At 44.0% G+C, this 72,089-nt stretch overlaps 2 protein-coding genes across 2 annotated transcripts; both read right to left on the bottom strand.

Moving 5' to 3' along the window:
• Positions 1-1,564: 1,564 nt before the first annotated feature.
• PLPP6 (phospholipid phosphatase 6) lies at positions 1,565-10,126 on the bottom strand. Its single transcript, XM_066597078.1, has 3 exons — positions 10,045-10,126; positions 4,250-4,713; positions 1,565-2,984 (listed from the first exon to the last, which is right to left on the bottom strand). Exons 2-3 carry the CDS (start codon positions 4,686-4,688, stop codon positions 2,623-2,625), a joined length of 801 nt encoding a protein of 266 aa, XP_066453175.1. The 5' UTR covers positions 4,689-4,713; positions 10,045-10,126; the 3' UTR covers positions 1,565-2,622.
• A 15,686-nt stretch (positions 10,127-25,812) lies between these two features.
• Positions 25,813-56,592, bottom strand: PAOX (polyamine oxidase). Its single transcript, XM_066597077.1, has 7 exons — positions 56,260-56,592; positions 40,504-40,987; positions 40,158-40,351; positions 34,947-35,202; positions 34,062-34,174; positions 31,732-31,889; positions 25,813-26,136 (listed from the first exon to the last, which is right to left on the bottom strand). The coding sequence occupies exons 1-7, from the start codon at positions 56,498-56,500 to the stop codon at positions 25,987-25,989; spliced, it is 1,596 nt and encodes a 531-aa protein (XP_066453174.1). The 5' UTR covers positions 56,501-56,592; the 3' UTR covers positions 25,813-25,986.
• Positions 56,593-72,089: the final 15,497 nt, after the last annotated feature.

Genomic DNA, 72,089 nt, shown 5'->3' with positions numbered 1-72,089 from the left:
GACAGGGTGCATATGAGCTGCTGTGGGCAGTGGTGGGATGGAGGGCAGTACTCACATACAGGTAAAATCTGGAGTAGCCAAAGAATGCTATACTCTCCAGTTCCTCACTCCTGTTAGACCTCGTCTCAAAATATAGGCATCAGAGCAATATAAAACCCTCTACATCCGGCATACATAAAAAACTATGGTTGTCATCTAACTTGTCCTACTGTACCGTGCCATTACTTTTAGCAAATATGCAATCAAACTATTATGTATGACAGTTCTAATTGTACAAGCATCCATCCTATGGTCATAAATATTTCAGAAGTTGGCTAGTGTTAATAGCAGTGCAAGATAATTGCAATTTGTAAATGTACCTTTACACTACAACGGAAGCGTGATATTGACTCAAAGTCCTTCTATACAGATATTGTTTGGAGTTCCGACAGACCACAATATGACAATGAACACCGGAAGCACAAAGCTTGTACCATGTGTAATTAGAGAAGACAAAAACACCATATGAGAGCTAACTTTTTGTTTCATATTACAGTCTTCATAGCACAAAAGTTAAATAAAAAGTACCCACACTTTTAAGTGACTTTTTAGAATAAGCAGCAGTGTATGTACATACGGAATAACACTATTTCTGGCCCTAATATGGCTTGTTTATAACCTTTTTCCCCAGTTTTCCCCTTAGCATCTCTCTCCAGTCCTCAAATTTCCCTATGCTGGTGGGTGGAGATTGCTGCTATCAGGTCTCCAATAGGCCACACACAAAGAGAAGAAGATATCCTGCCCTTCTATCTCTCTGTAGCACCCTCTCATAAGCAACAGCAGCATGGAGGTTATTATAATGCAGTACTGAGCAGTGCAAATGTGATTTCAGTAGCTGTGAGGCAATAAACACTTTTAGCTGCAGCAATACATGTGGAAGTCTCTCAGCCTCCCTCCTCCACAAATTTCTACAGGTAGCAGCAAGCAAAGACACCTCCCCCACGCATCTCCCTTAATCCGTCTCGGTGCCTGTTACTAGAGACAGATTTCACATTGATAACAGGCAGTGAACAGCAAATTAGAAGAAAGCAAGTCCCTAGTGGCCAGCACTTTCGGTTCATAACATGTCATTTGATAACTAAACAACGTGGTGCGCCATATTATCCCTTCCAGCACAGGACAAGAGAATGACTCCATCCAAGGGTTCCAAGTGAATCCTTATGTAAGGGATTCAGCCGTAACCACTTGATGTATATCTGGACATAAACCATAAAAGTAATTTGAATCCCACCTTAAAAAAATTATACTTTCGCATGGAGTTTCACTTTGTAGCCGTTTCCTTTAGAGATGGAAATTAGTTTTAAAAAAGTTTGAAAAAATATACAAGCTTTTAGTTGGCGTTTATCAATAATGGGCTAAGAATTTCTCAATTGGAACAAAATACAGTTGTACTGAAATTGTACCAATCATTCCCAATGTAGCAATAATCATCTATGCACATACGTTCCAATTCTAAAAGGGCTTTAACTTCTTATGAGCTGCACCCTCGTCAGTGCAACGGGAAAAGGACAGCACACAGTTCATATGATGCGAATTGGGACAGAATTTATTAGCGCTCCAACGTGACCGATTCAATTAGCAGCAATGTTTCGAACAGTGTTGTCCTTTATCAAGCTGGTATGGGTGTGGGGTGTACAAAATTAAAAGGTTCAAGATAATCGGTATGCTTGTCCAGCCTGGAATACAACTTTTCTTTGTGGCCACTTTGCTGTCACTAAATCCAAACCTTTAAGTCAGATCTAGTGAAAGTTAAAGTACATATTAGAAACCAGCCCAAAATAGTAATTATACATCAATCATCTACAAGAATAGCATATCACATACATGGGTATTAAGGCCAACTGGCTGATTGACAAATGCATGGCAAGGTTCAAGTTATGCTGGTGTGAAGGAAGCAGTGTCATATTAAAATGGCCCCATTGGTTTTCAACTAAACAACAAAATTGTCTCTTGGAAACTGCAGTGCATAACAGAAAATAATGCCCCCCAAAAAAACAACAAAAAAAATATATTTTTTTTTTGTAACAGCAGCAACCTTTTTTTTAATTCGCCCAAGTCTGCGAGTAAGGGAACTAAGTGAACAAACGAAACAGTGCACTTTATACGAAAAAAACCCTCAAATTCTACTAAAGAACAGAGCAATGTGCTTCTAGTATTAATATTCAGAGTGAAAATGTATGTATGTAGAAAAAAACCAAAAACATTTCCAAACATAGTGCTTATTACAGAATATAAAATGTTCCCAGACATAACATCTGACGTAAAGGTAGATCGGAGCCCCACGATTTCCCCTTTTCCAACACTTTTCCAATAAATTGTGTGATGTTCAAAGTTGTAGGCCCAACACTGCCGAAGAGGGAATGTTGGATCTGAAGTGCAATGATTTTAACAGCCAGTGCTGTCTACGGATCTGTTCTTATATCAGCTAGTGTCATTCTTTGCATGTAGCTGACCCCTCGAAGATATAGTTGGAGGTCCATGTATAAAAAGCTTCGAGATGTGGTGGGCAATCTAATCATATCCATTTTAAATGATAACAAGGCTAAGATGAGATCTCCAAAATGACACATTTCTGTCAAGACTTCATATTTTGAACAGGGCAGGTAAAGTATTTGGTGACAGCCAAAGGTATTCAACCAAACTATACTGCATGTGCCCCATGAAAAAGCCAAACAGCACATCGGTCACATTGTGTCTACCCAACATGACTCTGGACAAACTAACCACAATGGCCCAAAGCATAACAAGGATCCTGACTGGCACAGCTAGTACCAGGTGATTAAGCATAAAACGAGAAACCATTGCAGCTCGTGTGGCATGACCGGATGGAAAGGAATACTTGTCCACAGAGAATGTAGCAAACATGTCCATGCGGTTATGGATAGGTCTACGACGCTTCACGATTCCTTTCACGACTGCCACAAGAAGGATGTCCAACAGTAGTGCTGCGGAGAAAGAGAATTAGCTCGTTAATAAAAGTTGTAGACTTTAAAGAATTATAAATTACAAATAAAATTATCGTTTCAAGTAATTACAAGACATTAACCGCTTCACAACCAACGATGGTAAATTTATGTTGCTGCTTGCCAAAATCTGTTCAGCAGCAACGTAAATTTGTGTTCAGCATTCTGCCAGCGTCTTCCTGAGCATCTGATACACCCGACCCAAGATGTAACTAACAGCCTGTGGTTCGAGTGCCATCATTGGGACCCGACTGATTTTTGTACCAATGACACAATCCGACCAACAGCCGCTCAGAGCGCCTGCAGGGAAGGTTTGTTGTAGCAACAGTGTTTCTTGGCATTTGAGCGCTGTAAAAGCCTCTCTCTCCCCCTGCTCTCCTGTTAGAGATCGGAGGAGAGAAAAGCTGAAAGTACTGTAAAACACCAACATGAACCCCAAATTACTATTTCGCTAGTATAGTTGATTCTTTAGTGTAGGGTTCATTTCTAATACTTTATCCAGAAAAATGTAATTCATAAGGGTACATTGATACGTAATAGATTTTAGTGCGGATCCACACCCAAACCCGCAGTTCTGCAAATTTTGTTGAGGGTCCGCACCAAACTTCATGTCAAAATCCACACCTTTTGGTGCAGATTTTGATGTGGGTCCGCAGTCAATTTCACACATTCAACCAAAGGGGTAAAGTCTTCTGCAAATCTGCACCAATGCTGTAATGCGGAATTTGACGTCGATTTTGGTGCCGTTTTCCTGCAGCAGAAAATCTGCACTAATTCTGCTACGTGTGAACGAATGCGAACATTGATTACAGCAATAAGTTATTACATTAATTTAATTTAACCATCTATACCATTTATATAAATTAGAAGTGGAGTTTAGTCTACATTTACCAACTAAACAAAGTATGATATGTAGAAAAAAAAAGTATCAGGATTTCTTGAATGCGTAAAACCTTAAGATTTATTCTCTGTAAGTAGCGCATACCACACGTTGGACCACCAGAGGTAAGACATGGATGGACGATGTGGGCAGCAGTAGTAATGCAAGGGGCCACTATCATATAAAGCAATGGTAATTATGTTTTGCAAGGGGGCAGACACTTTAATTGGTCTAATTAATTGTATTGCATTCTATAAATGCTACAGTCCTACAATCACTTCATGCTTTTATTCCTTTCTATCCAGGATCATCTTTGCTATTCTGCATTTCATAAGTAAACTGAATCAAAGTGTTAAACGTCATTTACCAAAGAGCAGATTAAGAATGACCTCCCGGCCAGCTGAGCTGTCACTTTTGTACAGGCAATACATTGTACCAGCAATCCAAGGAATACCATGGCCAGAAATCTCCACCAACTTCATCATAGGTCGAGCGCTGCCCCAGGAAGATCCCTCTCTTGCACAAACTCCCATCGTTTTGGACAACCATAAATCTACAGCCAATAACGACCTTAGTGCAATTCCAAGAAAAGATGGGTTTAGTTTCATACAGTCTTCTTCTGGAAGCTGCTGCTGAGATGAAGAAGAGTCCTTGCGGTGAACCGGACTGTCTGATGTTCGAAGCCTTGCTGGCGCTTGCTCTGAAAGACTGGTTTTGTTAGTCAATAGGGACATAAACTCAAACCTTCCATTGGCATTATTAGGATTTCCAGACGTAGCTGCTCTGCTGATTCGGGGGCTTGGCATCTTGGCAGGTTGTGCTGCTGTTGACCTGCATACAGAACAAACACCACCTTAGATGTAGAGGCACTACAACAACTTTACCATTTCAAGACCACAGATTTTACAGTTTATTTTTTGCCTTTTTATACCCACTTTTCAAAAGCAATCATTTACTTTTTCATCAACATAGCTGTATATTGTTTGTTGTGGGCCGAGTTGTGTTTTTAAATGTACTGTATAATGCATTGAAAAACTTTTTGAAATTTCTAAGTGGGGGTGTGGGGGATTTTAATATTTTCTTTAGATACTTAAACTAATTTTCTTTTGTCCCACTAGGAGACTTGAACTTGCAATTGTTTGATCGATTGTACAATATCCTGAAATACTTTGTATTGCAGTATACTATACTTTTAAATAGCCTTTATGGCCCTGCCGCAGACAAGACTTAAAGGGGTTATCCAGGAAGCACCCGCTGGTATATAACAGGGTCAGAGCGGAAAAACTGCTCCGACCCCTGTAGTGGCCGGCGCTCATAATTGCAAGCGCAGCTCTCAATTAAATCAATGGTACTCCAGTCTGCAATTACAAGAGCAGCTCCCATTGATTTCAATTAGAGGTGAGTTTGCAATTATGAGCGCTGGCCACTACACACGGGTCGAAGCAGCTCTTCTGCTCGGACCCCAATGTATCCCAGCGAGTGCTGCCTGGATAACTCCTTTAAATAGTATGTTAGTTCCTACCGTATGAGTCTGTATGGGACTCATACAAGCTGCGGCGCTAAATCCAGGGCTTTGACTCTTATACTTATTCCCCAGGGCATTACCCTGCTGTCCTCTCATAGCTTTAAACTTATGAACGTTGGTGTCAAGGTCTGCATGTTACATTTGGATTTTGATGCCCATTTGTCACAAACTTCATTCCCTTTTTTTTTTTTAAAGGCAAAAGTGGCAGTATAAAATGACATGCTATGGATTTAGTATTTCACTAGAGACGACCCCTTTCAATACGTAGTCCAATTCCAACACTGAAGACAAACACAGGATTTTGCAAGGGTGAAATGCTGCCAGCCAGAGATTTATATGCACACTCCTTGTAAAACAAAAACCCCAAACTAAGCCCCTAGAAGTTGTAACTTTGATATACTGTATATACTCGAATATAAGCCTAGTTTTTCAGGACATTTTCTTGTGCTGAAAAAGCCCCCCTCGGCTTATATTCGAGTCAGGGAAGGCTTAAAAAAAAAAAAAACCTTTCATACTCACCTCCCAGCTGGCGTCTGTGTCTCCGGCAGCGGTGCGGCAGGTTGCTTGAATTCTCTCTGCTGTCATCCCCCGCCGTCCTCCTTGCTCGGCTCCGTCATCCCCCGCCGTCAGCGCTGTGTAAGTAAGAGCTGTGATTGGATTGAGCGCCAGCCAATCACAGCCGGCACTCGATCATTCACAGCCAATCAAGCTGCTTTAGAATTCTCCCCACTGTCATCTCCCTGCTCAGCTTTCAAATCCCCTGCCGTCAGTGCTGTGTAAGTAAGCGCTGTGATTGGATGGAGCATCAGCTGTGATTGGCTAGCGCTCAATCCAATCACAGCGCTAACTTACACAGCACTGACAGAGCCAAGCAGAGAGGACGGCGGAGGATGACAGCGGGGAGAATTCAAGCAGCTTGTCGCGTAGACACAGACGCCGGCTGGGAGGTGAGTATGGAGGGTTTTTTTTACCTAGTATATACTGAAGTATAGCTCGGCTTATACTCGAGTCAATAAGTTTTCCCAGTTTTTTGTGGTGAAACTTATTGTCTCGGCTTATACTCGGGTCGGCTAATACTCGAGTATATACGGTAAGTGATTACAATATCAGAGAAAAAGGATAATTTATTACAGAAAACTAAACACTTGAAGCGAGGCTCTAATACCCAGTTGTACCGCCTCTATCTTGGATGCAAGATGTGATACGGGGGGGCATTGAGGCTCTAATACCCTGTTGTACCACCTCTAGCTTGGATACAAGATGTGATGCGGGCGGGCATGGAGGCTCTAGTACCCTGTTGTACCGCCTCTAGCTTGGATACAAGATGTGATATGGGGACACATGGAGGCATACAGGTTCCATATAGTGTCTTGTGGCATATCAGTCCACATAACAGCTTCTAGATCGTGCAAGCATCATAGTTGGCGTAACAGATGGTTCCATACATGTTCTATTGGTGATAAATCTGGTGACCTGGCAGCCCACAGAAATGTTGTGGAGGTACACCTGTGACACTCGTGTGTGCGGCCGAGCATTATCCTGCTGGAAAATGCCTCTTGAAGCCCTGCCATGAGAGGAAAACACGTGGCTGCAAGATGTCCTGAATATGTCACTGAACCGTCATTATCCCTCGTACAACTAGTAGGGGTGACTGACTATCATATGTGATGATCCCCCCCAGACTATCACACCAGCAAGGGGAGGGCAGTGTGTTGCTCCACAGCAAAGTCAGGATTGGGCGCTCATCCCTAGCTCTCCAGACACAAACACAGCAGTCATCAGTGCACAAAATAAACCCGAATTCGTCCCTGAAGACAACCCAGTTCCTCTCCATAGCAGTCCAGTCTCTTTGTTCATGACATCACAGTAAATGGAGGCAATGGTGGGCGAGTGTCAAAGTCAATACACATAATGAGCGCTACGAGTCAACATGTCTTTCAGTCACACGCCTGGATCAGTGTGGTTCCGACAGCAAAACAAGGAGGTCCACTACACACGAGGAGCCTCCGAGAGCTTTCTTTATTGGCCAAGAGTGGAACCACTTTTAGGCCACCTGCAGACGGCCGGGTCGGATCCTGCTACGAGAATTCTCGCAGCAGGACCCGACCAGAGCTCTTGCAGGGAGCAGCGCGGCACTCACCTGCTCCCGCAGCTCCGGCTCTGTGATGTGCCGGCTGCCGCACAGCCGGCGATGCGCAGAGCGGAGCCAGTGGCCGGGGAGTGACATTTCTGTTCGGGGCTCACAGAAATAGAGCATGCCGTGATTTGTTTTCCGCGCGGACAAATCGTGGCCGTCAGCATAGGATTGTGTTTTCTAACGCAATCCTATGGCAGCTTCAACGGGCGGAAATTCTGTGGGAAATCCCGCCGCGGAATTTCTGCCTGTGTGCAGGGGGCCTTAGACCCTCAGGTGGCAAGACCGTTCATCTAATCACCCCCAACTCTAATTATTTGTATATCTGCCCACGATGTAAATGCATGCCGAGTTTTGCAGCAAAACGACAACTCCTTCTAGGTTCTTGATTTTTTTTTGCATTGAGTGTACTATTACACGGCGGCCATGTAGACGAATGTTCATGGCCGCCAGGATGGAAGGCGCTCATACACAGTGGTTCTCAGACGGGACATTTTGCACAGGACCTCCCCAGTGTATTTATACAGACTATTTTCCTGGACGGGCGATTAGACGCTGAAATTAGACGGCTCCATGGCGACGGGGACGCTAGCAACGGAACAGGTAAGTGAATAACTTCTGTATGGCTCATAATTAATGCACGATGTACATTACAAAGTGCATTAATATGGCCATACAGAAGTGCTGAACCCCACTTGCTTTCGCGGGACAACCCCTTTAATTCACAAGTGATTTTTCACTTGGACCAATAGTCTAAGTTTGGTGAAACGCGGCATGACCTATTGTTGGGCAATTCTTGTTCAACAATTACCCTTTTTTTTCTATGGGAGCGTGAAAGAAATGCATTGCACTCGCAGGCACGGGAACAGAACTCAGAATGGATTTATTCACACCAGCGACTTTTCTTTGGACCGATTGTCAATGTTAAAAAAAAAAAAAAAAATTGCTGCAGGTCCTAGTTTTAGGCGATTCTTGTGAAAAAAAAAAAAAACACAACTGCCCATTATTCTCAATGGGAGAGTGACGCAAACACATAACATGCATGTGCAATGTGTTTTTCAAGCACATCACTACAAAAACCACAAGTGATTTTTTTTTTAGCATGCGTGAAAAACTGATGTAAATCGTGGATATTTTTTTTTTTAGAAGAACGCATCGCACACGCAGACAAACAAAAGTGACATAGCATGTAAAACAATCACTGCCCTTCATAGCACTCGCCTGTGTGAATCCAGTGTTACAATGTGGCGTTATGCCTGCTGTGTGAGCCAGCGTAACGCTGATTATGGTAGCACTTTTTCACTGCGCCTGATAGTGTATCTCACGCACTTTGTAATGCGTCGTCTAACTTGTTTTTTGTTTTTTTTTAAATCTCCCGCTCCGTTGCATAGCAACACGGTGTGTAAACACAACACATAATATAATTGCATATATACAGTATTTATTACGCGCCCATAGAAACCAATAGGGCTCTATCGCGTGTAATACATGGTAAAATAGAACATGCTGCATTCTTTTTTATGCAAGTATTATATAGAATGTATGAATACATCAATGTACTTTCACTGACCGTGTATTATGCATGCGTAATAAATTAGTAAATTCCACTATGTGAGCCCAGCCTTAGGGCTCCTTCACACTGGCAAGCGCAATATCGCCTCAAGAAAATTGCGGCAAAATTGCATATTTGCTCCTGTGATGTTTGAGCGTCAGCGATGCGTCGTCCTGAGAAATAATCTCACAGCGCTACCGCCTGCACGAGGAAAGAATAAGGGCTCGTTCACATCAGCCGCGGACATTCCGTTCAGAACCTCCATTGCCGATTCCTGCTAGAATAATCCTGGCTAAAAATTGAACGGACCCCATTATAGTAATTGTAGGGGTCTGTTCTGGATCGTTCAACCAGGCAGTGCTCTCCGAACAGAGTATGAAAACGGACCCCCCGAGCGCTGATGTGAACGAGCCCTTAAAGGAGACCTGTCCCATCCCACAACACCGTGAACTAAGTTATGGCGCTGTTTGGGGAGATGATGGGGCCGGGTGATGGATCTTTTTTATCCTACCCCGATCCAGCGCTCTCCCCCTAAAGTCAGCGACACGACTCTGACTCCTGTAGAAGTCTATGGGAGTGCGTGGGACTTCAGATTTCGGCACCATTGCCGGATAGGGGTTGGGTGGGGGAATAAAAAAATACCCCCGCCACCTCCCTAACGACGCCATGACTTAGTCTGGTCGTCAACAGGTTCCCTTCATGCGCAGCAGCTCAGACCTTATACAGATATTCAGGTACATGACAGGGAAGAATGGAGGGAGATGATGAAAGGGACCGGTAAATGGGTGGGAGGTGAGATACCCCCGGGGAGGAGGGGACAACAATGTAGGTGAAGAACAACTATGGAGCACCTATAGATACAGGTGGGCAATTATAGCACGGCTGCATATACAAGGGTCTGCCAGCAGGGGGCCTAAATACAACGGCCCTCCACCCCCAGACGCCACTGACCTCGCTGTAAGCGCCAGCACCGGTACCGCAATCCGGACACTACTTCCGGCAACCAACTCATCTGCATTCACGTCCGATAAACACGTCGTCTGACGTCACCGCGTCCCCAGCACGCGCCGTCATTTCCTGACCGTCACGTGAAAAGGGTCACGTGCACACATTCCACGAATCTAGTGCGTGGGCGGGAAAGCCGTCAGTGAGACGGGCAGCCGACACCATAAGCGCGCGTTGCAGTTGCATCACCCGTTGCTATCGCAGCTGAGCGGAGGCGGAGTGTACAAGGCTACGGCCGAGCACTGAGGGGATGTGCTGAGACAAGACACATTGTTCCCGGAGCAGTGAAGTGTTACCGGCGGCTGCAGTGCAGCGCCCCAACTGCGGAGGAGCGAAAATAGGGAGCGCTGCGCCCCGACTGTGGAAGAGTGAAAATAGGGAGCGCTGCGCCCCGACTGTGGAAGAGTGAAAATAGGGAGCGCCGTGCCCCGACTGTGGAGGAGCGAAAATAGGGTTCGCTGCGCCCCGACTGTGGAGAAGTGAAGATAGGGAGCGCTGCACCCCGACTGTGGAAGAGTGAAAATAGGGAGCGCCGTGCCCCGATTGTGGAGGAGCGAAAATAGGGTGCGCTGTGCCCCGACTGTGGAGAAGTGAAAATAGGGAGCGCCCCGATTGTCGAGGAGCGAAAATAGGGAGCGCTGCGCCCCGACTGTGGAGAAGCGAAAATAGGGAGCGCCACGCCCCGACTGTGGAGGAGTGAAAATAGGGAGCGCTGCGCCCCGACTGGAGAAGAGTGAAAATAGGGAGCGCCGTGCCCCGATTGTGGAGAAGTGAAAATAGGGAGCGCTGCGCCCCGACTGTGGAGAAGTGAAAATAGGGAGCGCTGCGCCCCGACTGTGGAGAAGTGAAAATAGGGAGCGCTGCGCCCCGACTGTGGAGAAGTGAAAATAGGGAGCGCTGCGCCCTGACTGTGGAGGAGTGAAAATAGGGAGCGCCGCGCCCCGACTGTGGAGGAGTGAAAATAGGGAGCGCCGCGCCCCGACTGGAGAAGAGTGAAAATAGGGAGCGCCGTGCCCTGATTGTGGAGGAGCGAAAATAGGGTGCGCTGCGCCCCGACTGTGGAGAAGTGAAAATAGGGAGCGCTGCGCCCCGACTGTGGAGAAGTGAAAATACGGAGCGCCGCGCCCCAACTGGAGAAGTGAAAATAGGGAGCGCCGCGCCCCGACTGTGGAAGAGTGAAAATAGGGTGCGCTGCGCCCCGACTGTGGAAGAGTGAAAATAGGGAGCGCCGTGCTCCGACTGTGGAGGAGTGAAAATAGGGAGCGCCGTGCCCCGACTGTGGAGGAGTGAAAATAGGGAGCGCCGTGCCCCGACTGTGGAGGAGTGAAAATAGGGAGCGCCCCGACTATGGAAGAGTGAAAATGGGGAGCGCTGTGCCCCGATTGTGGAGGAGCGAAAAAAAGGGAGCGCTGTGCCCCGACTGTGCAGGAGTGAAAATAGGGAGCACCGTGCCCCGACTGTGGAGGAGTGAAAATAGGGAGCACCCTGACTGTGGAGGAGTGAAAATAGGGAGCGCTCCGACTGTGGAGGAGTGAAAATAGGGAGCGCTCCGACTGTGGAGGAGTGAAAATAGGGAGTGCCCCGACTGTGGAGGAGTGAAAATAGGGAGTGCCCCGACTGTGGAGGAGTGAAAATACTGAGCGCCCCGACTGTGGAGGAGTGAAAATACTGAGCGCCCCGACTGTGGAGGAGTGAAAATACTGAGCGCCCCGACTGTGGAGGAGTGAAAATAGGGAGCGCCGCTCCCCGACTGTGGAAGAGTGAAAATAGGGAGCGCCGCGTCCCGACTGTGGAGGAGTGAACATAGGGAGCGCTGCTCCCCGACTGTGGAGGAGTGAACATAGGGAGCGCTGCTCCCCGACTGTGGAGGAGTGAACATAGGGAGCGCTGCTCCCCGACTGTGGAGGAGTGAACATAGGGAGCGCTGCTCCCCGACTGTGGAGGAGTGAAAATAGGGAGCGCCCCGACTGTGGAGGAGTGAAAATAGGGAGCGCTGCGCCCCGACTGTGGAGGAGTGAAAATAGGGAGCGCTGCGCCCCGACTGTGGAGGAGTGAAAATAGGGAGCGCCGCGCCCCGACTGTGGAGGAGTGAAAATAGGGAGCGCCGCGCCCCGACTGTGGAGGAGTGAAAATAGGGAGCGCCGCGCCCCGACTGTGGAGGAGTGAAAATAGGGAGCGCCGCGCCCCGACTGTGGAGGAGTGAAAATAGGGAGCGCCGCGCCCCGACTGTGGAGGAGTGAAAATAGGGAGCGCCGCGCCCCGACTGTGGAGGAGTGAAAATAGGGAGCGCCGCGCCCCGACTGTGGAGGAGTGAAAATAGGGAGCGCCGCGCCCCGACTGTGGAGGAGTGAAAATAGGGAGCGCCGCGCCCCGACTGTGGAGGAGTGAAAATAGGGAGCGCCGCGCCCCGACTGGAGGAGTGAAAATAGGGAGCGCCGCGCCCCGACTGTGGAGGAGTGAAAATAGGGAGCGCCGCGCCCCGACTGTGGAGGAGTGAAAATAGGGAGCGCCGCGCCCCGACTGTGGAGGAGTGAAAATAGGGAGCGCCGCGCCCCGACTGTGGAGGAGTGAAAATAGGGAGCGCCGCGCCCCGACTGTGGAGGAGTGAAAATAGGGAGCGCCGCGCCCCGACTGTGGAGGAGTGAAAATAGGGAGCGCCGCGCCCCGACTGTGGAGGAGTGAAAATAGGGAGCGCCGCGCCCCGACTGTGGAGGAGTGAAAATAGGGAGCGCCGCGCCCCGACTGTGGAGGAGTGAAAATAGGGAGCGCCGCGCCCCGACTGTGGAGGAGTGAAAATAGGGAGCGCCGCGCCCCGACTGTGGAGGAGTGAAAATAGGGAGCGCCGCGCCCCGACTGTGGAGGAGTGAAAATAGGGAGCGCCGCGCCCCGACTGTGGAGGAGTGAAAATAGGGAGCGCCGCGCCCCGACTGGAGGAGTGAAAATAGGGAGCGCCGCGCCCCGACTGTGGAGGAGTGAAAATAGGGAGCGCCGCGCCCCGACTGTGGAGGAGTGAAAATAGGGAGCGCTGCGCCCTGACTGTGGAGGAGTGAAAATAGGGAGCGCCGCGCTCCGACTGTGGAGGAGTGAAAATAGGGAGCACCCCGACTGTGGAGGAGTGAAAATAGGGAGCACCCCGACTGTGGAGGAGCGAAAATAGGGAGCGCCCCGACTGTGGAGGAGTGAAAATAGGGAGCGCTGCGCCCTGACTGTGGAGGAGTGAAAACAGGGGCCATTTTTGATTTTATAAGGCTGCGCCCCTTTAGTGATGCCGATTATTTGGCCATAAAGATGCGGCCATAGATCTTTTATTTATTTTTTTGCCCCCGTGACCGTGTGAGGGCTTGTTTTTTGCGTAGTGAGCTGTAGTTTTTATTGGTACCATTTTGGGTACACATTATGTATTGTAGCACTTTTTTTGCAGAGCAGGGAGAGAAAACATAAATTCTGCCCTTTGTTACAGTTAATCATGCAGCCCAATGTCCACGGGCAGATCGGACTCCGCAATCTGAAGACACTGCTCACCCATCCAGGTCTTTTGCATGCCTGTCTGGCTCTTCTATTTTCTTCACTGTTGATGTGTGTGGAATGGCCACAGCGGTTTTTTTAAAAAACTCCTTTTCCATTGAATCCGCGGCCCTTCTGCAATTCATTTGCGGACGGACCACGGATCGGATGGCTTCCATTGACTTCAATGGAAGCCGTCTGTGTGGGAACCGCACTGAAATGCAGCGTGCTGCGATTTGTTTTCCAGTCCGCAAAACAAATCCGCATGCTTTAATTCATGTGGGCGGCTTAATTTGCGGATCTTCCGCGAGGGTGAGCCTCACAGATTCCGCAAATCAGATCCGCCCGTGGGCTTTGAATCGAAATGACATAATTTCTGTGGACTTGTACGATTACGATGCCAAATTGTAATATTTTCTTAGGGTTTTGCACGATAACTATTTTTTGGAATTTTTTTTTTTTTTTTAACTACATTGCATTCAAAGTCCCATAAACTTTGTATTTTTCCTTGGTCAGAGGTCTGTGAGGGCTTTTTTATTGGTACCATTTTTGGGATACATATCTCTTGGATCACTTTTAGGGCTTATTCAGACGACCGTATATCGGCTGGGTATTCACGCCGGCCAATATACGGCATCTCTCTCTGCAGGGGGAGGAGGCTGGAAGAGCCGGGAGCAGTGCTCTGAGCTCCTGCCCCCCTCTTTGCCTCTTTTCCACCCCCTCTCCGCCCCTCTGCACTATTTGCGATGGGAGGAGGTGGGATGGGGGTGGGGCTAAGTCTCAGGTATTAGCTCCGCCCCATCCCGCCTCCCCTCATTGCAAATAGTGCAGAGGGGGTGGGAGCTCAGAGCTCTGCTCCTGGCTCTTCCAGACTCCTCCCCCTGCAGAGAGGGACGCCGTATATCAGCCGGCGTGAATACGTGGCCGATATACGGTCGTCTAAATAAGCCCTGAGGCTGGCTTCACATGGGTGTATATCAGCCGGGTGCTTTTACACCACCGCCGGCTGCATAGACTCCTATGGGAACCTATCACAGCTGCCGGAGGTGAAAGGGAGTTTAGCAGCGTGACTGCTAAACTCGAACCCACTTCCTTGCCCTTCTCTAGCTGTTTGCAATGGGAGGGGATGGAGCTAAGCTCCCAACACATCCTGCCTCCTTCCCTAGCAGAGAGCCAGCAAGGGGGAGAACAGTTTAGGAGAGCGCACTCAAAAGTTTCTTTTTATTTTTTTTTTCTATCAAACTGCATACAAAAAATACTGATACAATCCGGGTTGAGTGTGTCACTGCACATTAGTCGGCATTGAACAATTTGCTCCTCCATATCATAGTCTAACTGACTGCATTCTACTAGGGTTTACAGCGATTGTGCCTGCCCTATGGCGAGCGTGATTGTGGCGATTGTGCCGGCTTTGCAGCATATCAGATATTGCATTTTTTGGCTTTTTTAGTAAATGTTTTTGGGTTTTTTTCTCTCACCTCTGTGATTTTAATGCAGTGAGTTAGCGTAGTTACTGATGGACGCATGGTGGCCTTGCCGTTGGCCCGTCAGCTTATGTCAAACTGCAGAACTAACACCCACATTTATTAGCATGTATCAGTATTTTTTGTATGCAGTTTGCTGGAGATTTTGGGGGACTCCAAGATGTCAGCCAGTGTGGCCGACTTTGTAGATACAGGGCAACCCACTGCTTGTCAGTGAGAGTTGCTATCCTGTATAGTGGGGCACACCCATCTTTGGTTGGCTTCTTTGTTATCGTTCGCATTGCAGGCTGTTTGTTTGCAGTCGCTCCTCCCCAATCTAGGCCGGGTTGAGTGGGTCACTGCACATTAGTCGGCATTGAACAATTTGCTCCTCCATATCATAGTCTAGCTGTTCTACTAGGGTTTACCGTGATTGCACCTGCCCTATGGCGAGTGTGCCTTTGGCGACTGCCTACTTCAAGGTGATCGTGCCAGAGCTGCAGCATATCAGGTATTGCATTTTTTAGCTTTTTCAAGATTAGGGGAGGGGTGACTACAGAAAACATAATCTGCACATGAACTGATACCAAGGATGCTAGCCATAGATAATGTCACACACCATACAGGAAAACAACCCTACTGGCAAAGCATATTTGGCTTCTTTTTCTGTGAGTTATGTCTTTGTACATTTTTTTCTCTCACCTCTGTGATTTTATCCACATGATCTCTATTTACACCCTGGTGCGTTAAGTAGCCTGCAGCCATGACGTTGATTTACTTCATACAGTGTTAAATGATTAAAGATGCGATCTTTTTTATTTTTCATTTCTTTCCTCACTTTCAAAAAATCATAACTTTTATTTACCCATCATCATCTACACATATAAAATGAAATGTCCTGAATGGGTGACTGATTCATCAACGCAGAGCTACAACTACTGAAGTTAGAAACATGAAACTTGCACAGTAGCTTCTTTGTATAACGTAGAGATCTACTAGGAAAGATTTTTTTTAATTCAACCCCTAAGTGGGTGAAATGGAGGTCAAAAAGTCTGTATGGGAAAAAAAAATTCTAATGCACCTATGGACTTCAAACTTGGCAAAAATCTATTGAACAAAAAATTAAACACAAATGTTCTCAATTGTCAAAAACACTGACCTAAATACTTGACCGTCTGCTACTAAGTGCTCATTGACACAGGTGTATGAGTACAACTCTGCGAGACTCGCAATGTTGTACTCATCGCATCCCCTGTGCTCTACCAATAGAGATCACATACGGGCTGCGATAGGCACTGCACATGCCCATAGTATGTTAGGCTGAAAGAAGACTATGTCCATCCAGTTCAGCCTGTTTCCACCCCCTTTGTTGATCCAGAAGAAGGCAAAAACCCCAATGAGGCAGAAGCCAATTTAGCCTATTTGGGGGGAAAATTCCTTCTTGACTACATAATGGCAGTCAGAATAATCCCTGGATCAACGTTTGAAAGTTTCTACCTAACTCCAAGACCCGGATCAGCAACCCCACTGGTTATTTAATGTCTATATCCTGTAATATCATAGCGCTCTCTAAGGCCTTAGTCAGACGGGCGTTTTTTTGCGCGATTTGCGCATGCGCATGCGTCCGGTGATTTTTTAAAACCATTGCCTTGCAATGGTATCGGACACATGAGCGCTTTTTATGCGCTCGTCCGATAAATTATAGAACAGAAATCGCAGATCGCACCTGTCTGCGATCTGCGATTCCTGTTCTCTTCTCTATATGCGCTCAATAGGGCCGGCGGCAGCAGCGCCGACCCCATTGAGAACATATAGAAGACAAATCATTCTTCTCTGCCACAGCTGTAACAGCTGTGGCAGAGAAGAACGATGTTTGCCCATTGAATTCAATGGAGTCGGCAATACAGCCGACTCCATTGAAAGCAATGGGCTGCCGGCGTGCGCGGGATGAATTGTCGGGAAGGGCTTAAACAATATAAGCCCTTCCCTGCAATTCATCCAGAAAAGTGTTAAAATAAAAAATATATATATATATACTCACCTGCTCGGGAGTATATATATATATTTTATTATATATATTTTTTATTTTAACACTTTTCTGGACGAATTGCAGGGAAGGGCTTATATATTTAAGCCCTTCCCGACAATTCATCCCACACTCGCCCGCAGCGCATTGCTTTCAATGGAGTCGGCTGTATTGCCGGCTCCATTGAATGCAATGCGCTGGACAGCTCCAGCCCGTTTCTAATGAAACGCGGCTAGGAGCAGATTTTCGGGCACCGGTCACGCGATTTGCAGATGCGCATCCGTCATGCGATCCGCAAATCGCGCGAAAAAACGCCCGTCTGACTAAGGCCTAAAAAAGATGCCTCTATCAATTTTGCCATCACCACGTCCTCAGGCAGAGAATTCCACAGTCTCACTGCTCTTACAGTAAAGAACCCCCTTCTGTGTTGGTGATGAAACCTTCTTTTTCTCTAGACATAGAGAATGCCGTCTTGTTATCGCACAGATCGTGGGAGAGATCCTTGTATTGTCCCCTAATTTATTCATACATAGTTATTTGAACGCCCCTTAACCCCTTAGTGACGGAGCTTTTTTGCTTTTTTCCATTTTTGTTTTTTCCTACTCCCTTTTAAAAAATCGTAGCTCCTTTATTTATCCATCGACGTCGCTGTATGAGGGCTTGTTTTTTGCGGGACAAGTTGTATTTTTCAATGGCACTATTTATTGTACCATATAATTTACTGAAAAACTTTTAAAAAATTCTTAGCGGAGAGGAATGGGAAAAAAACGACATTCCACCATCTTTCGGTGCGTCCTGTTTCTACGGCGCACAAACTACAACAAAAACGACCTAATATTTTTATTCTATGGGTCAATATGATTACTACGATACCAAACTTATATAGTTTTTTTTTTTTGCTGTAGTACTTGTATTTTTTTTTTAAGATATTTAATTTTTTTCAATTATTTTCTGCAGTCATTTTGTCCGCGCAATAACTTTTTTATTTTTCTGTCGACGTAGTTGTGCAAGGGCTCAATTTTTGCGGGATGTCCTGTAGTTTCCGATAGTATTAATTTGGAATACATACAACTTTTTGATCGCTTTTTATTGCATTTTTTCTGGAAGACAGGGTAACTAAAAAAGTGTATTTCTGGCATTCTTTATTTTTTTTTTTCGGACGACGTTCACCGTGCAGGAAAAATAATGCACTACTTTGATAGATCGGACTTTTACGGACGCGGCGATACCAAATACATATTTTTATTTTATGATTTAGATTTTTTAATAATTGATATGACAAAAGGGGGTGATTTAAACTTTTATAACTTTTTTTTTTTGCAATTTAAAAAACTTTATTAATCTTTTTTCTTACTTTACTTTGAAGTCCCCCTGGGGGACTTTAACATGCGATGCTTTGATCGCTCCTGCAGTATGACATAATGCTATAGCATTACGTCATACTGGTTTTTGACAAGCAGTCTATCAAGCCACCCTGTGTGGATGGCTTGATAGGCAGTCTGCTAAGGCAGCCCTGGGGCCATTCATTAGGCCCCCGGCTGCCATGACACCTGCACGGCTCCCCCGATCTCACCGCAGGGGGGCCGTGCGGGACCCCCAAACAGCGTTCGGGGGATTTAAATGCCGCTGTCAGCATTGACAGCGGCATTTAAAGGGTCAATAGCCGCGATCGGCCGAACGGCCAAGCGCGGCTATTGCCCGCGGGTGTCAGCTGTAATAAACAGCTGACGCCCGCGCTGTATGGAGGGAGATAGCGGCGCTACCTCCCTCCATATACGTCCTGCAACAGCAGGACGTAGTTTTACGATAGCGCCGTCACTAAGGGGTTAACCATCTTTTTTTCTAGAGTATATAACCCCAATTTTGATAGCCTCTCTGGGTATTCCAGTCCTCTCATTCCGTTTATTAATTTAGTCGCCTTTCTTTGAACCCCCTCAAGCACTGCGATGTCTTTCCTGAGCACCGGTGTCCAGAACTGTATGTAGTATTCCATGTGAGGCCTGACAAGAGCCTTATATAGTGGGAGAAAATCCTCCTTCACCCCTATAGTATTTAATGCACCCCAAGACTTTATTTGCTTTTGCAGCAGATGACTGGCATTGATTGCTCCAGTTAAGTCTACAGTCCACTAGTACCCCAGGTCTTTTTCCATATCACGTTTCCCTAGCAGTACCCCATTTAGTGTATATTGGTGAAATCCATTTCTCCTGCCCGGATTTATCAATATTGAACTTCATTTGCCATTTTTCTACCCAAGCTCCCAGCTTATCGAGGTTACTTGCGGAAGTAACAAAAATCAACTAAATCAGTCTTCTCATGTGCATCTGCCCATTCCTGACCACTCACATGCCTCCACCCTTCGCACTTTAATTTATTTTTAAATAGCTCACACGCTCACCACCTGCTCACTCTCACCCACACTGATTTGTCTCGCACCCCTCACTTACACTTTTACACCCCCTCATTTACACACATTCTATCACACCCATTTGCACACACAGAATATACTTATCAGCCCCTGTCAGCAGCAGTCTTCTTCACAGCTCCTCTTCAGCAGTGTGACTTTTTTATTTTTCGAGTCCCCTACCCGTTCTGTGCAGAGCGGGACTGCGTATTAAGCGCTGTCCATTCGCAGGCATTATAAAGGGGCAGCGTTTCAATACACAGCCCTTTAGAGGCTCCATATGAACTGCGTAGAAATACAGCATGCTGCTATTTATATGCAGTGTCCCCTCGCAGTTCCAACGCAGCTGTGAATGGAAGAATGAAAGTCTATAGACTTTCATTGCCTTTATTCACTGCATGTTATGCATGGGAAATGCGTGTGTGTAATATGCAGTGACAATACGCCCGTGTGAATGAGCCCTAATTCGCACAAACCACCATAAGCTCCAATATCTACTCCTGTTACATATTATTTATTGCTCCCTGTTATCAGCCATTTCAGAATGAGAAGTTGATTGTAGTAAGGGTAACAAACAAAATTATATTTCCATACATATGTGTGACTGATAATACAGTGTGGGCCGACACCACGCTCTTATGAAAGCTGTCTAAAAAAAAACAAACATTTTATCTCATGATAGTAATGAGAATGATTAGAACAGTTCTGATGACTATTTTGCTGATGTGTCACAACCTCACACTTATGGTGGTTTGTATGAATTAGTAGCAGCTGGGCAAATATTAACATCAGTGCTTGAAGTCTATCAGAATGGAGAGTTGTATGGCAAGTTCAGCGTTGAAGGGAATCCCATAAATAGACTGTGTTTAACTTCTTCGCAAGATCTTTCTAATGGACATTTTCATGCTTACCTGCCTTATGAAGCTGTGTCGAACACACTCCTCATTCCTCAGCTTACCTGCCTTATGAAGCTGTGTCGAACACACTCCTCATTCCTCAGCTTGAAAGTGCTTCCAATTCTGGGAAAACTGCTAAAAAATGCTGAGCTAGATTTACTGATGTAATCAGAAGAAGACAGCTCAACGAAGCCCCACAAAAAGAAACAGAGAAGTTCATGGTGCTGCAGTGACAGCTTACCAACAAACAAATCCACAGGTTTTTAGAGCTACAGCAGCTAAATATCAAGAAAATAAATCTGAGATTCATAGAGCTCCTGCAGCTAATTATCAAAAGAATAACCTAAAGGTTCATAAAGCTGGAGCTGCTAAATACCAAGAAAATAAACCCAAGGTTCATAGAGCTGCTGCAGCTAACTATCTACAGATTGACCCGGAGGGTCATAGAACTACAGCAGCTAAATACCAAGAAAATAAACTTAAGGTTCATAGAACATTATCAGCTGAATAACCTTGAAATTCTCAGAGCAGCTGTTAATAGATATGACAAAAATAATCCAAGAGGACAATCAGAAAGTCGATCACTTCCATAGAAGGTTAAAGCTTTATCCAGAATATTGTACGATTCTGATGTGGATTGTGAATCTGATAAAACTGTTGCTCTGGGAACTACGACTCATAAATGTATATATTGTAACGCCCTGAAGTGGAAATAGGGGAAGGGAACCCGAAAACAAACTTGCTCCTTAAAAAAAACATTTGCGTTAAATTTTTATTCCTACCGCATCATGACTAGAGAAACTGATACCATTTGCTGTACTATCAATCTCTCAGTCAATATTTAGTTGATATGTATGCAAAAATAGAGACCGAGCGATTAAGTTGTATTAAAAAACAACTAAGCACAACTCAGAGCAGACGGCTACAGTATATAGATCCTAAAGATGCTATAAGGAGGCAGGACACCTATGCCTCTCAGCTTGGGCAAATGGTGGTGTTCTCATTCACTGGTTCTCCAAGATATATACATGAAAAAACTCAAGACGCCATGACGTATGTCCGTTATTATCGTTGTTCTGACTTTTTCATCACATTTACATGGAGTCCTCGATGGAAGGAAATTGTGGCGTTATTTCTGCCTGGTCAAAAGTCCCACAATCGTCAAGACACCATAGCTAGAGTATTTCACTTAAAAGTTAAAGCATTATTAACAAAGGGGTATTTATTTGGAAAAGTGTGTTTTATGTATTCTGATTAATGGCAAAAGAGAGGTCTTTCTAATGTCGACATTTTGTTGTGGATAGAGCAACGCATTTCTGCAAACAAAATAGATGATATTATCTGTGTGGAGATATCAAAACCTGAAAAAGATGCTCTCCTTCATGAAATTAGCAAGGCTAATATGATCCATGGGCCTTGTGGTAATTTAAAGACCAATGCACCCTTTATCAAAGAAGGTCACTGCAGCAAAAAGTATCCTCAACCCTTCCTGAAAGAAACTCAAACAGGAGATGACGCATACCTCCAGTACCTGCGAAGAGCTCCAAAGGAGGATGGTTTTACTATTAAAATCAATGCTGTAACCCTGAATAACGGCCGAGTAGTGCCGTACAATCCTGTTCTTTCACGGACATTTATTGCCCATATTAACATAGTATTACGCTTCTGTAAAATGTATTAAATACGTATGTAAATATGCTAAAAAAGGCAGTGACCAGGCTTTATTCGATCTTGAAAATGATTGTGATGAGGTCAAATTATATGAAAGTGGTCGATTTATTAGCAATTCTGATGCCGTCTGGAGAATTCTGGCGTTTACTATACACGAAAGGTTTCCAACAGTCGTTTATCTCGCTGTGCATTTAAAAAATGGCCAGGGTATCTATTCTAATCCAAATGAGAACAATAATTTGCTACAGAAGGTTAACAGCCCCCAGAAAAGTAACAATTTTTTAGCAGTTTTTGACCTATGCAAAACAGATTATTTAGCAAATACAACTCTTCTTTATGTGGAAGTTCCTTTCTACTATGTCTGGAAAAGATTTCAGAGGAGAAAACATAGAAATGACATAGATGGCTGGCCAGAAGAAAAAAGGGATCAAGCTTTGGGTATGCTGAGTGCTATTATCTTCATCTTCTACTTCCATGAAATTAGAGGTTCAACGTCCTTTTTGGATTTGAAGTCTATTAATGGTATTGTTCACCCGACTCCTCAATCCGTCTGTAAGGCTCTAGGCTTGCTAGAGAATGACAAGCACTGGAATGCTACAATGGAAGAAGCTTCTCTTTGTGATTCTCCATTGAGACTATAGGAACTTTTCTCAGTATGGTTGATATTTTGTTAACTATCAGACGCTTTATGTCTTTGGGAAAAATACAAGGGTAGTATGTCAGAGGACATAAAGCGTCACATTGTGTCAGAAATGCAAGAAAATGTTCACATTATGGATGGAATTTATAATAAATGCCTGATTTCTATTGAAGATGCAGTGTTGTCTTTGGGAGGACAATGTTTAGAACACTGTGGCTGACCTCAACCTACAAGATGAGATATGGTTTTACAAAATAGAGATTAGATTAGAGAGATCAGTTACGACATTGACATTGCCCATCTCCATCCAGCACTAGCTCTGTATTTCATTACTCAGGATGGGACTACCAGACAGTGCAGCTCTTTGCAAAGTAGAACTTGATTCCTCCCTCTTTCTATTTCTTCTGGTAAAATGATGCAAACCTTAGTTACCATATTCTAGCCAATGCAGTCCTTTCTGGCCGTTGGTGTCTGTAATGGGGTAAATCCGGCACTGACAATTTTTCGTTTATCTGTTGCTATCATGGAATAGGAACATGGAAATATGAATGGTTAAGATTTGAGACTTTACAGGTATATTAGGTTATGGTTTCAAGAGCAGTCAAGTGTGTGGAACTATCTTCATGTAGCAAGATCGTTCCATAACCATTAGCTCAAAACAATATTCAACTTCTTAGTACTCCAAAATTGTTTTACAGTTGCAAAAAAAGTAAGTGAACCCTGTGGAATTACCTGGATTTCTGCATTGATTGCTAATAAAATGTGGTCTGATTTGTTATCTAAGTCACAATTAAAAACAATCTAGCAAAACTAATGACACAAACAGTTGTTCTGTTTATGGGCGCCTGCAGACGGCCGGGTCGGATCTGGCTGCAAGAATTCTTGCAGCCGGACCCGACCTGAGCGCCTGTAGAGAGCAGCGCGGAACTTACCTTCATGTGCCGGCTGCCGCGTAGCTGGCGGCTGATGAGTGACGTTTCTGTGCGGGGCTCGAAAAATTAGAGTATGCCGCGGTTTGTTTTCTGCATGGGATTTCGCGCAGACAAACCGCGGCCGTCTGCATAGGATTGCGTATAGTAATGCAATCCTATGCAGGCGTGTACGGGTGGAAATTCTGCGGGGAATCCCGCCGCGGAATTTCCGCCCGTCTGCAGGCGGCCTTTGTCTTCTATTGGGCACATTGAGTAAACATCAACAGTGCAGGGTGAAAAAGTAAGTGATTGTTTGTGTTAGGCCTATTTCTTTTAGACAAAATAAAAAATGTAAAGGTATATTGGTGAAGAGTAATGTAGGGATTAAAAGAGAGAATTGGTTACAAATTTTGCCCCTGTGGGAAACTACAAGTTCTCTTATTGTAAATGTAATCCACAGTTAAAAATTCTCCATTTGGGTGGAGTTGTGCGGTCTGTTTTTACAGCATATAACATGAGTAACACTGTGCTGTATGCAATTTTTTCACTTTTTTTGTATATAGGTAAGACCTTTTGTTCCTTTTTTTAAAAGGTTTTGTGAGCATCTGAATTCTATTACAATAGTTGATCGACTTTGGTCTGTTGCTCTGACAGAAGTCAGAGTGGAAGCAGCAGAAGTCGGAGCGAAAGTCTCTGCACCAATCTCTGTGTAGTGGCTGACGCTTATGACTGCAGCCATGGCTCGTGTTGATTTCAATGAGACCCCAACCTGCCGTTACAAGCACCGACTACTACTTAGAGGTCGGCGCAGAGACTTCCACTGCTTCTACTTCAACCTCTGTGTATTTGCGGCGCTGACAGCTTGCACCCACTCAGCTGATCGGTCGGGTTACTGAGAGACGCCCCTAGCCGATCAACTATTTATGACCGATCCTGAGGATAGGTAACCAGTAGTATTCTCCCTGGAAAACCCCTTTAAGTGTGTTGAGCTTTGCTGGACTTGAAAGAATTAATGGTTTTGAAGTGTTGGAAAGAGAAATTAAGTGGATACTAAGGACTAATGCTTTAGGAGCCCTAGGGCTCAACGATAGAAATGATTTAAATGTGTTTTTGTATTAGCACTAAGTGAGTGTTCGACAGCGATGCGGTCGTGGTCTCTATATTATTAATAGCATGACACTGTGCTGTGTGCATAGTCTGAAGCTTCTGTCCACACCTCTAAATATATGGAATAAAGAAACTGCAAGCATTTTAATTATTGCTGACTGCCAAATCTTATATTTCTTATTGGACAGGTACACTGCCACTCCATTCACTTTCAAAGGGACTACCGGAAATAACCGAGTGGCAAACACTCAGGTATTTCTGTCAGTCCCATTGAAATAAATGGAGCAGCGGCTGTGAATGCTTGGCCAGCGCTCCATTCACTCTGAAATCAGTCTAATAATATATCTAACCCAATCACAGAAATAGACAACCCTAAAATGTAATTTTTATTCAAAACCTTTAAAAATTGAGGGCTATAAAACAGACAAACATAAGATAGGAATCCAAAAGGAGCCCAAGATACTTTTAACTGTTCACACTACTCCATACCACAGGCATACCAATATAAGGACAAACGCACAAACATTCATTAAACCAGAAAATCAATCCATTTATAGAACAGAAACTGCAAGAAATTATAACTTTCAGTGTGAATTAAGACTCAGAGGTCAATCTCAAGATATTTAGAGAGTAACTCCAAAATCAATAAAAAAAAAGAGTTTCTATTACTAATAAGGTTCTATTCTTGGTTCTGGTTCGGCGTGTTTCAATGAATAACCCCAATTCATCAGAACTAAATATTTGGATAGTATCCAGAACAGATTACACACTTGAAAACCCAATAAAAAAAACCCCAAGTGATGCTATAGTCAAAAATGTGACCTAGTTTATCTAGTTCCAGTACAGAGGTACCATTAGTAAATAATCCCCACAGACTTGAAGATAATGTCCATGAAAGAAATGGCTTGCATTAAATGACTTGGGTATTAACATAAGTCCAGAAGTAATGATACAAAGCATACAGAGAGCAATCCCCCAACCCTATTGTGAACAAATCAAAAGATAGCAGACCCGTCAGCCCTGATGGTGGACTGACGGTTCGACTTGGGTTTTCAAGTATTTACTATAAAGGACAACTATAACACAAAGATATCACTGTTTATAACAATATACTTTTTTTTATTTGTCAAGATTTTATTACATTTATAACCTCCAGATAGAGCACATAGAATACAGTAATGTATCATAGAGTACACAACTTTTTTTCTCTAGAATATTTTTTAGTAAAATATAAAAATATTAGTGCAGTTTTAGGAATGCAATTCTTTAGAGCTTAGCCTTGCTAGCAGTGACTCCAAGCTGTGGATATCTGTCAATCAAACGCTGTGCTTCCCTCCGACCAGATATGAGAGCTCCATGAGTTGTCGAATAAAAATTTCTTTCTGTAGCTTCTCCACCAAAAAGAACCTGCAACGGCTAAAGAGTACATGAGGTTCAGATTAAGCATGTTAGAAACTATTCTTCTGCTTACATACAAAAATACACACGGAAAATACACTTGCTTTCAACACATTAGGGTACCCGTATCATCATGATTGAGTAAGACTCAGTTCACATAAGTTTATTACCTTCCTACTTCATTTTAAGAACAGAAAAATAGAAACGCAGATCCAACGTATGACAGATCAAAATGGTGCAGGATGGACAAAATAGTGCTATTTTATCTGGGATTCTCAGCCTGATCTGCACTAGAGGCTCCACAGATGTGAACATAGTCTAAGGGTGCATTCATTTGAGCGTATGCCATACATTAGTGCGCACAAAACCGCGCACCCACGTACATGCACAAACACGCGTGAATGCAGGTCTGTGCCCATTGCCTTCAATGAGGCCGCGGCTGCTGCCGGCGGCCCCATTGAAAGCAATGGGCTGCTTGCAACACCTGCAGTGATTTACGGGGAAGGTCTTTAAATATAAAATCATCCCTAGAATGTGTTAAAAATAAAAAAAATGATACTCGCCTCTTCTCAGCTGAATTCAATGAATGGTCAAGCACTGCCTGTGATTGGCTGAGTGCTGTGACCAATCACAGGCAGCACTCAGCTGTCATTCAATGAATGGCTGAGAGCTGCCTGTGATTGGCTGAGTGCTCAGCCAATTAGATACAGCCCTTACAGCAAGCGGGGATTTCAAATCCCTGCCTGCTGAGAGAACTTCAGAGCAGTGCAGGGAGAGGACAGGCTAGACGCGCCTGAGCCCCGGCAACTGAGGAGAGGTGAGTATGATTTTTCTTTATTTTTAACACATTCTAGGGATGATTTTTCAGGGATGGGCTTATATTTAAAGCTCTTCCCTGAAAATCCCTGCAGGGCTTGCCAGCAGCCCATTGCTTTCAATAGGACAGCAGAAGTGCTGGTCCAATTGAAAGCAATGGGAGAACATCGTGTCATGTCACAGTGTTCAGTGAGAAGAGGTCCCCCCGCCAGGGAATATTGACGCTCACCATGGACCTATGGTGCACGCATGTCCATATGTTTTGCAGGTACGTGCGTTTGCATGACTGTAAAACAAGGACATGTGAACACACTACAGGAAACCAATGGTTCTAATAGACGCATGGTTTTGTGTGCACAACTGTACGCACATAAACACGCTCATGTGAATCCACCCTAAGAGAGTTACAGGACTTTCTCAGGGATGTTTTGTGTAGGAAGATAGTATCAGGTGTAGGGATGCTGAGTTTGCATTCTGCAAGGATGACAAATGTTGGCAAACCAAACCAAAAAAAACCCAAAACATCTTAGACTAGAATTACACATACAGTATTATGAGCCAAAGTCCCAATGAAACTGGAGTATTATAGGAGAGACTATTTCTCCTCTCTTTTGCATCTATTCCTGGCTTGGCTCTATAAACTGCATTAGTTCAGCAATATCTGCAGCACATTGCTTAATTTGTGCCTTGTAAGGGTGCTATATTGACTTTAAGCACATGAACACGTCATATCTGCATTGACAAGTCCAGGTCCTGGCCACAATCGCTGGAGCTCTGCCTGCACCTTGTAGCAGAACAACATCCTTCTATTATCAGAAAAAAGTGGAAGTTTTCTGCACCAAAATCTGCACATGATATAGTTGCAGACTTTAGTGTGGATTTTGACATGGTTTTCACTTATGACATAGCAATAAATGAAATCACAGGTGAAAATCTACCTCTTTTCCACATCAGAGCATGCTGCGGATTTGAAGATCTGCAACATGACTATTTTCCGCTGCAGATTTCTTCCGCTTTGAGTGAATGGGGATTGTCACTTACCTTGTACTGCACTTTTTAGCAGAGTTTCAGCACGCACTCCACAGCCCAAATTTTGCCACTATTCCACTATGTGTCAACTCACTATCACTGTAAGGGCTCATGTCCACGGGCGGGTCAGATTCCGCATGCGTGAGCCCGCAGCGGAATTCGACCTTGCCTGCAGCCGAGGACCCTGCTTACCCGTTCGGGTCTTCTTTTTTCTCGGCTGTGGATCTGTGCGTAAGCACTGGCCAGTGCGCCCGCCGCACATGCGCAGTGGAGCTTTTTTTTTTTTTTTTTAACTTCTACCTTCCCACGGAATCCGTGGCCTGTCCACAATTGAATTGCACACGGGCCGCGGATCAGATAGCTTCCATTGACTTCAATGGAAGCCATCCGTGCAGGATCCGCACTGAAATGGAGCACGCTGTGATTTTTTTTTTGGACCGAAAGGTCCGCAAATCAAATCCGCATGCTTTATTTAATTTGTCTCCCTATGGGCGGCTTGATTTGTGGATCTTCCGTTGTCCTTCGCAGATTCCGCAAATCAGATCCGCCTGTGGAGATTGAGCCTAAGAATGATAGGAAGTAGAAGGTCAACAAACACACTATATCACTGCTAAAAGCCCACTTTCATAAAAAAAAACTATAATTTGATATATTAAAAAATAGCTGGACAAACCTAATACACGCGGTTATAGCATTAAGGTTCTATGTTTGTGCTATAGGGCAGGTATCAGTACAGTACACAATGCATAGATACAATACAATAGACTTTCCATATGACACCCGTTTCTTATGGCTCTTTTACACATGCCAACAATCGGGTAAACAACCACATGAGTGCTGATGTCACCGCTAAGGTCATCAGCACTTGGGCAGAGCGTTTACACTGAAAGACTTCACTGCACGATTATCGCTCAAATTGGTTCCTTTGAACGAATTTTGAGCAATAATCATCCCCTGTAAATGGCCCATTACTCTCCATTAGGTAACATACTCCAGGTGTACAAATTCACAACAATAGGATCAATAGCTCACTGATGTCTCCATTAATGGCAGCAGACTCTTTACAAATGCAGTCACTGTGCCATAATAGATACCCATACACTGGTTCCTAGACTGCCATGCCCCACTGTGGGGCAATCGCCCTGAAAACAGCACTCCTATGCAACTGTGGCTGACCCTAGTTGCCAATCTACAAAGTCGTATATACATACCATACTTATAAAGACATCATACTTCTCAACACGTCTTCCAGGTGAATGGATCCTGGAGTCATCAGGGGAATATAATAAAGGGGAACCGAGAGACACTGGATGACCCTCTCCCTTATAGTATGGACATCCAGATAATCAATGCACCCATAGAGCTTTGTAGATGCATGCATCTTGATGTGATACAATGAGTCCTCAGAAACCATCACTATTTATGATGATTATTGAAATCCTGCTCCCTGTCTAGGAAGCCCTTTATACATAAACATTGATCTAAGTAAAAGTGGGCTACAGAAAAAAAAAAACACATGGAGGTTCATAGTCTACCAAGTAGTATAGCCATTAGGGTGGAGAATAGTGCACATAGGGGTGTAATCACCCGGAGAGGTTGTGCTGACCCCAGGCATAACACTATACAGGGTTTTAAACATTGAGGATCCACAGCAGCAACTGGTGAAGCCTGGGTCCACACAACGTAGGAGAAAAACCAAAGGGGGCTGGTGGACGGATGCTGACACATCTCAAGACTGGGTGCAAGGCCTCCAGACCTACAAGGTTGAAATGCAGAGAAATACAGCACTGTGCAAATGTTTTAGGCAGGTGTGGATAAGTGCTGCAACGTAAGAAGGTTTAAAAATTGGAAATGTTATTATTTATTTTGTCAATTAAAAAAAGCAAAGTGAATGAACAAAACAGAAATCTAAATCAAATCAATATATTTGGGGTGACCACTCTTAGCCTTCAAAACATCAACAGGTACACTTACACTAAGTCAGGAATGTTTTGGGATTATAGTCATGTGTATGATTAAGCAACTACCGGGTTTCCCCAAAAGTAAGCCCCACTCCAAAATTAAGCCCTACCCTATTTTTTTGGGGGGGGGGGGGGGGCTTGAAATATAAGCTCTCCCCTAAAAATAAGCTTTGCTGGAGGCAGGATATTCAAAGCCCCATCACGAGAAAGAAGAGGGTATCTGAGAGCGGAGGACACTGCAGACTGCCGCATCACCCACGGAGACCAGCAGCTCAAGGCACCAGGACGCCACAGGCCAGGTGAGTATAACCCCCCCCCCCCCCCCCCCAAATACACTGTGTCTCTTTTGGGGCAAAAATTAATGTAAGACAGTCTCTTATTTTCGAGGAAATACGGTATAACAAGCAGGAGACAATCATCATTTTCATATGCAGGTTGTACTGGTCAGAGACTGAAACAGAAACAGCTGTGTAGGAGGCTTATAACTGGGTGAGGAACAGCTACAGTTTCATGTCACAAGACAGCACAACAACAAGACACATTGTAGTTATATAGCATTAGCAAGGTCTCTCCCTGGCAAAGACTTCATAGCAGACTGGGTTTCAAGATATGCTGTTCGAGCTCTGTTGAAGAAACACAAAGAAACAAACAACCCTGAGGACCAAAGATGCAGTGGTCAGACAAGGAAACTTAGCGCAGCAGATGAAAGACACACCATGCTCACTTCCCTTCGAAATTGGAAGATGCCCAGCAGTGCGATCCGCTCAGAACTGGCAGAAACCAGTGAGACCTAAGTGCAACCATTTACTGTTCTGAGAAGTCTGGCTAGAAGTGGTCTTCATGGAAGAATTACAGCCAAATAGCCATACCTTCAATTAAGAAGCAAGGCCAAGTGACTCAACTATGTACGAAAGCATAGGAACTGGGGTGCAGAAAAATGGCAGCAGGTGCTATGGACTGAGGAGTCAAAATGTGAAAAATGTGGCTGCAACAGAAGGCAGTTTGTTTGCTGAAGGGCTGGAGAGCAGTACAGTAATGAGTGTCTGCAGGTAGCAGTGAAGCATGGTGGAGGCTCCTTGCAAATCTGGGGCTGCATTTCAGCAAATGGAGTTTCGGATTTGGTCGGGATTAATGGTGTCCTCAATGCTGATAGATACAGGTAGATACTTATCCATCATACAATCCCATCAGGGGGAGTCCGATTGTCTTCAAATTTATTCTGCAGCCGGACAACAACCCCAAACATACAACCAATGTCATAAAGGACTTTCTTCAGGGTAAAGAAGAACAAGAAGTCCTGGAAGTGATGATCTGGCCCCACAGAGCCCTGATCTTAACATCATCTAGTCTGTCTGGGATTGCATGAAGAGATAGAAGGGTTTGAGCAACACAACATCCACAGAAGATCTGTGGTTAGTTCTCCAATATGTTAGGAACATTCTAAGTTCCTTAGAAAGTGTGTACAAGTGTACCTAGAAGATTTAATGCTGTTTTAAAGGCATTTCCCATGTGCTGCATTTCATACATCCCGTTACATATTGCGCGTGCATTTGCACGCCCTCCACAGACTTCCAACAGAGCATGTTCTATTTTTTTGTACATGCGCAAAATACCAAACATGAGAAGCAACCCATTGATATCAATGGCTTCTATTCCCTGCGCACTGCACATGCAATTATTGCACGCAAATACGTCTGTGCGAAGGAGTTCTTTTTAATCGCGTGAGTGGAATAAATTGCTTGGTACGTAAAAACACAGAATATTGCAGATACTATAAAAATCAGTAGTGTCAAAACATATACTTCACCTTGAGAGCTTCTTTGTCGGTGGGTAGTGGCTCCGCTAGATTGTCCAGGTCATCACCAGAGCTGCCAACTGCAACATAGCTGTAGGAACCACCAGTATATGGCTGACTGTACCACTGGGAACGCAGAATGCTGACTGGTGGAGGCAGTTCAGGATTCCCTATATTAAGTGAGAAAATAACATCAGCTTTTAATTTTGTGGTTTTGATACAGTACTTTAAATTATTTAAATTAACCCCTTAACAGCCATAGTGGTTTTAGAACAGCTGTTCAGGCCCCTTCTGACTTCCTTTTTACAGTGGCGCTTCAGATGAAGATTGAAACTGTCATTTAACAGCTTAGATGCTACAGTCAGTCGTGACTGTGGCTTTTAAATGTTTGAAAAAGGGTGGAGAGCTTTCTCTTTCATCTTTCCGATAGGCCATGCCTTGCAAAACTGCTTTGAAATATGGCATATGGCATTTTTTTACCAGTTTTTCTTGATCTACCATGTTTTCCCGAAAACAAAACCTACTCCAAAAAGAAGCCCTAGCTACACTACATTAAAAAAAACAATATATTACCTAGCAGGCATCATCCATGTCCCTTCCCCTGGTCTCTGCAGTTCCAGCAGGCTTCCTTGCAGTTCTCAGCACCGACCGAAGATTGCTTGCTGGTAACGAGGTTTGCAAACCCCGCCTCCAGCAAGCGAATGCTTTGATTAGTTCTTAAGTGCCGCGGCTCAGCCAATCACTGCAGCATTTAATGTACCAATCACAGCCATCGCATTGAATATGTGAAATAAAATACTTAGGCCTCAAATCCACAACCGTGTTTTCCCAGCATATTACACGTGCGTTGCACAACTGTGTGATATGCGGTGAATGGAGTCCATGAAAGTCAATGGACTTTCATTGATCCATCCACACGTGTGTGTACACACTGCATATCAGTAGGCATGAGAAGTAGATCGCAGCATGCTCTATTTCTCTGCGTACTACGCAGTTTGAGTCCTGTACATTTGTATAGGCTGCATATGAACTGCCTGTCCATACGCAATACATTGCATATGAGCGTCATTTTCATACACATCCCTGCTTTGAAACAGAGCAGGGAATTAAAATAAATAAATAATAGCACCTTACTGATCCAGCTCTTACTAACACACAGTGGTGCCCCCACTGCTACCTGGAGAACTTCTCTCTGCCAGCTTTCAAAATATCACACTTTAGCAACCGTACTCACAAATCACTTTAGTGGCTCACACAGACCCTCTTTCTGTGTTCCTCAGTTAGAGCCACTACTGGTCTGCTAGCTATGTCATAAATATCCACCCACTGGCTTAGCTAATTAATCAGCTAGCAGCTGGACTCAGTGTTAAGGCCGATTTACACACAAAGATGATCACTCAAAAGCTGGCTTTTGAGCAATCATTTTGCATAAATTACTAATTAGTACTAATGCCAATTAGTAGCTTATTAATGCGTGTGAGCCCCCAGGAGCTGTATTCACAGTGGGTGGTCTGTTCTCGGAATACATTCCCTTTGTTTTGCCGATTGGCTGACAGCTGATACAATATTATCAGCGCTCCCCGCGGAAAACACAGCATGAAGTCCCTGCTATCAGCTCTTCTGCCAAACGATGGATTTTAGTTTCAAAATACTTTATTCAAAAGTCATTCATTTCAGGTACAGCTTTTTTGAGTGGTCAAGAATGAATTTCCCCTCGCAGGGGGTGCAACATATCAAACAACCTTAATCCTGATCTTAAATTGGGTGTACTCTGCTCTTGTCCGTTTCAATTCTAACTATATTACTCCTTAAACTCTCTATCTCCGGTTTTCACTGGCAATACTGTTTCGAAAAATATTTGTAAATCCTAAGTATAATGATTCAAACATTAAACTTTTAACAAAGATCATCTGTGGTCGTCTCTCGTTCCCTGACTGGATATTTTCATGTTTCTTTTGGCTGTTTATCTTAGGGGTCTCATTCTCATGTCGACTGGAGGATGTGTCTTATTCCTGGTATATCTACCATGTTTATCCAGGGGTCCCATATTTCACCGAATTTTTCTAGCGCATCCGTTCCTACTGCGTGTAGCCTCTCGTAAAGTGCGATGCGCGAGACTCTATCCCAAACGATGGATTTTATGCCAAACATAAAATCATCGTTCGGCATAAAAATTAAAGATGGGCAAATTTGGGACAAGTTTGATCCATGGAGATCCCACTTCACAACTTAAAGTATTTGCTGCTAAAATCTTGGTGTCACATACCACAACACCTTTCGAGGTCCTATGGAGTCCATGCCTTGATGGGTCAGAGCTGATAAGTGTATACATCATCATTTACCTGTGATTCTTCTGAAAAGATCAGTCATTGAAGAGAGTATTTCTTCATATGTTAATGTTTCCATAAATTCAGCTTCCTTTCCAGCAATGAAACCACAGAGTACATGTCCCAGTCTGGCAAAACAAAACATGTCAGACTGTTTTAGAGTCTGCCAATCAATTCCAGAAAAATAGAGTTGCTTAAAGGGAACCTGTCTTAACCTATGAGCGCTATAAAGTAAGTTATGGTGCTCATAGGGCAGGTTCCAAGTAGTCTGAAAAAGTGCTTTGCATACTTACCTGGTTCCCTGTTCCCCTGTAGTCACCTATGGAAGTTGGCGCTTATTTCTCTGAGTGCGAGTTCTTTCTTCAAAGTCAGTGCGCATGTACACACACAGAGACACCGACACACACTGTTCTCTATGGACAGCATGCATACTGACTGAAGAGAAGAGTAATGCTAGCAGACAAAGCGCCAATGCCAACAGGCTGCTGGGTAAAGCACATGCAAAGCACATCGTCTGACTCTTCAGGACCTGTCCTATGAGCACCGTAACTTAGTTTATGGTGCTCATAGGTGATAATGGATTCCATTTAATCCTGCACCATGATAAAGCCTAATTCAATTCCTCATCAGCTGTTCCAAAAGTATCCTTCTGCAGCTATACATAAAATATTTACTGGATAGAACATTTCCTATTATAGTATGTAGTATAACACTGTATATAGTATGTGCTTTTTCCACAATTCAGAATCTTTGAGTGCCAAAAGGAGTTTAATTGTTCTACGGAGCCCTTTTGTTCCAGGCGTCAATGGTGGTCTAAAATAGCAAGCATTCCTAATGGGGTCTTTTCAGGTGTCTAAAAACATGGACTTCTTAATGTCTGAAAATAGCGTTCTCACTTACTGTGCTGGCGGTTCCAGGACCACAAATATAGACAGTTTTCTGATCCAATTCTGCTTCAGGTCTTCCTTTGGTTCAATAAGAGGAGAATCCCCTTCCCACAGTACCTGGATTAGAGTAGTGTTTGGGTCCCAAAAGGGTTTTTCAAATTCCACCAAAATTTTATTATTGGTTCCAAATCCCAAATTCTTAATAGCCTGCATTTTGCTTGTAGGAAGTTCAGGGCTGAAGAAATCCGCTGATTGCTTCTTTAGAAATCCTGAAATCAAATGAAACCCTCCAAAAATCATGTGCAGAATGAATTAATAACAAGCACTCTATGAACCTAATCAGGTCTTGCAAGAAGATAAATACTCTGGGTTTAGGCTTTTAAAAACCGTAGCAAAGATGTATTACATGTCAGTCATTAACCCCTTCACACCCCAGGATGTGCATTTATGTACCTGGCACACAGAGTTAAAGGGGTTTTCTTGGGAGAATACTATGGATGAGCTATCCTCAAGATAGGTTATCAATAGCTGATTGGCTACTGATACACAGAGTACTGAGTTGAAACAGCAGAAGTCTCCGCGAAGACCTGTATAAAGGCTGGCGGTTGAAACTGCAGGCACAGCTCCAATTGATTCCAATGGGAGCCGTGCCTGTAGTTACAAGTGCCGGCTACTACATGAAGGTCAGCCTGGAGGCTTCTGCTCTGACCTCTGTGTATTTGCAGCGCTGACAGCATGCGCCCACTCAGCTGATTGGTCAGGGTCCCAAGTGATGGATCCTGCAGATAGGTCATCAATGGCATTCTCCCTGGAAAACCCCTTTAATAGGACACAAGCTCAGAAGCTAAGCCCACTCTATACACGTCTGGTGTCAGCTGTCTTTGACAGCCAACACCGGCCCACAACAGCCACAGAACGGAGTTCATGCTGATTGTGGCCGTTTACATTTTACATGTTTCTGTCAATTCTGACAGCGGCATTTAAATGGCCTGATTAGTAGTTCCAAATGACCCCCCATGTGATGCGACTGTGGGGTGCCATCTGGGTGTCATAGTAGCTAGGGGGTTTCTGAATGTGTATAGTAGAGTCTATTGGTTTTTAGCATTCAGTTAGCTAAGGGTTAATTGGTTTGCTGCATTCACTTGGCTAAAGGGTTAATTGGTTTCCCTTAGTTGACCATTGCTTACATTCCTTGAGAATAAGCTATGACCTGTGCAGTGCCTCCATAATAGAAAAGATGTTTCATCTAACAAGTAATGAGAGAATGGCTGTATAATACCTCATTAGATGATTTAGTAGAAATATTATGTAGCACCATCCATGGTATATAAGTTCGCTTCAGACAAAGCATGGGTGGAGTCCACCATGCTAGTTGGTGAATTCTACTCTTGACCTCTGGGGTTGATAAAAATCAAAGGGACTCCCCCAAGACTGATTAGGATGCTAAGCAAAATATGGTTTTACTTTTCTGTATCTTGCTGATATACTATTTGTGTATCCTGTCTTGATTATATCTTTCCTGATATCTTGGATATGTTTCTCATCTGTATTCCTTCTCATATCTTCTATATAGATTTACTTTTTATCACTTTAAGTAAACATTATTATTAGAGATGAGCGAGCATACTCGCTAAGGACAATTACTCGATCGAGCATTGCCCTTAGCGAGTACCTGCCCGCTCGGAAGAAAAGATTTGGCTGCCGGCAGGGAGCGGCGGGGGGAGAGCGGGGAGGAACGGAGGGGAGATCTCTCTCTCCCTCTCTCCCCCCTGCTCATTGCCGCAACTCACCTGTCACCCGCGCCGGCAGCTGAACCTTTTCTTCCGAGCGGGCAGGTACTCGCTAAGGGCAATGCTCGATCGAGTAATTGTCCTTAGCGAGTATGCTCGCTCATCTCTAATTATTATCCCTTTCCAATCCAATTTTGGATTCAGGGTTTCCTAAAAGGCTTTCTCTTTTTGCTGTTATACAACAATGCCATCTGCTGGCTAAAGCCCGTGTGTGTGTGCGACAGTGGAGTGGCTGGCAATAGACGGTAAGAATACCCTGTTGGGAATCTTCTGACATTGGAGCTGTACAAACTTCAATCAGAATGTAGGAAGACGTCAGACAGTGGATTGGAAAGGGTTAATATAAGACAAAAGGCCCCCCAGAGCTGCCATGTATTTCTGCAATTAATACAATGACTTCAGAAATACCATAAACTGCAATGCTGAGGTAATGAAATGCTGAAGCAATGAAACAGTCGCAAGTTCAAGAAAAAAAGTTAAAAAGTGAAAACGTTTTATTACTGTAAAAAAACAAGGCTGGGGTCCCGCAGAAATCTCGCGGTATGACTGCATGGAAATATTGTGAGATTTGCGCGGGAGAAATGCAGCTTCAAAACCCGCGGCCTTTCACCGCGGATTTTGAAGTGACTTCGCCGCCTGCATTCCACTGTGGCCATCTCTCACCATAGAGAGGAGAGCGGCCGCTGCGGAAACGGGGAAAGAATGACATGCCGCGCCTTTAATTTCCGCGCGGCATGTCAATTTCAGCACGGCTTGGCCGTAACGAATCAACCGCAGCATGTAGACGGGATTTTTGCAAATCTCATCTACTTTGCTACTTTATCCCAGGATAAAAAGCCATGGACGGAATTTCCATGCAAAAAGTCTGCACGGAAATTCCGCAGCAATTACGCCCAGTGGGAACCCAGCCTAAAAGAGAAGTTCAAAATCTTTTTAATGTTTTTATAATTTAAAAAAAATTCTAACAAAAAAATACAAAGCATATTTGGTACAGCTGAATGCATAAAATTCGGATCTATCAATTTGATGCATTATTTATCTCCAAAGCTGAACGCTGTCAGAAAAAAACGACATATCGCCAGAATTGTGGGTTGTTGGTCACCTTGTCTCAAAGAAAAAAAATGTAATAAAAAGAAATCAAAGAGTCATATGTATTACAGAATGATACCAATAGAAACCACTGCTGATCCTGCAACAAAAAAAGCTATATCAGCAGAGAGATATAGAAGTTATCATGGTCAGAAGAAGGCGACAGAATAAAAAAAATATAACCTTTTAATGATGTGGCCCTATTTTTTAAATTCATTTTTGGTTTTTCCTCCCTTTTGTCTTTCCATTAGCGTAGCTGTCTGCGGACTTGTTTTGTGCGGGACGAGTTGTATTTTTCAATGCTACTATTTAATATACTATGTAATCTACTGAAAAGTGTGGAATGAAAGAAAAACTAAATTCCGGCATCTTGAGGGGGTGGGGTCTTGTTTTTACGGCATACAACTTGCAATCAAAAACGACATGCTAACTTTATCCTACGGGTCAGTGCGGTTTCGACAATACCAAATTTATATAGTTTTTTTTTTGTACTATTTTTAAAAAGTTAAATGTCTTGAAAAAACAAAATGATTTTCTGTTTCCGCCTTATGACATTCATAACTTTTTAAAATTTTCAGTCTATATAATTGTGTGCGTGTTTTTTGCGGGACATCCTATAGTTTCTTTTGGTATCATTTGGAGCTTATATGACTTTTTGATTGCTTTTTATTACTAGTGAAGCGCAATTCTGGCATTGTATATTTTTTTTCCTGATGTTCACTGTGCAAGATAAATAATGCAGCAATACCAAATATGTTTTTTTCTTGATTTTTTTAAATTATACGTATGAAAAAGATTTTTTTTTTAAACTCGTATTACATTTTATTTTTTCTAACAATTACAGCTTTTTACATTTATTTTTTGTTTCCACAGAGGACTTAAACTTGCAATTACTTGATTATTCATGCAGTTTAATGCAATACCAGTACTGCATTATACTGTATGATCAATCAAATGAGCGCAATACCACAGGCAGTCTATCAAGACATGCCACAGGGATGTCTCGAAAGACAACATAGTCATGGCAGCCCTGGGGACCTTCAGAAGGCCCCAGGCTACGATGGCAATTACTTGATTATTCATTCAGTTTAATGCAATACCAGTACTGCATTATACTGTATGATCAATCAAAGGAGCGCAATACCACAGGCAGTCTATCAAGACATGCCACAGGGATGTCTCGAAAGGCAACCAGTCATGGCAGCCCTGGGGACCTTTAGAAGGCCCAAGGCTACCATGGCAATCTAATGGCATCCTGTGATCTCATTGTAGGGATGTGGGTTGTCTGGGGCCCCCAAACAATGACCTGGGCATTTAAATACCACTGTCAGAAATTACAGCAGCATTTAAAGGGTTAACAGCCGTGATCAGCATGCACACTGAACGCTGCTGTTGCAGGAGCGTCTCATTTGTGAAACACAACCATCACTCGCCGTGTATGGAGCAGGATTGGCTTCCAATCTTGCTCCATATGAACAAACAGGACGTAACTGTACACCCTGGGGAATGAAGGGGTTAAAGGTAGTACAGGCAAAAAGAATTGATATCGTTCTCTAACTGCTCCAGAATGTTTTTCAGTACATTAAATAGTACCACTGAAAAATCTAACTCGACCCACATCGGACAGCTACATAGACAGAAATACAATTATTATTTTTTGAAAGGTGGAAGGAAAAAACAAAAATGATTAAAAAAAGAAATGAAAGGTTCAAAGTATACTGGAGCATATTTACTTAGATTGGCATTTCACATACTGCTTTAGGTAAACTATGTGCCAGCATAAGGGTGCCAACTGCATTAGGGCGTAAACATTTGCCGAATCTGGCAGTAACTCTATCCACCACATTGTAACTAGAGATGAGTGAGCGCACTCGGACAAGGCAGTTACTCGAGCAAGCATCGCTCTTATCGAGTAACTGCATTCTCGTCCGAGCATGCTCGGGGGGGGGGGGGGGTGAGCGTGGGGGAGAAAGAGAGAGATCCCTCTCACTCCCCCCCCCCGCTCCCTCGAGCCTGCTCAGACGAGAATGCAGTTACTCGAGAAGCGCGATGCTTGCTTGAGTAACTGCCTTATCCGAGCATGCTCGCTCATCTCTAATTGTAACCTAAGCCAGCTATAAGCTGGCATATGCTTTGGCTATAGTTTATGCCAGTTTCTGGTGTAAATTAGAGTAGATGTGATGATTCACTGCCCACCACCTCCCCAAATGCCAGGCTTGCCCAATACATTTTTTAAGGGGGGAGCCTGGCATAAAACTGCAAATAGTTACAATTTTTGTCAGAAACAAAGTAGCAGCCTGGCATACAAAAGATGAATACATATACCCCATTGTGTATGTATTTACCTAGTGGAACAGTGACGATGACATGATCCGCCACAAAACTGTCCCCATCTTCACACTGCACCTCTACAGGATATACATGAGAGTCGTTGCCTTGAAAGGATCCATTCCAGTCAATGCGCTTTACTGCTTTGTTTAGTACCACCATGCCACTTGGAAGAGGTGCCTTAATGCGGTTTACTAGGCTTTCAAAACCTCTAAAAAAAACAAAAAAACAGGACTATAAATCCTGTCTGCGATGGGAAAGTATTGAGACTATTTTAATAAAAACACTCAAGCAACAAATTCAGGATTTTGTCATTAATTATACGTAGTCTGATATGGCATTTCTTCCTATGACCATACTTACGTAGGAAAGGTGCAGTCAATGCCTGCAAGCATTGTATATTCCCCAAAAGGACAGAGTGCCACGTAGTCCATAGAATGGGTCCCAGATACACAGCATTCCATATTAAGCAACCCTCTTAAGAGAGCCATATTCGTGTCGACCAGCTCCTTGTCCCACTCCTGGGAGCTGTTGACAATCTGTTGTAGGATAAAACTCCCCACACTGTCTTCAGGACCGCATCTGCTATTGGTGAAGTTGCGGGCTTGCTCCAGCCAGGTTATAAACAGCCCCATAATGTCAGCCAGCGCTGCTGCACTGATATTTCCTCCAGAACTAGTGTAGACCACTGGCATGTCGGAGGGATGGTTATTACCGTACGCTTTTTGGTTTTCCTCTAGCAAGGCATCCGGGCTTAAAAGACCAAACTGAGATGCAAGTTGGAAGATTGGGTTGTCTGGAGATGGTCCATGAATCCATTGTGCACCTATCTCAACCAGGCCTTTTGCTTTAAAAAAACAAAACAAAACACTAATTATTTTACAGATACATTTTCACAGTTGTTTCCCAAAATTTTTTTAAAGTGTACCTGCCCTTTAAAGATACTTCATAGGCGTCAAGAGTGATATTTCAGAAGCTGTAATCGGTGGGGAGCCAGGTGCAAAGACTCCCACTGCCACCGCTTGTTGGACAAAGAGGCAGGAGTGCTCAGCTGAGTTCTCTGCCGCGTATGCTGTACTTTTTTTCAAATCACTTGAGAGAGTCAAGATTATCAGAGTACTAGCCATAGACTTTCTACAAGCCTGCACACTGCTCTGAATTCCAAGTGAGCCGGAAATAGGCAATCAGAGAAGAAAGAAAGGGCAAAGTGCTCGACTAAGTGCTCCAGCCTCTTCATTTTAGTGTCGGTGGGATCTCAACATTCGGAGATGCATCCTTTAGGACAGACAAACACGTGATGGTAGAGTGATGCATGGCAAAAGTTATTTGCTTGCTTTGCACATAACTGCTACATATATGGGCAATCTTAGTAGTAGGAGCATTGTGTAAAAACTGTAGGGCCACTATAAAAACCAAGCCTAGTTCATCCCTGCGCTTTATGACATGCATGTACATTATAGAGGCTTCTCCAGGACTAAACTACTGATGACCTATCCTCAGGATAGGCCATTAATAACTGCTTGGGGTCTGCTGCTTGAGATCCCCATCCATTAGCTGATTGCAGTGGAGCTCATGTTAACGCCACTTCAGTCCATACCAAGGAAAGCACCTTAAATAGTAAACTGGTGAAGGGAGAGGAACGCAATGTTATAACAATGCTTTCAATGGGGCTGGCGCTACTGTCACATACAGGGGTTTGACCTTGTTGTCAACGGGGCCGGTGGCAGCAGTGTCGGCCCCATTGAAAGCATAGGGAGTACATCGCGCTCCCCTGACACAGCTGTGACAGTTATGGCAGGGGATTCCTTCATTACCACGGGGACCGAAGTCCACAGAAGTCTGCGACGCTATCCCATTGAAAGCAATGAGATAAAGTCAACCCCTGCAGTGATGATTTTTTCTTTGGGGGCTGGTGGGGGCGGAAGGATTGAAATATAAGCCCTACCCTAAAAATCAATCCTAGCTGAAGAAAAAAAAATTAAATCGCCTAGAAGAGCTATCCGACTCCTCTCCCCATACCTGTCAGTCTTCATCTGTATTCTGGTGGCTGGGGATTTAAAATCCCCGCCTCCAGAAATCACTGATTGGCTGAGCGCTGTGACCAATCAGAGGCAACACTCAGCTGTCATTCAATTATTTATGAAATATAGTCTTATATTTCAAGCCCCCCACCCTACCCAAAAATTATCGCGGTAGGGGTTGACTCCACCCCATTGCTCTCAATGGGGTGGCAGCAGCGCTGGCTCTATGGAAAGCAATAGGATAGCATCGCAGAATTCTGCCACAGCTGTCCCCACGGGGATGAAGGAATCCCCTACCATAGGTGTGTCAGGGGAGCGCGATGTACTTCCTATATGTTCAATGGGGCTGGTGCTGCTGCCGCCGGCTCCACTGAAGTCAAGGTGAAGCCCCTGGATGTGACAGCATCCAGGGGTTTCACATCCAAGGAATCCTCTGCTACAGCTGTCACAGCCGCAGCAGGGGATAGCGATGGCACCGCACTTTTATGTGCAAACTTTCTCATCATGTGACCGCACAAAAGTGCGAATAAAAAACGCGTCTGACACTTCAGTCATGCGTTTTTTATACACGAGTTCTGCATGTCTTTTTTTCGCATCCATAGATGCGGGGGGGGGGAAAACGCTCGTCTGACTGAGCCCTAATGGGAATAAGCTACTCTCAGACCATGTGACTGATAAACATGACGTTGCATGCCTCAGAAAAGACAAAAGGTGATCACTTGATGTCGTAGCCTCTTCAACCAGGTAATTGGTGGGGATCCCAAGTGGCAGACCTCACCGATAAACTATTCATGATAGCTCATCGTAAGATCATCAATAGTTTAGTGAGGGAAAACCCCTTTAAGAGGTTGCAGTCTGTCCCTGCAAAATTGCAGTCATGTGGTTTGAATTGGATGATACTATAACTGTATTTATAAAATTTAGTCATACAATTAAAGGGACCAAAACCATTATATTGATCATAAAACCTCTATCTCATCATCTACAACAATAACTAAGCATCACTGATTCTTTACTCAAAAAATACTATGTAAAATCAGATTATATAGCAATCATGTATGAAAGTAGGAGGCGCATTGTAAAAAAATGGATTTCAAATGTAATTGTATAAGATAATTCTAACATTATATTATAATTGTACCCATTTCAAAAGATTTTTTTTATTTAATATGCAATAAAAATACAACACTAAAATCCCCAAATAAAAAGCATCAGTACAAAAAAAATCAATCAAAGAATAGAATCTATCAGGTGACCTTTCACATTATCAGACATGTTCTAAACTTTCATTAAGCCCCCGGGTATCAATATATTCAATATAAAAATCCAATACATTTCCCTATGTTCAAGAATCTGACATTTTTTCCAAGCGGGTCACCTTCAAACCCCTCTGATTGTGGTATAGATTAAAATGTCGGGAAACACTGTGGAGAGGATCTGCTATATTGATGATTTTACTATCAGATGTTTTTCCTCGGACATGATGGTACAAGAAGGTTCTTAAAAGATTTCCCTTTTCAGAAAATAGTGTTTTGTTTTTTAGGGATGAAATCTTTTAAAACTGGGTCATTTTTAAGGAAACCCCAGTGAGAACGTAAAATATCTCTGATGTCTAAATGTTGTGAAATGAAACAAGTAATAAACGCTATAGAGGAATTTGTGTTACTGTGAACATAAGACACTGTCTTATGTTTCCCTGAACATAAGACACTGTCTTAGATTGATTTTTGCCCCAAGAGAGGCACAGGATCTTATTTTCGTGGGGCGTCTTATAATACTCACCTAGTAGACGCCGTTCAGGTCCCGCACGCTGGGCTGCTATAGTCATCCATGTACGCCGACAGAATTTCTTCCTCGTACCAGGGCTTGAATACCCCACCTCCAACAAGCAAATGCTCTGACTGGTTAATCAAGTGCCGCATCAATCAATCAGAGCTGGCACTAGATTAACCAATCACAGCCATTCATTGAATGACATCATTGAATGATTCGTTAATCAAGCGCCGGCTCTGATTGGCTGACGCGGCGCTCGATTAACCAATCAAAGCAATCGCTTACTAGAGGCTGGGTATTCAAGGCCCGCTACCAGTAAGAAATGCTCTGTTGGCATTCAGGACTACACTGAAGCCTGCAGCAGCACCGCAGCCCAGCGCCAAGCACCCGAACGCTGCCTACTAGGTGAGTACTGTTTTTTTTTTCATGTAGTGTAGCTAAGGCTTATTTTGGGGGGAAGGCTTATATTTCAAGCCTCCCCCCCCCTTGAAAATCAGGGTAGGGCTTATTATTGGGGTAGGTCTTATTTTTGGGAAAACATTGTATGAGCTGAATGCTCAGTACTCCTAGAGGAGTCTTGAAGAGACACATTTCTTGTGTTAAAGCTTTCGCTCTATTAACCGAATTCTCTATTTCCACTCTACCCTCTTCGATGAGTGTTTCAATACCTTTTTTAGAGATGGATCATGAGAATTCGCCATGTCCATTGAGATAAACTAAACCAACAGTGAACACTCCTCCGGTACTTACAGTCTCCACTTCATGGTTACCAAAATAGACTCACTCCCAATAGCATTTAAAAACATATTGGGGACTCATGTGGGCCCGAAAATCACCCAGTTTTTTCTAAGAATAACACTGAGGGAAGAGGAGAGACAGAGAAGGCGGGGAAATAAAGGAGGTGCACATATCCAGTATAGAAAAAATTATTACAGACAGCGTAACAGACATCTTCAAAATAGACATATATATATATATATATATATATATATATATATATATATATATATAAAATAAAATTGTATATTTTTAATTATCTCTAATACCTATTCCAAAATTTACACAATTTTACACAATCCCCGAGCATATGCATTTAATCTGCACCGTCCATATAACATTTTGGGCAGTCTGAGTTTAATCTAATATCCATGTTAAACAACCTTAATGGAGTACGATAAACTCTATGCACTAAATACAATGGCAATACTCGTTGCCTTTCAGATAGAGAGATCATTAGAAACATATGCAACACTACGGCCCATTTATCTTTGCCAATATGGCCGAGATCTCTTTCCCATTTTTCTCTTATCTTTATTGGGAATTGCTGCAAATAGTTAGAAAGCCTCTGTTTATATAAATCAGATATTTCACCCTTTGTAGCTCCAGAACACCCAAGAAAACAGACTCTGACCAGGCATGAGCAGCAAACGCATGTCATAACTGAAGGAACTGGAAAAATTAACTATGAGGAACATCGGAAAGCTCTCTAAATTGTTCAAAACCATAAAAAAGACCCCCAGAATGTACTTGCTTCAAAAAGATTACCTCTCTCTTATCCCATGGTGAAAATCCCTCCAACCTAAAAAATACTCTGGCAATCTAGGCTTTTTCCAGAGGGAGTGTATGTAGTAAATCCATCTAGTTGCAAAATCTGCTTAAATTTATTCCATAATTTAATTTGTAAATTAACCCTTCCCAACCCACTGTCTGACCTCTGAAGACATAATGATTTAAGGCTGTACAGCTCCGATGTTGGTAGACGTCCGTCGGGTTCTCTTACTGTATATTGCCAGCCTCTCTGCTGTCGGAACCTATCCAACGTGTCACCTCATGCAGTACTGGCTTTAGCCAGCATATAGCGCTGTTGTAGAACAGCAGAAAAAGAGTAACCACCCTAGGAAAACCAGGATACAAATTGGATTGGAAAGGATTAATTGTTGGATATAGTACCTTTACTCCTCCTTTCATCCTCTCACATACCGTTATAGGGGGGGTTACAACCTGTCATTTTAGCAACTAATCTACCATTCATCCCCACAGTTTTTTTCTCTCTACCCTTTCAACTATTGCAATTGAGACACCAAAAAATATATCCAAACATTTGGATTTGCCGGCCCTCCAGGCCCGAGCAGATATCTTATTCCAGAATAAACTCCTAAATAACATATGAAGTCTAAAAAAATATTGTGATGGAATCTTAGTCAGATAGTCTTGAAGTATATGAAGGAGTTGTGCAATCAGAAGCATTTTAATAAGATTTCTGCTGTTAATTATCGACAATGTGAGATGATTCCAGACCTTGGCCTTATCCTCAAACTTTCGAACAAATGAAAGCGAATTGGCAGAAAAATAGTTTTGAGGCTTAGCTGATAACACAACTCCCAAATACTTGAATTCCTTCACTATTTGTAATTGCGTGCGTTCCAACGAATAGCTGGAACACGAATAGCTATAGTTCACCGGAAAGGAATCTAAAGGAAGAATTACAGATTTCCCCCAGTTAATAGTAAGACCCAACATCTGCTTCAAAATAGGCAAACGTCCCAGCGCTACTGATGCTCCAGATGTGTGTCACCAGCAAATACTGAGCAAGGGGCACCACAGCTCTGAAACGCGTCTATTTATGCTGATCTGAATAAAACAGTAAAGTTGAACTAAATAACCTAATGCCTCGTGCTTCTCTAGGAAGATTGGGCCTAAAACAACTTTTTACTTCTTACTAACTTGTACTTGTGTTCTTGAAGGTTGAGATTGGGTTGACTGCATCGGTTAGGAACACTATTATAACCCACCTCCCCCTATTTTGGGAAAACGGAGACATACTTCATGAACAAACCTGCCTATTTCCTCCTGGATGTTCCTCCACCCACTTTTTTCCTCTTCCTACTATTTTCTGATTTAGTCCTTTGGGTCCTGCTAATACTTTTGAACTTTTTGTGGATTTAAATCACTTTATTTGGAAATTAATGCTGAAATGACATTTTGCTTTAAAGTCCCCTGCTGGTATACTGATGGTCTAAGTGCAGAAATGCATTTGGAGTTAGATGAAATGTTGAATAATGTTCTTGAAGAACTGATTGTTACAAATTTAACACTTTCCCAGTATAACGTAAGGGGCCGTATCTGGAACTTTGTTTTATAATCGGGTATTAAGAGATTATATTAGTTTAGTATTAAAAAGAAAAAGAAAATTAATGCGTCCAAATTTAATTCAAGATCAACTGACAACTATTAAAAATTTGGCTATTAATGAGAAAATTTTCATTAAGGAGTCGACAAGGGTGGAAGGGTTGTCATAACAGATTATGATTCTTATGAAAGGGAAGCCTTGAAGCTCCTTAATTATCGCAATTATTACAAGAGACTAGATAAAAACCCCACAGCAGAAATAAAAAGAAATTTACATGAGTTTATCACCAGAGCATTTGATGATAGTTGTATTTAAAAAAAATGAAAACTTATTTAGTAATATCCCAAACTCCGATACTCCAAGTTTTTATTTATTACCCAAGATTCATAAGTTGGTCGAGAATCCATCTGATCGCCCCATTGTCTCTGGAGTGGGATCCATTAGGGGCAATTTGTCTGACTATGTAAATAATTTAGTTCTTATATCCAGAACACAAGTCACTTTTTAATTCGTCTTAAAGGACTTTAGTGGAAGGACAGATATATATGGCCTCATTAGATATTACATCCCCGTACGCTAATATCCCCCACAACAAAGGTCTAATAGCCAATTCCAGTTTTTGAATCCTTTAATGTCCCAGCACCAGAGACATTTTATCATTTGGTTCATTGAATTTGTGTAACGCAATAACTATTATAAATGTAACTAATCCTTTTGTATTCAAACTAGAGGCACTGCCATGGACACTAAATTTGCTCCAAGATATGCCAACCTGTATGTGGGATTATTCGAAAACCCATATCTGTGACCTGTAGATTGTTTTTTACGTTTGCTTTATAAATTATATCTTTTTTATTTTTAGATGGTACGGAGTTAGAGTTAAAGGGGTTGTCCCGCGAAAGCAAGTGGGTTATACACTTCTGTATGGCCATATTAATGCACTTTGTAATGTACATTGTGCATTAATTATGAGCCATACAGAAGTTATCAGAAGTTATTCACTTACCTATTCCGTTGCTAGCGTCCTCGTCTCCATGGTGCCGTCTAATTTTCAGCGTCTAATCGCCGGATTAGACGCGCTTGCGCAGTCTGGTCTTCTTCTTTTCTGAATGGGGCCGCTCGTGCCAGAGAGCGGCTCCTTGTAGCTCCGCCCCGTCACGTGCCGATTCCAGCCAATCAGGAGGCTGGAATCGGCAATGGACCGCACAGAAGACCTGCGGTCCACCGAGGGAGAAGATCCCGGCGGCCATCTTCACCAGGTAAGTAAGAAGTCACCGGAGTGCGGGGATTCAGGTAAGCACTATCCCGTTTTCTTTTTTAACCCCTGCATCGGGTTTGTCTCGCGCCGAACGGGGGGGCTATTGAAAGAAAAAAAAAAACCCGTTTCGGCGCGGGACAACCCCTTTAATTCAATATATTCATTGAATGTGAATGATTTTTACCAGTAGTATTATTAGTAGTGAAAATTGTATTCTCAGATTTTCGTTGGAAATATTATCGATTCTAACAGCTATCTCGACTTTCTTAGTTGTCATCTAAAATCTTGGAAATTATTTATACTCTTCAGTCAGTTTAAGAGGGTGCAAGGAAACTGTTTGTCAGATGAGAGTTTAAACCAACAAGCTCTTGTGTTAAAAAATAGATTTCTCAATAAGCCCTCTCGGAATGCATTGATAGAGAATTCGGTTAATAGAGCGACAGCTTTAACACAAGAAATGTATCTCTATAAGATCAAAGTCCCCTATAGGAGTACTGAGCGTTTAACTGATAACACAGATTGCTCTAAATAGTTTATTACTCATTTTGGTTCACAACTATATTCGGACTTCAGAGATATTTTACATCATCACTGGGGAATCCATCAAAACGACCCAGCTTTAAAAGATCTCACCCCCAAAATACACTATTTCCCAAAAAGGTAAATCTTTGAAGAACTTTTTGGCACCAACATGCCCAAGGAAAAAATCCTGTAATAGAATGTATAATTGTACTAATGCCCTGGAGCCCATTGTTGGGGCCAACAGGTGTGGTTCCTACCTATACAAATTCTGCAATTGTATTAAACATTAGACAAACCACATACCAGAGGAGGGGGAACCTGAACCTTATAAATTAAAACATTACATGAATTATGGGTCCATTTAGCTAATTTATCTATTAGTATGTCCATACAAGAAATATGTAAGGCATACTGTTAATTCTTCAAGAGAGAGATTACATAAACCCCACACCAGACTCTCCCCTCTCCTATCCATATTAAATGCGACAGACTCATCTTCCTATCCAGCCGGTTCTCAGATGCCTCTGCACTAATGCCTATCGCTGCACTAGCTGCACATCCACTACAGTACCAAATTGAAACTCATCACCCTCACTTACACCAACACCATACACCACCCAGCCCACACACTTCGTTCTGCTAACACACTCAGATATATGCCCCTCTAATACGAACCTCACATGCCCTTTTCTAGGACCTCTTTAGAGCAGTACTGATCCTCTGGAATGCACTACCTTAAAACATCCGGACAATCCCCGAGGCAAGGAGCTTCAGATGCGCCTTAAAAACGCACCTCTTTAGAGAGGCATACCAACTCTCCTGATCTAATCCCCACCCCCCAAAATATGCCCCTATGGCTCCCCACAGCTTCCATTCTCCCTATCGTACACGTCCTTATTACCCCCACCCCACTTGTTCCCTAACAACTGTGTACCACGTGTAATTATCTTACTGTCTATGCTTCCCCGTGCCTTCTACCCTGCCCCTATACCGCCCGCACTACCCCCACCCCATTTGTTCCCAATCATCTGTACACCACTTGTACTTATCTTACTGTCTATGCTTCCCCGTGTCATCCACCTCCCCCCCAGTGTTAATCCACATATTATGGTTTTAGTCCCTTAAATTGTGTGATGGATGTAATAATCCTATAAATACAGTGACACTATCATTCAATTCGAACAGCATGAACGCAATATTGTAGGTCATGTGAGGTTGAATATAAGGTACCCTACATTACTCAGCCTCTCTGGGTTGTCGTGACAACCCTTAACGTGATCGCAGGTCTGCTCATGTGACCGCTGATGCGAGAATTGGGCAACAGTGCGGCCAATATTATGGCCTAAGGCATCATGGCGGTGCATGTGCAGATGTTCTTGCATGGGCAAGCTATTCTGGGTTATGACAATCTTATGTACGATTGCAAGTTTGATCACGTGATCACTGACAGTTATGTTACTGGTCACGTGGTCTGATGTGTCAGAGCATGGGAGTTCTGTAGAAACTGTTTGGGTAAGAATACAAGGAGAGAACAACAGAAAGGACACTATTGTGGGTATTTACTATAGGCCACCTGGACAAGCAGAAGATATTGATGAACTCTTTCTACATCAGATGGCCAAGCTCTCAAAAAAGTATGACATAGTGATCATGGGAGATTATAACTATCCAGACATTTGTTGGGAATCTCTCTCAGGTAAAAGTAATGGATCCAACAAATTCTTATCCGCTCTTGATCATAACTTTATCTTCCAGAAGGTAGAAGAGAAAACAAGGGGATCTGCTATTTTGGATTTAATTCTTACCAAGAGGGAGGGAATGGTTGAGGAAGTAAGAGTGGCTGGGACCTTAGGAGGCAGTGATCATGCTAGCTTTCATTTTGGATAAAAAGAGAAGGAAGACCTGAGAAAAATCAGACCTCAAGGTTGGATTTCAGAAAGGCAAAATCTAATGAACTCCGAAAGAGGGTAGGAAGAATCTAATGACTGGATGTTCTTTAGGACAGCAATGTCCAAGAAGGTTGGGAAATATTGCAAAATGAGATTCTCAAAGCACAATCGTTAACAATGCCTAAAAGAAGGAAGAATGGGAAGCATTTAAAGAGACCAGGATGGATGAACACAGAACTTACATACATGTCAAAAAGGAAGAAAAATATGTTTATCAAATGGAACAAGAGGGGAATATCTAGAGAAGAATATAATGTGGACTTCAGAATCTGTATGGCAAGTGTCAGAAAAGCAAAGGCCTCATGTCCACGGGGAAAATCAGGCCCGCTGCGGATTCTATATGTAGAATCCGTAGCGGGTCCCTCCTGCCCCGCGGACATGATGCCTAAAAATAAGGATAAACTCACCTGCTCCGGGCGATGCATGTCTCCCCTTCTTCGCGTCCGGATCTTCTTTCTTCGGCCTGGCGGATGTGCTCGGCACGCATGCACCGGGCACATCCGCCGGGCCGAAGAAAGAAGATCCAGCCGCGAAGAAGGGAAGAACCACATCGCCCAGAGCAGGTGAGTTTAATTCTGGTACGGGTCTCACGCGGATCCGGACGGCTGCCATAGAAGCCTGCGGGAGCCGTCCCCGCGGGAGACCTGCACTAAAATGGAGCATGTCCATTTTTTTTCCCGCACGCGAATCCGCGTCTGATGGGAAAAATGACATCCGCAGGTATTTAACTACCTGCGGGTGTCTAATGCATCCCTATGGGCGCGCGGATTTGCGTGCGGGAGAACCGCTGCAGATTTAAGGCCCGTGGAACTGAGGCGTAAAGCTAATAATGAATTGAGGCTTGCAACAGAGGCCAAAGGCAATAAAAAAGGATTTGGCGTTTTGTCAAAAGCAAAACAAAAGTCAAAGATGCTATTGGATGCTTACAGGATGAAAATGGTGAATTGGTTAAAAATGTAGATGTAGATGGAACATCAACTGATCTTCCCTGTGCTGTTGGGGGAATAAAATAATGCAGACTATCTATAAGCAGAGAGATGGTGATGGAACACTTAGCTAACTTACATGAATTCAAGTCTCAAGGTCCAGATGAATTACATCTAGGATACTAAAGGAAGCAGTGGAGGTAATTGCTGAACCACTCAACGTAATCTTTAAAAATTCCTGGAGAACAGGAGAAGTCCCAGAAGTTTGGAAAAGGGCAAATGTTCTCCCTATCTTCAAAAAAGGGAAGAAGGTGGATCCAGGAAACTACAGGCCTGTGAGCCTGACTTCTATATCAGGTAAGATCTTTGAACAAATTATTATTATTATTATTAAACAGCATGTATGCAAGTACTTGGATGAAAATGGAGTAATTAACCAGAGCCAGCATGGGTTTGTAACAAACATGTCATGCCAGATGAATCTTATTACCTTCTATGATAAAATCACCGACTGGGTTGATCAGGGAAATGAGGTGGATATATTATATCTTGACCTCAGTAAAGCATTTGACAAAGTACCTCATACTATACTTATTAAAGAAATGACCAAATATGGGATTGGCAAGGCAACTGTTAGGTGGATTCACAACTGGCTGAGTGATCGTACTTAAAGAGTGGTCATAAACTGCTGCACACCCAAGTGGAAGAATGTATCAAGTGGGGTACCACAAGGCTCTGTCCTAGGCCCAGTGTTGTTCAACATTTTATAAATGATCTGGAGGAGGCAATCGTTGGGAAATTGATCAAATTTGCCAATGAGACAAAGCTAGGAGGGATAGCTAATACTAGGGAATAGAGAGAGAGTATTCAAAAAGATCTAGAAACACTTGCACAGTGGGCAGTGACTAACAGAATGGTATTTAACAAGGAGAAATGCAAAGTACTACATCTGGGCAAGAAAAATGAAAAGCACATACAGAATGGGAGGAATTGGGCTAAGCAGCACATGTGAAAAAGACTTGGGTATACTAATAGATCATAGACTGAACATGAGTCAACAATGTGATGCAGCAGCCAAAAAGGCAAACACAATTCTGGAATGTATTAAGAGAAGCACAGAGTCTAGATCACATGAGGTAATTACCCCCCCCCCCCCCTACTCTTCCTTAGTCAGATCTGATCTGGAATACTGTGTCCAGTTCTGGGCACCCCACTTTAAACAAGACATAGACAAACTGGAGCAAGTTCAGAGAAGAGTTACCAAGATGGTGAGCGGTCTGCAAATCATGTCCTATGAGGAACGGTTAAAGGATCTGGGAATGTTTAGCTTGGAAAAAAGAAGGCTGAGAGACTTAATAGCTGTCTACAAATATCTGAAGGGCTGTCACAGTGCAGAGGGATCAGCCCTATTCTCATTTGTACAAGGAAAGACTAGAAGCAATGGGATGAAACTGAAAGGGAGGAGACACAGATTAGATATTAGACAGTGAGGGTGATCAATGAGTAGAACAGGTTACCATGGGAGGTGGTGAGTTCTCCTTCAATGAAATTCTTCAAACAAAGGCTGGACAGATATCTGTCTGGGATGATTTAGTAATCCTGCACTGAGCAGGGGGTTGGACCCGATGACCCTGGAGGTCCCTTCCAACTCTACCATTCTAGGAATCTATGATGTCTTGGCAGCATGTGTGTAGTCAGATTGGGATCTTGTCAGGCATCTGCTGGGAATGATGGTCGCCATGATGGATTCCCAGTGTTGGATGGCATAGTGAATTGCCAATACACAATGAGACTCATATGACTGTTAGAGTGTTCTCACACAGGGGCCCATTTACGCAGCGCATTAGGCATGCACATTTTGCGCGCGTAATACGCAGTGTATAAAAAACACTGATTTCAATAGGTGCCTTCACGGGCATATTTTTTTCCGCAATCGCGTAAAGAAATGTACGGCATGAACTAGCTTGGTGCGCATTTATGTAATGCAAGAGCCCACTGATAACCATGCGCACAATGCGATTTTCTGTGTTTTTTTTTGTGTTCGCAAACACATGGTACATTTGCGCACACAAAAACACGCCAGGTCAAACACAATACGTGGGCGAAAGCGCATTTTGGTTGTGCAAACATGTGGCATTTTTGCGCGGTCAAAGTAAACACCGTATATACTACTGTATGTATGTATATACACTACTAGCATGGATTCTGTATTACGTATGCTTGAGAAGGAGGCGGTAACTCTCCCAGACGGAGTGCGCAGTCGCCTTTTAGTTTGTGAAGTTGTCCTATTTTATTAAATAAATCTCTGAGAAGCTTCCGGATTGTGATCTGTGTAATGCCCGTGGTGACGGTATAAGGAGAGGGTCACATGGTTGTACGGTATAAGGAGGGGGGGTCACATGGTTGTACAGTATAAGGTGAGGGAGGGGGTATAAGGAGGGGGTCACATGGTTGTACGGTATAAGGTGAGGGAGGGGGTATAAGGAGGGGGTCACATGGTTGTACGGTATAAGGTGAGGGAGGGGGTATAAGGAGGGGGTCACATGGTTGTACGGTATAAGGTGAGGGAAGGGGTATAAGGAGGGGGTCACATGGTTGTACGGTATAAGGTGAGGGAGGGGGTATAAGGAGGGGGTCACATGGTTGTACGGTATAAGGTGAGGGAGGGGGTATAAGGAGGGGGTCACATGGTTGTACGGTATAAGGTGAGGGGTATAAGGAGGGGGTCACATGGTTGTACGGTATAAGGTGAGGGAAGGGGTATAAGGAGGGGGTCACGTGGTTGTACGGTATAAGGTGAGGGAAGGGGTATAAGGAGGGGGTCACGTGGTTGTACGGTATAAGGTGAGGGAGGGGGTATAAGGAGAGGGTCACATGGTTGTACGGTATAAGGTGAGGGAGGGGGTATAAGGAGGGGGTCACATGGTTGTACGGTATAAGGTGAGGGAAGGGGTATAAGGAGGGGGTCACATGGTTGTACGGTATAAGGAGGGGGTCACATGGCTGTATGGTATAAGGAGGGGGTCACATGGTTGTTCGGTATAAGGAGGGGGTCACATGGTTGTACGGTATAAGGTGAGGGAAGGGGTATAAGGAGGGGGTCACATGGTTGTACGGTATAAGGTGAGGGGTATAAGGAGGGGGGGTCACATGGTTGTACGGTATAAGGTGAGGGAAGGGGTATAAGGAGGGGGTCACATGGTTGTACGGTATAAGGTGAGGGAAGGGGTATAAGGAGGGGGTCACGTGGTTGTACGGTATAAGGTGAGGGAAGGGGTATAAGGTGGGGGTCACGTGGTTGTACGGTATAAGGTGAGGGAGGGGGTATAAGGAGGGGGTCACGTGGTTGTACGGTATAAGGTGAGGGGTATAAGGAGGGGGTCACATGGTTGTACGGTATAAGGTGAGGGGTATAAGGAGGGGGTCACATGGTTGTACGGTATAAGGTGAGGGAGGGGGTATAAGGAGGGGGTCACATGGTTGTACGGTACAAGGTTGGGGTCACATGGTTGTACGGAGCGGGAACCTCCAAGCCTGCATGTCTCTTCCCTACGATGTCTGCGCTCGCTCCAGACATATCGCAGGTTTATCCTCTCGTACGGCCGGCTGCACACAGGCGGGTCAGATTCCATATGCAGGAGCCCGCAACAGAATCCCACCCTGTGCCCGGCCGGTACCCGCGCCTACCTGCCTTCTAAAATCTTCTCTGTACGGCGGATGGTCCGCACGGCGAGCCGTCCGACATGTGCAGTACAGATTTTTTTTTAATCCCCTGCTTTTCCCGCTCCCTTCCGCAATGTCATTGAGGAAGGACCAGTTTCCATTGACTTCAATGGAAACAGTCCACGCGGAATCCGCGCAAAAATAGAACATGCTGCAATTTTCCTCCGCAAGCAGAAAAATCGCAGATAATTTCCGCCCTTGTAAAGGAAAAAGCGCTTTTCCATAGCATTTTATGGGCGGTATTTGCTGCAGAGTCCGGAGGCCGATGCCCGCTCTGGATTCCGTAATGCTAATCCACCCGTGTGCAGGCGGCCTAAAACTTCTGACTTGCAGTTAATGTCATAAACCAGGGCATATAAGCTTCCATAGACTGCACTGCCCTGCGGGGAAGACCCACATGACCTTACAAATGGCCGCCTACTGCCTCCTTCCTGTCACTGCAGAAGGCCTCTGAGCCGTCGTCTGTTGGAAACCCCTCAGTGGGGTCACTGTACAATGTGCCTTTCTTCACAGCCCTTCCAGCTTCAGTGGCCATTCAATGTAAATATTAAATAACTGTCCTCCCTGCTGTGTGAGGCGCACAGGTCACCCGTCCAGCAGTGCAGGGGTTACAGCTGGTGAATTCAGGGCTCACCAGGAGGAAGTGAAGTCACTTCTCTGCCTCCTTCTGCAATGTGTAATACTAACCACTGCCATCTTGTGTACAGCGGCCGTAACTACACGCCCCTGTTTGCACACTGTGATAGCGGAAAACATTTCTTCCCTCACGACAACCAGGACCCTTTCACTGCCACTTCCTAGGCTGGCAAAGAATTACCGTATTTCTGCGTGTAGATGCGGCCTCCAGTTCTGCCGGTAGCCTCTAGGATCTTTATGTTTTGAAATCCATGTTTGTGCAGCTTCTCCGCGGCAGCGAGGCCAGAGATGCCGGCGCCAACGATCACTACGGCCGGGCTCGGAGGAGCCATGAGCTGCGGGTCCCCGGGGTGCAGGGAGCTGTCCGACAGTGAAGTCGGCAGCAGCAGCAGGAGGGGGAGGAGCCTAAGTGCGGGCAGCATGGGGGCAATGTGCAGGACCGAAGTACAAGACGGGCTCACCTCCCTGCAGTCAGCAGCTCAGTCCTCGCAGCTGCACAGCCGCTGCCAGCTGCTAATTGTCTCCAGACTTCTTCATTGCAGCTTCTCCAGCTGGATGTTTGCACCATTTTGGGGGGTGGATGAGGGTTGCGATTTTTTGGCTTTTCGGTGAAAATGAAATGTGACTTTATGGCTCAGCCCGATTACAGGATGGCTTGGCAGTTTATAGAGCTTTTGTTATGTTTCATCACTTTTAAACAATGAAAAACTTTTATTAAAAATGTTTATTTTTTCCAGCAAATTTCCATTACATTTATTTGTCTTTTTTTTGTGGAATGAGCCGCAGTTTGTAGCAATTGGAGGTATATATATATATATAATGTTCCATCACATTTCATTGCATTTTTTTGCGGGTGGTAAGGTGACAGCAAAGAGTTTTCACATTGCGGGTTTATTCTGGCCTTCACCATGGGGAATAAACAACATTGTTTACTTGCACATTTTGTGATGATAGCAGTTGTGGTTATTCTATGTTCAGGGGAAATACATGTCACCATTATATACTAAACTAGTTATTAGTATTATTTATAGTACCAGCGTTTCTGGTGGTGCAATGCGCCACTTACTAATGGAGTTGGTCAAAATATGTCTGTGCAAATAGTAAGCTATTGGCATTATTTGCAATTGGGCTGAACAGTGCAAACACCTATGAAGAAGTAAACGTCAGTAAATGTAGAAATTAACAATACTGATACTGCAACATCTAAACCTGTGAACATTCCGAAGGGATACAACCAGTGTTTCTGGTGGCTCGCTGAGGAGACATGTTCGCTTGTTGCTTTTGCATATCTGCTGCACAAGATTTACAGACTTCGGCCTTAGTCAGACGGGCGTTTTTTGCCGCGATTTGCGGATCGCATGACGGATGCGCATCCGCAAATCGCGTGACCGGTGCGCGCAAGTCGCCCGCAAATCGCCCGAAAATCTGCTCCTAGCCGCGTTTCATTAGAAACGGGCCGGAGCTGTCCAGCGCATTGCATTCAATGGAGACGGCAATACAGCCGTCTCCATTGAAAGCAATGCGCTGCGGGCGAGCCCGGGATGAATCGTCGGTAAGGGCTTAAATATATAAGCCCTTACCTGCAATCCATCCTAAAATGTGTTAAAATAAAAAAAAATTGCATTCTCACCTTCTGCCTGCAGCTCCGGGCAGCCGTCCTGCAGTGGGTGTGAAGGGGGTGTGAGTCAGACCTGCCCCCTGATTGGCTCAGCGCTGAGCCAATCAGAGGCATGCCTCACTCACACCCATTCATGAATTCATGAATGGATGTGAGTCAGACCTGCCCCTGATTGGCTCAGCGCTGAGAGGCAGCAGTCACTCACCCATTCATGAATTCATGAATGGGTGTGTGAGTGAAACCGGCCTCTGATTGGTCAGGCTGTGACCAATCAGAGCAGATCATTCAGCAGGCGGGGATTTTAAAGCCCCGCCGGCTGAATAGTGCCGAGAAGCAGTTCAGGAGAACTGACAGCGGCCGCGGCTGGACTCCGGCTGCAGCGGAAAGGTGAGTATACAATTTTTTTTTATTTTAACACATTTTAGCATGAATTGCAGGGAAGGGTTTATATATTTAACCCCTTCCCGACAATTAACCCCGCGCACGCCGGCAGCCCATTGCTTTCAATGGAGCGGCTGTATTGCCGCTCCATTGAATTCAATGGGCAAACATCGTTCTTCTCTGCCACAGCTGTTACAGCTGTGGCAGAGAAGAATGATTTGTCTAGTATATGCTCTCAATGGGGTCGGCGCTGCTGCCGCCGGCCCCATTGAGCGCATATACAGAAGCGAACAGGAATCGCAGATCGCAGATAGCTGCGATCTGCGATTTTTTGTTCTATAATTTTTCGGACGAGCGCATAAAAAGCGCTCATGTGTCCGATACCATTGCGAAGCAATGGTTTTAAAAAATCGCCGGACGCATGCGCATGCGCAAATCGCGGCAAAAAACGCCCGTCTGACTAAGCCCTTCATCTGCTCGCTGAGGTGAAATCGCGGATTGTCGCTGTGTCATGTAAGCTACATTCGCTTCACCACAACGAACAAGCCCATGATATCCTGGAAAACAGAATTCATATACCCTTGGAAAGTACCTGGGGCATTACATAACCCAAAAGGCATAACGAGCTATTCGATGTGCCCAAAAAGTGTATTAGGCCATCTTCCACTCATCCCCTTCCCGTATACGGATTAGATTATAAAATGCCCTCAGGTCGAGCTTAGAGAACCACTGGGCCCCGGAAACCTGATTGAGGAGGTTGGGGATGAGAGGAAGAGCGTATTGGTTTCGGACGGTTATCTTGTTGAGCTCTCTGTAATCAATACAGGGTCTGAAACCCCCGTCTTTCTTCTCGACAAAGAAAAGCCCGGCACCAGTAGGAGACTCTGAGAGTTGGATGTGCGCCTTGGCCAAACTGTCCTAAATATAGGCCTTCATGGACTGACTCCCTCTCAGGGACCGTTATGTTGTAGATCCGACCCTTTGGAAGTTTGACACCTGGGAGCAGATCAATCTTACAGTCAAAATCTCTATGGGGAGGCAAAACCTCAGATAGCTGCTTGAAGAAAACATCAGCAAATTCAGAGAAATAGTCTGGTAACTCAACACTCTCACAAACTGAGGTATCTAAGTTCACAGGACACATGTGATTGGTGCGCTGGGGGCCCCATTTGCCCAGATCCAGCGTGTTCCAATCAAGACGCAAGGCAAGATCATCTTAGACACAACTGGGAGTACCTTAGCTCCTAGACAGTCCTCCCGACAGCTGACTAGGAGCGGAAGTTTTCCTGCCAATGCTTCTTTCCGCAGTCAGCGATCTGATGACCAGACTCTCCACAGTACAAGCAAAGGTTCTTCTTTACTCCCTTCGCTGTTTAGGTGACATCGTTCCCAACTCCATGGGTTCTGCGGAGGGAGGTGAAGTTGTCTGGAGGAGGTGGATGGGCAGACCGAACTGGTTCTAACGGATCGTCTGGCCCTCAGTCGACAGTCAGCCCAAATCGCTAGTGAAATTGCTTGCTCCGGAGTATTAGGCTCAGGATGGGCAACTAGCAGATCCTTGAGGCCTTCGGATAAGCCGGCCAAGAAGAAGTCCTTGAGGGCTGCGTCGTTCCACCCTGACTCCATGCAGTGCTGTCTGAAATGGGACTAGTAGTCCTCCGCTACTTTCCAACCCTGACGCAAGAACAACAATTGGGAGATGGTGTAGGCAACACGGTCGGGCTCGTCATAGATCTGACCCAGACCTGAGAAGAAGGCGTCTATAGATTGTCGGGTGGGAGAGTCAGAGGGTAAAGAGAAGGCCCAATTTTGAGGGTCTCCTCTTAAACGGTAAATCACAATTCCTACCCTCTGCTACTCTGCCAGAAAAGTGAGGTTGCAGGTCAAAATACAGCTTGCAGCCTTTCGGAAAGCAAAAAACTGTTTCCTCTCACCCGCAAAGAAATCAGACAGCGTAGCCCGAGGCTCCGAAGTTGTCACCGGAAAAGAGGGAGTCTGAACCTGAGCCGATGACAACACCTGTTTCTGAAAATGGGTAGCCAGGCCCTGAACCAGGTTAGTCAGGGCCTGGACCTGGTTTGCCAGGGCCAACACATCCTCCATAGAAGGAGTTAATGTATCTGGTTGGATATAAGTGTCTGACCTTTTGTGGGCCAGCATATCTGTCAAGGAGCTGGGGTCCGGGTAACTGGGAGTCCCTGAAACTACCCACAACCTTTGTCCCTACCTACTTGCTCCTCTAGGTTAGGCCCTAGGGCAACAACTGGGCGACAGTCCCTAGACTCGCTAGGGATGCTAGGCTGGAGCCAGACACACAGACAAGTAGAAGAAACAAACAAACACAAAGGCAGGTCAGGCAATCTGGGTCGGCAACAGAGAGAAACGAGGTACAAGGGGTCAGGCGAAGGCAAGGTCAGGTCTGGAGCAATCAAGTCAAACCTGGGAGTCAAATGCAGGAAACACGGGTGTAGCTGGAGACCAAACATACACTTGCAAAACTGACAGGAACTGAGACGTTTAAATGCTGTCAGAACTCCCGCCCCAGCAGCTGATTGGATTGGGTGGTGGATTGAGATGAGGGAAGCAATGTAGGGTGGCACGGTGCTGTGGAGGGCTTTATGAATGAAGGTGGTGAGTTTGAATTGGATTCTGTATTTGACGGGCAGCCAGTGCAGTGACTGGCACAGGGCTGAGGCATCCGAGTAGCGGCTGGACAGGAAGATGAGTCTGGCTGCCGCATTAAGGATGGATTGGGGGGGAAGAGTCTGGCGTGGGGGAGGCCAATCAGCAGCTAGTTGCACTAATAATCAAGCGGAGAGTGGATGAGGGCAACAGTGAGCATTTTTAGCGTGTCCACAGTGAGAAAAGGGTGGATTCCTGTGATCTTCTTGAGGTGCGAGAGATTGGATATGAGGGGTAAAGGAGAGATTGAAGTCGAATATAACCCCAAGGCAGCTGGCGTGCTGTCTAGGAGTTATGGTGGTGCCACATACTGAGATGGAGATGTCAGGATAAGGTTGGTTAGTAAATGACGGAAACAGGAGAAAGTCAGTTTTTGAGAGGTTTAGTTTTAGGTATAAAACTAAGAGAAGACATAGTATTAGAGACAGCGGACAGACAGTCAGTGTTCTGGAGGAATGTTGCTGTGATGTCACGGGAAGATGTGTATAACTGGGTGTCATCAGCATAGAGATGGTACTGAAAGCCAAATCTCCTGATGGTCTGTCCAATAGGGGCTGTGTAGATGGAGAAGAGGAGGGAGCTGAAGACCAAGCCCTGGGGGACCCGAATGGCAAGGGGAAGAGAAGGGGAGGTAGAGCCAGCGGAGGAGACACAGAAGGAGCGGTCGGATAGGTAGAACCAGAAGAGAGCGGTGTCCTTTAGGCCGATGGAGCGAAGCATACTGACGAGGAGTTTGTGATCAGCAGTGTCAAATGCTGCGGAGAGGTCGAGGAGGATTAGTAGGGAGTAGTCGCCCTTCGATTTGGCCGTCAGGAGGTCATTTGACACTTTAGTCAGTGCGGTTTGTGTTGAGTGTAGGGGGCGGAAGCCAGACTGTACGGGGTAAAGAAGAGAGTTTTCTGAGAGAACGCTTATAAGGCAGGAGTAAACCAGGCATTCTCATAGCTTGAAGATGAAGGGGAGGTTGGAGAAAGACCAGATCCAGAGTATTGCCATCCCTATGAGTGGAAGAGGCAATGAGTTGTGAGAGACCAAGGAAGGAGGTGAGCGATAGAAGCTGAGGGGCAGATGGAGAGATGGGGTAATTTGTGGGGATATTAAAGTCTCCTAGGATGTGGATTGGGATTTTGTAGGAGAAAAGTGATTCACAAACAGGCGAGGAGCACCTGGGAGGCGGTAGATAACTGCTACTCGAATGGACAGTGGACAGAAAAGTCATAGGGCATGCTCCTCGAATGATGGGAAAGTGAGTGAGGGTACCGAGGGGATGACCTGGAAGGTGCATTGCGGGGAGAGAAGAGCACCTACTCCTCCACCTCACCTGTCTTCCGGTCTTGGAGTATAGGAGAACTGCAGGCCATTGTAAGATAATGCAGCAGGGGAGGCCGTGTCAGACTGCTGTATCCACGTTTCTCTTAGAGCTATTATTTGAACAATCTACCTTAAAAGAAATATTGCAGGAAAATGAGGAAAAGCCTGTATTTTTTTTTACATATTTCTGACCATTTTTCCCTAAAAAAAAGACCTAAAAAATTAATTGATATCCACTCCAATATTAACCCCTTAGTGACGAAGCCTGTTTGCGCCTTAGTGACGGAGCCAAATTTTGGAAATCTGACATGCGTCGTTCAACATAGCATAACTCCGTAAAGGTTTTGCATATCCAAATGATTCTGACATTGTTTTTTCGCCACATGTTGTACTTCATTTTGGTTGTAAAAAGAGACTGATATAATTTGTGTATATTTATTAAAAGTACCAATATTGGAAAAAATTTGAAAAAATTGTCATTTTTTCACATTTTCAACTGTAATATCTCAAATATGCCCAAACATACTGTACAAATTTTTAATAAGATATATATTTACATCTGTTTACTTTATTCTGAATGCACATTTGAAAAACTTTTGTGTTTTTTTAACCATTTAGATGACGTACAAATTTAACATTACTTTTCAGCATTTTGAGGAACACTTTGTTTTCCTGCACCAAGCCAAGTTTGCAAAAGCTCATGAGTGTTAGAATAATAGATACCCCCACAAATGACCCCATTTTAAAAACTACCCCCCTTAATGTACTCACTGAGGGGGGTCATGAGTATTTTGACACATGGCAGCCAGGAGCAGAGGGATTTTAAATTTCCCGGGGCTCGAGCCCCTCTGTGCATGCGCCCGATGATTGACATCGGGCGCGCTTGCGCAGACGGGGACTTCGGGTCCTGGAACACCGGGGACATCGGCGGACCTGAGGTGAGTATTTTCACCTCCCCTCATGGATCGGATCCATGAGGGGAGGTGAAACTTGTACTTTTTTAAAACTTTTTTAACTTTTTCGTGATCGCCGCTATCCAATAGAAGTCATTAGGAGGATTTCTGCCAACCAAGGAAATTCCAAACAGCAGCAGCGCTGCTACACCCAGAAGCACATTTTAAATGTCCTGCTGTAAACTCCTGTTAGTCCCCATTGGGATAAGGGGAAGCTCCAAGTGTTCCGTTCATCTCCCTGGGGTCTCGCTTAATCCCCACAGAGATTAACATGTGCTTCTGGGCAGCAAGTTTTAAATGTCACACTATATGCAGCGGGGAATTCCTCCACCTCTCTCCCCAGTTTCAGGTTCCCCAAGAGATTTCCCCATAGCAGGGAGAGAGTGGGGGACAGGGTTAGAGGGCTTCCCCAAGAGCATGGAAGAGAGGGCAGGGCTAGAGGGATCCACCCTCTAGCCCCTACCATTTAGCACTGCCCCTCTCTCCAGCCCCGTCCCTCTCTCTGCACCATGGAGATATCCCTCGGGAATACCCTGTGGCCCCACCCCCTCTATTCCTGTGCTATTGGGATATCCCTCGGGGATCCCCATAGCTCCGCTCTCTCTCCCTGCTGTGGGGAAATCCTGCAGCCCTGAGGAGCTTCATCCCTCTTTCCTCCTGGAGCAGCTGTGCTTTTTTTTATGCAACATGCTGCTCCAGTGAATGTGCAATTTTCACACGCATGAAGCTTGGGTCTTCTATGCATAAAAAAATTGCCGATTCACTCGATTTTTTTTTTATTGCGCTCCTATAATGTGCTAAAACCAAGTCCATGTGAAAGTGCCCTTAGGCTGGATTCACAGGGGCATATGCATATGTGCGTGTGCATGAGCATAGCCATTTTTGCGGAATGAATGTTGCCGTTTTGCATATGCATCAGTGTACTTTACTGGACTTTTTCCACGTTCAAGGCATGTGGAAATAAATATGCACCAATTGAAATGGCTAATTAGTCTAATGAGTTTCAGGTGTGTTCTTTGTCCCAGACAATTATGCAGTGTTTCTCGCATCTCCTAGCGTATTTTGTGCGCAAATTAACCGAAAAATAAAGCATACTGCGTTTTTTTTTTAGTGCAACTGAAATGCGCAGGAACATACGTGTGCGTGAACTAAACCATTGAAATCAATAGGTTCTATTCTCTGTGTATTGCGCACGCAAATAAGCCCAGGTGAAGCCTTAGCCTTGTTATGCAAGGAACACCTGCGTAGTGTGGTAAAATCACTGGCATATGTGCCTTTCTTATGAGACGGCTCAGTGTAAAGCCCTTAATGACTATTTCTTGATGAGGCAGATGTTGAAGGGATAGATACTAGAAGGAGAATCATTTTCCGGATGGAAGATGTCCAATCTTGCTTAATTTACTGCTTTATCTATAACAAGAAACATATGTTGTGTGTCACAACAGGTATGAGGTTTTGCTATTCTCTGTTGCGTTTTCCTTTATGTTTTTCAGAGCATTCAAAATTAGTGAGCTGTACCTCGGGAACAAACTTGCTGTATCAGTTCTGGCCCTTAAGCTAGAATATATTCATGTTATGTTCTTTTTTTCCATTTCTAATTAAAAAAAACTGATCAGGAGGGTAGAGATGCTTGGCTACGTCTGGACAAAGTGGTATCGAACAGTGTCTGTACTGCAGGTATGCCGTGCAAATACTGGGTCTTTATTAGTAAATGAGGATTTATCTATTTAAACACTATTTTTTTAATGTCAATTTACACAGGACGAATGTCGTGCAAACGATGCCCGATACTCGTTCTTGTGTTTCCTCACTCCCGTACGGTCACACTGCATAAACGATGAATGATGAGCTCATTGCTCATCATTCAGTGTAAATAGCGGCCATACTGAACGGCCGCTGTATTAAGTGAAAGGAGAGCGGCGGGGGAGCGAGAGAAGTGAAATCTCCTGCAGCCCCTCCCTCCCCACCCCCCGCCTACTGGCCTCTCCGTGAGTGAGCCAGCTCTGCTAGCTCCCGTGTAACAGTACGGCAGCGAGGAAACACAAGGACGAGTATCGGGCATCGTTAGCCTTACATTTGTCCTGTGTAAATGGGCCTTAAGAACAAGACTGGCCAAATGTTTTGTTTATCTTCCAACTTTTTCTGGATAGGGGCTGCATTGAGTACCTTCATGGTTGAAGTCTATGAAAACTTTTGTGCATGAAAAATCAATAGACATATATCTTACTATGTTGCAGAAAACAATGATGCACTTATCTTTTTTCGCATTGAGTTTTCGTTTTCATGCATTTAAAAAGCTTCATTCCTAATATGCAGGCTCTGTTATAATCAGGTTTTTGGCTAACAGGCATTCCCAGCATTGATCAGCTGGTCTCTCTCATGTAGGAGCACAAGCTCAGTTCCTCCTCCCCTCTCCTTATTCAGAGGCTGTATAGCCACGCCCACTCAATACTACACAATGTTATCTCTTCCTTTACTTTTTCCTAGTAGGAGAAAGATTGATGGTGGTGGAGCTGATAAGCACTGCTATCTATAGATCAAATGGCTAGGTGGTGAGAGATGAGCACCACTAAAGCCGAGCCCAATTGTACTATGTCTACATGGAGAACAGAGCATACTAAAACAGTACTAGAAGGTGCAGCATGCTGGTGCATGGGGCTGGTGAGATGATCAGCATCTCCCAACACAGTCATATAGTCACTATCTTTCTTATTTGTATATATAAAGCCTTATAAGCCTCCTCACTCACCTCCTAGGTATCTCCTTAAGAAGAAATGATACCCTTCCCAACCCACATCACAGGCCTCTCACTAGCCAAGCCAGAAACCTACTGGACACTGATGATGGGCACAAACCCCGAAACAGCTGTCTGTACATGGTATTCTGGTATGGTTTTCAATTTCCAATCATTGTTATAAAGACCTGTAAAAAGGCTCTGACATTGATTTGCAGGAATGCTGCCTTCCCTGCAAACATATCACAGTTTTTTATCCTCTTTTACTACTTATGACTGTAAATAAACAATGATAGCCTGCTCTTCATAGACTGCACTTTGCTATGTGGAAAGCTTACAGGAATTTACAAATGATTGTGTGCTGATTTCTTCTTGTCACCGCAGAATGCCCCTGAGTAGTTGTGTCTCACAAATCCCTTGCTGTGTAAAGTAGATTTATGGTTAAATTTATGCCACTTTTACGGGGATTATCATTTAAGCATGTGAATCAGGAAGCAGTTATGCCCGGCATGTATTTAAATGACGGCAATATTTCCTAAATCGTTAATGCAATATTTTTGATCAATATATCTTAAATAAAGCTGAGAGTCTACACTTCAATCACATATTGATGGTTTTGTTTCAAATCCAGTGTGGGGGTGTACAGAGGCCAAATGATAGACATGATGTCACGGTCTTCTATACCCAACTGTTTAACTGTAAAAGGCTTTATACTGAAAGAATAGCAACCAGTGCACTGCATGTTACCGCATAACTTATAATAGGAATTATATTCAATCTTTGCAACATCAGTACACAACTTTACAAAACACCATACAGGATTCAGAATATGGTGTTAAGATGTCAAAAAAAGGATTTACATAGTTGTGTACACAGAAACTGAGTGCCCCTAATTTCCCCTGTCAGTTCTTGGTTTTACAGCTTCATCCCAGGAAATTGAATCTCAAATCTTGCTATTTATACAGTGATTATATAGTTCCTGCCACGCTATATGCTGGATGTCATTCTCATTAAGCATTCTTAGTCTTACATCATTAATATTAAATAGTTTTTTAAAACGCTGCATTTTTAGTTCACTAAATATATTGTGATGGAGGCTGTAGTATAGCAGGCACAGTTGAATTCTTACATTCTGCTGCCCCGCAGCCATGTTCTCCTTTAACTCAATTGTATAGATTGGTAATTGTGTATAGAGGAAAACCAAATACTATGGATGTCCTGGCAATACAGCAATGGTTCATATGCAATGCTATTGTTCAGTATCAGGGCGGCCAGCTAAATGCATTCTGGTAGTTTCTATGATCACTAGCCATCATTTAGGAGCCTCAATCATAGAGGGATAGAAGTGTAGGGTGCAAAAACATTTAGTTTCATCCCTTATTACCTTGATTACACATCAGTGTTTCTTGGGTATCTTTCTACATGCAACAAATTCTTTCAACGGTACCAGTGATTCTGTGGGCCAAAGACAAAATGGATGGTGGACGGCTGTCTGTCATTCCTATGGACGTAAGGGCCAAACCGTGCATACAGCCACCCAACATCAGGCAATGCGTTTGAATGCTACTCAGGAAGCCAGTAATCATGAGCGGGTCCAGGCTTACCTTGAAAAAAGGATCATAAAATTAATACTATCACAAGAGTGCCAAATACCCATACATTGTTGCCACCTTCTTCAGAGTGGTGGATCTCACAAACACTTCTCCAGTGTAACCTTGAAGAGAGTCCCCAGCTCTTTTTTCGCTTCCATGCATCGTGGCAAACAATATTGCTGGTGTTTGTAGTAGTGCTATATATGTGTGGGGTGTAGCAGTACTGTGAATGTATGCAATGTAGTAGTATGCTTCTTACATTTCATTTAATAGTTAGGTAAATTAAGGGGTTGACCATTTATAAACTATTGATGGCTAATCCTCAGCATAGGTCATTGGATCAGTAGTAGTCTGTCGCCTTGGAGCCCTGCCAATCAGCAGTTCTCTGGACCACTGTGCTTGTGCACCTATGGTAGCTGATTTTAGTAGGAAGCCGACAGCTCTGTTCTCACTACAGTGGTCAGTAGTAGTAGTACAGCATTCACTTCACTGAGATTGTGGCCTGCAATACCAATCCAGGTCACTACAGTAAGAAAAGAGCTGCCTGCTTCTTGCAGAAATTAGTAAAGAAGCACATAAACCCAGAAAGCAGCTGATGGTGGAGGTCCCAGGCTACAGACTGCAGTCTATTTAATATTGATGACCTATCCAGTTTGCAACAGGACAAACCCTTTAAGTTCTACATGTGTTCATGTAAATGTGTGTGTTTGGAGGGCACAATGAATCTTTATTCTACCGTGTTTCCCAAAAATAAGGCACTGTCTTATATTAATTTTTGCCCCAAAAGAGACACAAGGTTTTATTTATGGGGATGTCTTACCTAGCAGGCTCGGTCCAGGTCCCTCCCGCTACTCTCCAGAGACCTGGCACAGTCCATGCAGTCCTCGGCCACCCACACACGATCACTTCCTGGTTATGGGATTCATAAATCCTGCCTCCATTAGGCGATAGCTGTGATTGGTTCTTCGAGACTGCATTGATTGGCTGAGCCACAGTGCCCGAAGAACCAATCGCAGCCATCGTGTCGTGGAGGTGGGATTTATGAATTAGCAGAGCCACGGCCCTGAACCGAGCCTGCTAGGTAATGTACTCCTTTTCTTTTCATGTAATGTAAGTCGGGCTTATTTTCCGGATAAGTCTTATTTTCGGGGAAACACGGTAGGTGAAGAAATTTACAGTTCTGCTTAGAAACCCAGACACACTGGTAATGTGCAGATTTTGTTGGGGAATTGAAAATGGCAGAATTATGCAAGCGATTCCGCATCAAAATCTGCGGTCAGACGCACAGATTTTAAAGGGGTTGTCTCATGAAAGCAAGTGGGGTTCAGCACTTCTGTATGGCCATATTAATGCACTTTGTAATATACATCGTGCATTAATTATGAGCCATACAGAAGTTATTCACTTACCTGTTCCGTTGCTGGCGTCCTCGTCTCCATGGATCCGTCTAAAATCGCCTCTTCTGGCGATTTTAGACGCGCTTGCGCTGTGCGGTCTTCTGCCTTCTGAATGGGGCCGCTCGTGCCGGAGAGCTGCTCCTTGTAGCTCCGCCCCGTCACGTGTGCCGATTCCAGCCAATCAGGAGGCTGGAATCGGCAATGGACCTCACAGTGAAGATCCCGGCGGCCATCTTACTAAGGTAAGTAAGAAGAAGGAAGAAGTCGCCACAGCGCGGGGATTCGGGTAAGTACTACCCGTTTTTTTTTTTAACACATGCATCGGGTTTGTCTCTCTTTGCCTATTGAATAAAAAAAAAAAAAACGTTTCGGCGTGAGACAACCCCTTTAATGTGAAATTCCGGCACGGAATATTCCGTAACAGTGTGAAAAGTCCCTTATAGACCTGTCGATGTATCTTTATAATGAGCTGGCTTTAAAAATAGTACACAGCACCCAAAATAGTGGAGACATTCAAGAATGCCTGACATTCCCTCACACATTCCTGGTCAAATGCCTCCTGCAATTAACTGGTTAAAGTGAACACTTGAAACACCTACTAATGATGTCTGTAGCTGATGCACCTCTGCCACAGCAGCTGATCAGTTCGCTGCAGTGGAACTGTGGCATTCTGGAGAAGTCGTTGGAGGGACCAATATAGAAATAGCTCACATGCTTTCAATTCTTCAGCCACTTTGGTCCCAGCTTTTAACTTGATGGTAGGAAAAGTGATCCTGCTAGCAGCCTGGTAGACTCGCAGTCTGTTGTAACACTTGCCATCAACAATTAGGAGCCTGATGGCTCAGGGCATAGCTTAAATCTCATGGGTGCCTAGTGCAAAAGTTTAGTTGAGCGCCTCCTCTTCAAGCCACCAGGTACGGCTTATGTGTGACTTGCAACTGCATTGCTGGGTCTCTTAAGTGCCCCGTCAATGTAGCACCAGCAGTCAGAGGCATTGCTGGAGCTTTAAAAGACACATATCAGTGACAGCATTAGTCAACCTTGATGACATGGCAGGCTCACATACAACAGCTCAGCTCTAGTGTACCTCTAAATAATGCAGTCATCAAATAATAGTCAGATATCAGTTCTACACAGTAATAGTGATTACAGTGCAGTTACCTCCAGTGATCACAGGTGACGTTTCCTCTGATTGAAGGTCATAGTGATTTTCCAAGAAAACTTTTTCTAGCCACAACTTGTCTCTGCACACTCTCCATACCCTTCTGCTACCATCAGCCCAATACACAGCACTAGTACCCCTGTCTGTGCCCCATAAAGTAATTGTGCCCCCACACTGTAATAATTTCCCTATTGTGCCCACCACATCATAATAGTGCCTCTTTATGCCTCAAATTTACAGTGCCCGCGTTGTGCCCCTCACAAGGTAACATTGCCCCTTTTATGCCTCCAGTAAAGTAACAGTGCCTCCATTGTGCCTTCCATAAGCTGACAGAGCGCCCTTTTAGTCCTTAAGAAAGTAAAAATAACCTCTTGTGCCTCAAAGAAGATAATAGTGCCCAGATGCCCTGCAAGGTAATAGTGCCCTTTCTGTGCCCCCCCACTGATAATGTCCCTTTTATGCCCTTCACAAAATAATAAAGGTCCCTTTGCTTCCCCCCTGCACACACACAAAGCAAGTACTTGTTCACACTAGCGTTAGTGATTTCGTTTGTCTGTTCCTTTTTTGGAACAAAGGATGAAAATAATAGATTACATGCTTTCATTTTTTCCCCTATTGGGTTCAATTGCGCAGCAGTCACACTCAGCTCTGGTCCTTAACCGGGACATTATCCACTGGAAATACATCTAACATTACTAGTGTGATGCATTTTTATATCAATCCATACATTTGTTTGTTAACTTTTATCTTTTTTCTTGTAATATGTCAAATTAATCTCTACATAAATTTACATTATTCTGTATTTTATATATAGATTTTTATCTATCTTCATTTTGTCATATATTAAAATGGTTTTATTTATTTAGCGGTTATGAGGTTATTAATTTTACATATATTAATAAAAGTCTATTATTTATGTATTAATCTGCCACTCCAAACCACAATTAATATTATAATTTATGCCATCACATTTCAAATCAGGGCATTCCAGTAATGCAAGCGACATCTGAAACATTTGCATTTCTAAGATATGTGGGATTCTGGTTATACTACACAACATTTATACGTCCCACTCCATTTAATTCTGATTTTATGCTTAACGAGTGCTCCTGCCTGCTTTGGATCTCATAGTTGTGTGACCCCTGTATTATTTCCATCTTATGTGTATTTTCTTTAATTTGATTAGATTATTTATGCCTACTCATACCTACTTGATTTCAGTGTCTTTTGCTTTAGACTTCTTATACTTTTAAATCCATGTGAATTGGGGTTATTTCAGTATCAAGCACTTGCTGCCTTATATCTAAAGTTCTTCAACTACGCTATCTTATCTTTATGGTTATGAGATAATTGTTGCCTTTTGAACTTGATAAATGAGTATTATCCAGTGTTTATTATTTTTATGCATTACTTATTAATAAATAGTCCTGACTTTCTTATGGTTTATTATATCTTATGCTGTCCAGGATTTCAACTGCACTTTTTTATGTTTCTCCCCATCATTTTTGTTTCCTCCCTATCTTGATTTCCCACCCTCGATTATCTTCCTATCATTTACTTTAGTATTGTCTCCAGCCTAAACTGATGAAGGGGTTTCTCACCCCGCTTTTACTGTTGGTTGTTTAATTCATCATTAAAGAGAAGTCCAATTAATGAGTGGTTGGATTCTACTTTCTCGCATATTTGGGAAGGTTGTGCCTCGATACCAGGGTTTTTATTTATATTTCCCCTTCATGCGGGGGAAACTTGAAACCACTGTTTTCTAGCTGAATCCTAAGTGGAGATAAGAGGCATGTGATGTGTGCCACCATGTAGTACAGGGACATGAAGAGGGGACATAACCATAGATTCAAAGAATACCACAAAACAATTTCCCAGACCATAACGCTGCTGCCACACCAATGGTCGCAGGGTGTTTGTTCTCTGATGTTTCTCACCAGACATGCCAACATCCATTAGTTTGATGAAGCAGAGAACGTAGCTCATTGGAGAAGTCAACCCTTTGCAATCAGCGGTGGTCCAATTCCGATACTGCTGTGCACCTATGTTAGCACAGTTGCAGTGACCAACTATCCGGCTTCAGAGCCCCATATGCAGTAGGATTTGCTGGACTGTTGTTTAAATACCCATCGGGTAGCTTCCTGGTTCATTTTCCTGGTTAACTGTTCCACTGTAGCATAT

Source organism: Eleutherodactylus coqui, chromosome 3 (genome assembly GCF_035609145.1).
Source record: "Eleutherodactylus coqui strain aEleCoq1 chromosome 3, aEleCoq1.hap1, whole genome shotgun sequence".
Lineage (NCBI taxonomy): Eukaryota > Metazoa > Chordata > Amphibia > Anura > Eleutherodactylidae > Eleutherodactylus > Eleutherodactylus coqui.
This window is presented reverse-complemented; position numbering and strand designations above follow the sequence as displayed.

Excerpts from the sequence above, each read along its gene's own strand:
- PAOX (XM_066597077.1), bottom strand. The coding sequence starts at position 56,500 with ATGCTGCCCGCACTTAGGCTCCTCCCCCTCCTGCTGCTGCTGCCGACT. Across the intron at positions 40,988-56,259 it reads CATCTACACGCAGAAATACG|CAAAAGGCCTGGTTGAGATA; the intron begins GTAATTCTTTGC and ends GTTTTTTTAAAG. Across the intron at positions 34,175-34,946 it reads GTCCTGGAACCGCCAGCACA|ACTGGGACATGTACTCTGTG; the intron begins GTAAGTGAGAAC and ends TTGTTTTGCCAG.
- PLPP6 (XM_066597078.1), bottom strand. The coding sequence starts at position 4,688 with ATGCCAAGCCCCCGAATCAGCAGAGCAGCTACGTCTGGAAATCCTAAT. Across the intron at positions 2,985-4,249 it reads CATTCTTAATCTGCTCTTTG|CACTACTGTTGGACATCCTT; the intron begins GTAAATGACGTT and ends CTTTCTCCGCAG.